The sequence below is a fragment of the Sceloporus occidentalis genome, unplaced genomic scaffold (assembly GCF_023333645.1).
Source record: "Sceloporus occidentalis isolate IW3139 unplaced genomic scaffold, rSceOcc1.0.p SCAF_205, whole genome shotgun sequence".
Lineage (NCBI taxonomy): Eukaryota > Metazoa > Chordata > Lepidosauria > Squamata > Phrynosomatidae > Sceloporus > Sceloporus occidentalis.
The window spans coordinates 32361-104449 of NW_028317185.1; the positions used below are offsets into that span (position 1 = coordinate 32361).

At 42.3% G+C, this 72089-nt stretch overlaps 2 protein-coding genes across 2 annotated transcripts in view; one reads left to right on the forward strand and one right to left on the reverse strand.

Annotated features, from left to right (window-relative positions):
- The first annotated feature begins 33295 nt into the window (after nucleotides 1–33295).
- On the forward strand, nucleotides 33296–56173 carry LOC149277910 (intercellular adhesion molecule 5-like). The gene is made up of 4 exons (XM_089502555.1): nucleotides 33296–33359; nucleotides 51059–51106; nucleotides 55409–55642; nucleotides 55893–56173. The coding sequence occupies exons 1-4, from the start codon at nucleotides 33296–33298 to the stop codon at nucleotides 56171–56173; spliced, it is 627 nt and encodes a 208-aa protein (XP_089358681.1).
- A 14689-nt stretch (nucleotides 56174–70862) lies between these two features.
- LOC149277911 (ribonucleoprotein PTB-binding 1-like) overlaps nucleotides 70863–72089 on the reverse strand; it is a 6122-nt gene continuing 4895 nt past the window's right edge. The window contains exons 12-14 of the mRNA XM_089502556.1: nucleotides 71504–71638; nucleotides 71098–71181; nucleotides 70863–71009 (exon numbers count right to left, since the gene is read on the reverse strand). Coding sequence (XP_089358682.1) covers nucleotides 70863–71009; nucleotides 71098–71181; nucleotides 71504–71638 — 366 coding nt within the window. The remainder of the gene's footprint in view (nucleotides 71010–71097; nucleotides 71182–71503; nucleotides 71639–72089) is intronic.

A 72089-nucleotide genomic window follows, 5' to 3' on the forward strand; every position in this document is an offset into this window, starting at 1 on the left:
TTCATGATTTTTTCATGATTTTTGGTTGGAATTTTGCCAACTAAAGGTAATACGTTTATCAAGAATATGATAAAGCGCATTCCTTTGGTAAAGCGTTAAAACATCTGGAAAATGGAAGTAAGTATGAAAGTTAGGTTCTGCTCAGGGAGAGGAAAGTAATTTGGCAAGACAGTCAACATACACGAGGTATTAGTAGGAGCGTTTCCTGTATATTGTAATTATTACTAGTTTTTGTTATTATAATCTAATATAGTTATTGTATCATTCCTGCGGAGAACCATAGAGTGACATCCTCGGCCAATTTTATAACCAGAACAATGTAAATGATTACATTTATTATTCGTCTATAATAACAAGTATCTGCATCCTGTTTTAATGACCACAGCTGAAGGTTAGCAACTATTTTAAGGTTACATTCCAACAGAATAACCCAATTCCATCCATTTTTCAAATACGTAGATCAACGACTGTATAAAACCATATTGGGTACTGGATTTGACTATAAAATATTCATTAATAAAAGGGGTTTCAGGGCAAATTTGAAATTCTTGATGTAAAAAAAACCACGATGCCGTCCCAAGAAATATGTATGTATCAGAACATATAGATCCATTAGGATTGACACAGCAGATAATGTAATCACGGATGACATAATAGGTGGCAAACTTGTCTGGGAAGAATAGATTATTTGGTTTTCTAGAAAGAGGAAGCCTTTTTTATATGTGTCACGCACTTCCCTATAATGTAGGATTACTGTTGGCAAATCATTTTGTTTTTCCTGCATTTATAGTAACAGTTTTTATGGGGTGAACACCGAGTGGATGCTGGAATGAAGTTGGAACGTTCTATGGTGAATAACCAGTAGCTTCACAAAGAGAATTTTGGTCTGTAGCTGTAAAAACATATTATCATTTGACCATGGAGTAGACAAATAGGACATGAGACAGAGGACTGCTCAAGATAGATCCTTCATAATTAGAGATTCTCATTAGGTTTGGTCAGAGATTTATACCTGAAATGCTGCCCTTTTGAAGGAAGTTCTGTAAACATTTTATGTTACCTGCTAATTTTTTTGCTTGTTAATTGTAAAAAAACAACTTGCATGTTAGATGAAACAAGCTACTGTCTCTAATCAACGAGTGCTGACTTCTTTGACATCTTGCTTTAGAACTTTAGTGGCATTTTAAGTAACAGTATGTTATAGGGACACAATATGTTATTATAAGGGGCGATAGATACACAATGTGCATAGAATGGTATGGCTGATAGGAACCATTCAACCTATCCAGGTTGCCTGTTTTTTCTGACTCAAACCTTAATGAGTCTTTGGTCTGGCCTTAGACTCAAGCCATATGCCTATCCCATACATGTTTAATTTCCTTCATGGTTTAAACATTTCCCACTTCTGCTGTGAGGCTGTTCCACTTATCACATCCCCTTTCGCAGTTCCCCCACCGGAGCTGTACCTATTGATATCCCTTAGTCTTTACCGAACAAAGGGAGCCCAGGAACTCCAACTGCAACAGATGCTGGGGATTTAGGAGAAAGGGAAGGATGTGAATTGTACGTGAATTGTTTTTGAGGTCAACATTAGGTTTGTGTGAAAACTGAAATTTATTGAGGAAGTACGATGTGGTCAATAGCCTAACCACGTTCCATGATGTGGCATTTTCTTTCCTTGATCTGTTATTTAGAGCATCTGGGGTTAAGTGTTCATACGTGGAATGATGTAACTGGGAAACTCTCCGGGTTTTGATGGAGACTTCGGATGAAGTACCCCTTATCCAGGTCTCCGGGTCATGACCCAGAGTCTCTGGGCCTCAGAAGCAGTGTTTAGACATGACCCACTCCCACCCATGGACATTTCCTACCCCCATACAAATATAAGGTAGTTGGGGATAGTCTGTCCGCTACATTGTCTGCCCCGTCCCCTGACATTGTTATTCCTGCTTACTGATTATAATAGCCCCGCTCACCATAAGGAATCATACCTGGGAACTTTCTGGTTGTGGGATGCAGGTAGGAAGTCCCGCCGACGTCGCGGGCACTCCTGCTGTAAGTCCATTGAAAATTGCTCATGCGATCTGGAGTTTTCCCTTAGTGCCCCAGAGACCCGAAGAAGCGGCGCTTCACCCAAAGTTTTCGGGGCAGAACCCAGAGAGCGCCCAGGTATGGAGGGAAGGCTCTGGGAATGCTGAATGTTCCCAGGTATGTGAATTGCGTGCCAGAGTATATAATAGAAAATTTCAACCGTTCTAAATGGACCTCTAAATCAAAGGGGCTCCACCAAAAATTCTTGGAGGCCCACAGAGCTTGTAGCAACATACCTCTATCTTTAGGTGTTCCAGGAAAGCTCAAAGGGAGAATACACAAAACTGTAGAATAGATATGATATGCAGCCAATGAACAAAAACATTGCTGGAGGCAGGACCGTTACAACACAAAATACCTAAAAGCGGGTCTATGACTGGTTATAGGACAAGCGACCACTGAGCTGGTGCCCTATGGCCCCTCATGTATCTTTATTACCATTCATGAGGTCTCTGACTAGATAGGTACACGTAACCACACAAAAGTAACCCTGTAGCGTGCAGCCCCGTGTATCTAGCAGGTGGCTGCCTACAACATGTAGGGTACAAGAGGGTCCCAACGATGGGCAGAGGCCCGGTGAATTTCTAGAATCACTTAATGGTCAATGTTTCTGTGCCTTGGTTAATTCTTCCTTTGTCCTTCCTTTGTTTTCCGAGGTGTTCTCTCACACTTTAGCCCTTTGTTTCTACAATGCAAAAAAGTTTGGTTCTACTCTTCTTAGTCAAGACTTGTCTGGTTACCGTCGATGCATTATCATCATAAGCAGGGAATTCTTGGCGGGATCTTCAGAAGTAGCTAAAAATACCAGCAGGTATTATTTCTCATAAGTAGCGAGTATCTACCCAGTTCTAGTTCTTTTGTATTCGCCTACACACATAATGAATAATTCACTCTGTGCCAGGTGCCCAAGGATAATCCATTTGTTTATTCTAAGGAAGCTGGAGGGTAAAAAATGAATAATTTAAGTAAAAAAAAAAGTAGATTCGATTGCTTCCAGCGAAATGCAAGTCACCCTTTAGCAATTATGCAATAATGAGTCACATGAGATATATTTTCGATATATTTCCTACCAGCAGCTATTACACAGAATTAAATAAGCAAAGGGATAAGAGTACTTCTACTCTCTACAAAAACCTCTTATACAGTGATTATTTTTTCTTCATTTGATGTTATCTGTAAGACTCATTGCCAAGGCCTGAGGAATCTGTTGGTGCCATATGAAAGATATAGAAAAAGTGAATAGGGGCTAAAAATGGGGCTAAACACATGGAATGGTCCAGTCTTGAAGAATTAACTATTATTTGCCAATGGTAATAAGTATACCTGGGATCTACCTGGGAGCCCCCCTTGCGGGATATGTGCAGGAAGTCCCGTTGACGTCAATGGGTGGTCCTGCTGAGCAGGTGACCGTTGATGTCACAGGCATTCCCGCTGACATCAGTAGGCATTTCTGCTGAGGTCACAGGACACAGAGCTGTTTAGAGGGGAAATGGGCGGGGAGGGGGACGCGTCACAACGACGCTCCAGCGACCCAGAGTTTTCCAGTGGCAACCTGGAGACAAAGAGAAGGAATGATTCTCCTGGAATCTCCCAAATGATGTTTTACTAAATATAAAACTAACACCTTACATTTATCTATTGAATGATTAAAATATCAAATAAGTGGGGACTAAATCCATGTAAATCCAACAGGGCCACTCAACAAAGTCAGTAGGCTGACCTCAGCAGTTTTGAATAACCTAAGGGGTGAAGGTTAGAAATGTACTTGAATAACGTGCCCTTCCAAGTGAACAGAAAAGGCAGATTAGTTCCATAATGCGTTACGATAAATAGTAAAACCAGTGGTTTCAATTTTAATAACCAAAGTTGACCTGTTGGTCACAAACGAGAGTTCTCTCTAGGTTTTTTACCTATACACTGTGTCAGCCTAATTGGTATATCAGATAAAATGATACTACCAGGGACACTTTACTAGCACTTTGAAGCGGAACTCCCACCGTCATTAATAATATTTATTTTAATAAAGCATTAAGCCTGTGATACTTTAGATTAAACCTCCATAATTACTGAATTCCTAAATATTTCGCACACACCTACCCATGGTTCTCTGGCACTCAAGCTTCTCATGATCTAGAACCCTCCTGGAATTCAGAACACGGCACCTATTGCATCATATGTAAAGTAACACGCGATACACCCCATTTCAGACATCCATATTGTAATATTCATACGCAAATATTGATGAAAAAGCCACAAAATGCATCTTTTGTTTTCTGGTTATATCCGATTTCCATCATAAACCCACTATTCTTGCCAGGAACTTTGTATGAACGTGCCATAAGGCTAGATTAGAAACTTACAGACGGGGTCCTTAACTCCTATTGCATGCCTCCCAACTGTCCCGCCTTGCGCGGGACAGTCATGATGTTGTCACTCTATCCAGATGTCCGGTCAAGCTGCCTTTTTGGGAAGGAGGTGGAGCTCGGCAAGACAGCAGGATTCAGGACCAAAATCCAAAAGCCCCGAATTAATTCTCTGATGTCTGGGACACCAGAGAATGGATACTGTGCATGTGCAGAAGGGTGAGTGATACTCAACTGAGAGAGACTACATTGGAAAGCTGTGAAGAAAGAAGATATAGCGGCCAGGAACATCCATGCAAAACTTGGATAAGGTGAGCTGTCCAGCAGGTTGCTTCTCCTAACACCAACAGGACAAATCACAAGTCACTAGATACCCTACTGGTTAAATTACTATGCCTAAAAAATAGTGTGAGTCCCCCTTTATGACTATTTCTGTCTTATTGGTCTCAGTCAGATTATCAGATATCACGGTCTTTCCAGGAAGCTGAAAGAGAAACTGAAAGTAATGTGAAAAACCCCAGACCTGGATCTGTTTAGTTACCATGGTTATTTTGGCATTACAAACTAATTAAAAGTTTGAGGAAGAGGACTTCCTGTTAAGAAACGTATTTTTGGCTTTATGGGTGACATTTCACATGCTGCCCTGTGTCAGTTTTGTCTCCTATTACCACTCTATTCAGCGATGTCTCTGTTGACCCCCAGTACCAGTGGTCGAGGTGGGGTTCGTCATCCTCACGGTGTATCAGGGGCTAAGAAGCACAGTTCAAACAGAGCATATAAGCAGTGTACAATCGTTCCTTTTCCTGGAGACATGGGTAAAGTGGAGGAAGCAGGACAATGGGAAGGCGAGCCCCAAAGGTCTGCCCAAAATTCTACACCCCACAATCTACAGGGGCAAAAGATTGGGGAGATGCAGGTAGATGCCGGTCTGGAAGATAACGGCCCTCCAATGCCGGTGGAGCGAGGGCCAAGGTCAGAACTGTAGAGAGGACACAAGCCAGGATCTGAGGGCAGGAGAGCAGACAATTAATGGTCAAGACAAGCCATAGTAAGGACAGGAGACGGACAGAATGGTCGAATAACTGGCCAAGGTCAAAACCGGATCACTAGAGAGAAAAATTATTAAATGTAGCCAAATGCACCAAGCACCACCTCTGAACATGTATATAGTCATCTAAATAAAAAAAACCCGCTTCTGGGGTTCAAACAAGCTGAGACATGCATGCAACATGGTGTTAAGAGAAGTGTAGGGAAACCAGAACTGCCGTCCCTCTATACAGTAGTATCTCCAGATGCGTGAGTGCATGCGCTCATCGCCAGAGCCCAGGCTGCCATATTGGATTTGGGCGTTGTGACAGGATGGCTTCACGGTACATGAAAGGGCTGCCTGACTGCAGCGGCAGCCTAGGAGTAAGGAGTAAGTGGTGTGACACCAGTAAGAACACAAAAGAAGAAAAAATATTATAATTTATCCCCAACAAGTCAATGTAACATTGCAATCCCAATAATCCTTCTAAAATGGAGGTCCAACATTCAAACATTACAAACCCCTTCTTTTAACTCAGGGGAGGGCTGAACTGTGGGGCAGGGGGGCAATTGCCCCCTGTGTTGTTCCAAAGTTGTTCACAAATAGCCAGCCCAGAGAGCATGCAAAGTTACGTGACCCTGCGGTAAAAGCGAGGCTGATCACCATACCTGCGGGACGCGGCCAGGACTGCACGCTGACGTCGGTGGGCGGTCCCGCTGATGTTAATGGGAGTTCCCACTGACCCCGGGGGCATTCCCGCTGACGTCGGGGGAGTTCCCGCTGACGTTGGGGACGGGGAGTGTCAAACCCAGAGAGTTCCCAGGTATGCTGATCACCCTGTGTGAAAGTTTGTGCTAGTGTGTATGTGTACGTGTGTGTGTGAGGGGAAGTATGTGTTAACATGAATGTGTAAGTGTGTGTGAGCATGAGAGTGTAAGTTTGTGCAAATGAAGAGTGTGTGTAAAAATGTACCACCAGTGCATATGTGAGTTACCTATTACTTAATATAACCCCTCTTATTAACTCCTTATATTGCTTCATATAACCCTTCCCTATAACAATGAAAGCCTTTATATATAACTCTGCTATTAGTTTATTTATCCCACATAATTCTGTTTATTATTCCTTACCTGACTTTAATTCCTCCTATTACTCCATATAACACCTCCCTATAATGCCCCTATTACTCTTTTAATCCCTCCCTCTAATGCCCCTCTTACCCAAACATAACCCCTCACTATAATACCCCCTATCACTGCATTTCGCTGTTCCCTATAACTTGTGACTATAGATGTCACATTTGTGACACACGTTTGTTGCAAAATTGCGCACCCACCATGGGGGAATTCCAATTGGTTTAACCTCCTGACCGAGCTGTACTTCTTTTCCGAAAATTAACTCATTTAAAGGCAAGTAGTGGGTTAGATATGGAAACCCCCTGTAGATTATGACAAGTCACTGCAGAAGTGAAAGCTACATCAGGCACTGTCATGGAAAGTGACAGAGAGAGAGAGAGAAAGAGAGAGAGAGAGATGGAAGGATAGATAGATAGATAGATAGATAGATAGATAGATAGATAGATAGATAGATAGATAGAAAACAACATTTGGCTATAAAAAGGGATATAGTGAAATAAGTGTAAAAAGGTTCATTTTCATCAAAACCCAAAAAGTTATATTCTAAGAAATTTAAAGACGTCCCAGTTGTCAGCGTTCTAAATTGTCTCTACACAAAGCGTTACTCGTGTGTTTTGTTAGGGACAGAGCCAAACAGCCCTATCCCCTGCATAACTTACCAACAGCCCTATCCCCCCCCCCCCCCCCCCAGCTGGTGATAGGGAAAGTCCTTCCCCTATAAACCTTTTGTGGTTAATGGGTGGGTTTATAGAAGGCGAGAGGGTTATAGAGTGTTGAGTTCAGGAATAAAGATTAGAGGACTTGAGAGAGAGGGAGAGGAACTAAGAAACTCCAGAGGAAGCCGAGGACACCCTGACTCCATAAATCGGGCGCTCGCTCTCAGCTCACGCCCAATTTAGTCACTTCGAAGAACCTCAGAATAACACGGGTTAAACTGATCTCCCCGTCCGCTCTCCAAGGAGGACTCCTGGTCTTGAACTTTTAGAAGCCATCGCTATGGGATTTATGATTCTGTGGCTTCTTGTGCTGCATGTATGTTGGATCTCTCCTAAAGGTGAGCCGGGGGTGGGGGGGGGTACTTTTTATAAACATTATCTTCTTTTTATTCAGCGCCAACAACTTACGCAGAGCTTCTTACAGTCCGTACATTCAAAAGGTCTGACAAAACCAAAACTGACGGATTAAGATACAGAGGGTCCTGCTCGCAGGCTGACAAATGACAGTGGGATGATGGGAGTAGGAGCAGATGTGGCTGTGGTGGAGTACAACTCCCATCATGCTGCATGGATAGACGGTCTCTAGTAAGACAGCTGCCGTGGACTGTAGCGCCTTATCTTGCAGAGACAAGTAATGTCGGGAACACCAGCTGCCAGGCACGGTGTTAGGTGGGAGGCTATGGGGGGCTACAGCTCTGGTGTCAGGGAGAGAAATACTTAGAGGGTATTAGAAATTCCACAAGACAGGCAAAGAGATCAATAAGGTAACGAGCCCTGCTTAGGGCTATAGGATTGGCATGCATAGAATGTTCGATATGTACAAAGAATGCGTAAATGGTCAATTACAATCTAATAACAATGTTTTGTGACGTTGGGTTCTTGATACTTTTTATTGGGCCAACATAGAAAAAGATGTAAAGTTGCAGAGGTCTCTTCTTCAGGGAGTTGAATAACAGTAGCTTCTGGTTTCGTCAAGTTCGTCAAGTTAACCATTTAGTTGCCTTCTAGAGCATCAAAATATTCCCAACCTAGTCACCTGTGCTCAAGCAGAGATTTCAGCGTCAGTAAGGAACGCGCCAACTTGATGTTTGTCTCAATAAATCGGGTTATAAACACTTCGTAGATGGAAAGCATCTATTTTTGTGACATAGAATTGGTTGTGTACTTGAAAATTCAGGGCCAGTTAAAGACCCGCGCCATATACACCCAACAAGTGTCCCCATTATGGCGTGACTGCTCCAGTTTGACAGTTAACCCACCCCATCCGGATCTGTCCCTGTTCTTATCCCCGGAGAACCATAATGCGGTTACCATCCACGGGGTGCATTTGGTCCGTGTAAGGTGGGGCAGAATTGCAGTGATAGACCTCTATCCAATTTAAAGCTGCTGTTCCACCTAGTCTGCTTTATCATAAACATCCTTCCCTGTGTTGATGAATCCACAAACCCAACCCAGAAATCATTTATTTAATTATATAAAAAAAATTGCACCATTCTTAATTTTTTTCCCGGGACCACTAAATTATCAAGTGGCACAAAATAAATAAATGATTGGCATTGTTAAAAGTTTGTGCAATTAATATTTTTTCTAGGTGAGACAACACTGACTGAGGGACATACAACCTCTAATTAATGAATGGCTGGGAACCACTCAGTACCCGGCCATAAAGACCCCCCCCATAATAATATACGGTAATTATCATCCCCCCTATGTATGGCAATTGGGAGTCTTTTCTTTTTTAATCTATTAGTCCTGCATTCAGTGGCGTCTCCAGCTTTCATATTTAGGGGGGGCACATGGGGGGCCAGGAACCAAAGTATGGGGGCCAATTATAAAACGGTACATATACACTATATATATATATATATATATATATATACACACATATACACACACACGTTAGGCAGTGATTTCTCATTCTTTAATATTAGCCCCTGCTGATGACAATATATAGAAATATTACACCCTGCTTCTGATATATATTAATATTAACCCCTGCTGCGGATATATATTGATATTAGCCCCTGCTGCGGATATATACTTATATTATACCCTGCTGCCGATATACATAAAAATTATACCCTGCTGCCGATATATATTAATATTTGACCCTGCTACCAGTATATATTAATATTAGCCCCTACTGCCAATATATATTATTAGTCCCTGCAGCCAATATATATATAAACTTAGCCCCTGCAGCCAATATATATTAATATTAGCCCCTGCTGCCGATATATATATAAATACTAGACCCTGCTGCCAATATGAATATAAATACTAGACCCTGCTGCCAATTAATATTAATATTAGCCCCTGCTGCCAATATGTTAATATCTCCCTCTCCCTCCCAAACTATCCTAACTACCCCCTCTCCCTCCCAATCTATCCTAACTACCCCCTCTCCCTCCCAATCTATCCTAACTACCCCCTCTCCCTCCCAATCTATCCTAACTACCCCCTCTCCCTCCCAATCTATCCTATCTACCCCCTCTCTCCCTCCCAATGTATCCCTATCTACCTCTTCTCACTTCCTATCTACCTCTTTTCACTCTCTAACCCCCTCCTAACTTTCTACCCTCCTCCCCCCCCTTTGAAGTTCACTTACCTTGGGCTTGTAGAAGTCCAGCGGCGGGATCGCGAGGTCTCTGTCTTCCTGGTTCTGCCGCAGTGTGCGCGGCTTCATTGCTGAGCGCCGGATATGACATCATATACCGGCGCTCGGCTTGAAATGCCGGCACTGCGACCAAGGCAGAGGCCTCGCGGTCGCGGAAAAGAGTGAGAGGCGCCGAACGGTCGCTGAGAACTTATTCCTCAGCGACCGCTCGGCGCCTCTCTCTCTCTCCTCCGGATCTATTAAAAAAAAAAAAAAAAAAGACGGCGTTTCAATTGGGGGGGCACACCGGGGGGCACAGCATGATTTAGGGGGGGCCATGGCCCCCTCTGGCCCCCCCCTGCCAACGCCACTGCCTGCATTATGTGTCTATCTCGTCTCATGAATCACATCTCGTGTTACAATCATTTCAAAAAGTTTGCAACATTGTAGTAAGATGACACAGAGAACGTTCTGTTTCTTTACAGATTTCTGTTTTTTTATATAAGTTTCCTTCTGATTATCCTGTGAAGGGCATTAACCTTGCAACATTTTATCAGCAGTAGGCACTTTTTGGTCGGGGAGGTATGTGATCCCTCTGGCTGCCAGCCCTCTGATATATATAGATCAATTATTTTTTTTAAATGCTCACACGCGGTGCCATGTGGAAGATCGAAAAGGCCTGATGAAAGCCATCAGATAATCGGTATTTAAATCATGTATTTAATGTTTATAGATATTTCATATCTATCATAGTTTATTTCAGAGGAGAAGTGTTTGAAAAAGGGGGTCAGAGGTTTAGATGTCATGTTTTACTTTACAGAGAGGGTGCTAGATACATGGAACAGCCTCCCAGCATAAGTGGTAGAGGTTAATACAGTGAGAGAATTTAAACAAGACCAACGACTGATTAAGGTTTGAGTCTTTACAGTAAGAAAAAAAACCAGACAGATTAGATGGGTGGAATGTTTAATTCATACGTCTGCTTAATGTACAATTATATATAGCCAATAGTTACAGAACTCCATGATTCACCCCCAGGTTAATGGGGTAGAATACTGCCAAGTGTTGAGTTGCCCAACATAATGGCACCCAACCATCCAGGAACAAGGCCTGAGACGTGGAAGGAACTGGACCACAATGGTGGGATCTCAGCTTCTTTTGCTGCCCAGCAGCATGAATGAATGGCAAATCAATGAATGAAATGAATAAGGAAGCATCAAGAAAGTGACATTGAAATGATGTGAAAATGTGTTAGAAGATATAATAGTGTCAGGAAATTAATTACCGGACTATCGGAACAAGAGAGGTCAATATATCAAGGGATTACAGAAAAAGTAGAGTAAGAGGAATTTAAAGGGCAAATATCATCCAAATCAAAACTACATAAATTGCTGATGTTTGAAATATAGAGTTTATTTTAGCAAGAGAAGAAGTGACAGGACAATTAATGCGGAGGTCGCACACTCAGTAACAGTGCACATACTCATCTTTTATTTTTCATTCCCTCGCACTTATGTGTAAATATGTCCCGGCACAAAAAAGACCAACATGGCCACCTATACCTGCCAACATTTGGGGGGGGAGTACATTTGAATCCCGACTCTCCTGCAAGCTCCCAGGTGAGTGAATAAACCCTGGGCAGATATAATAAAGGATGGAAAGTTACTTCTAACACCAAGGCAGAAAGATCCCTGTGCAATCGAATAAATGTTCTGGGATTCCATATGGACACACGGACATTCCACGGCATCTGTCTAAATATTGTACACAAAAACGCGCGAGCCCTTGCTGGAACTGACTGGTGCTGAGTAGACCACGTGGGAGCGCTCTGAGGAGATGTGTTTGGCCCAACACATCTCCTGTAACCCACAGGGCATTTGCAGGGGGGCCGCATGGAAATCTTAAGGGGTCACCCAGAAGTGAAATGTGTCAAAGTGCATCTGATGGCATCTGATTAGTTTCACGTACAGATAGGAGTGAACTACATTGGTTCTGACAAACTTTATAACGATACTGTAGGGGATTTCACAAATGTCATCTTTTCCGAAGTGCATAACAACTGCATTGATTGAGGAACAAAATGCACCAAGTATATGTTTTGATTAAAAATAAATAATAAATAATAAACTCATTTAACTGGGCTAAAGGCTGTGATGGTGACAGATCCCCTGCATGGACTGGTTAAAGTAGCCACGTGGCTCCCCAACATTTGACTTGACAGAAAAGGCTAACTCACTTCTTAATTATAATTATAAATGTCCTCCTTGGCCACGAAGAGTGCAGTCTGGATTGTTTTTTAATGGGGATTTATACTCCATAAAGAGAAGCGCAGGATAATAATACTTACACCATGTGGGCATCCTAATAACGTAGCAGTGCAGGAATGAATACCCACTTCCCCCTCTGTAAATCCTGTTTCCTTTTCATTATTTATTCTTGGAAGGATCCCAAAGCCAAGGCTTTGTTACCCTCACGCAAGAAAGGTATGCAGTGATGTTTCCCATATATCATTGTTTACACACCCAGAGTGTTTTAATCACTCACAAGAAACAGTTTGTACTTCATTCCAGAAATGGGAATCGATCCAGTTCATTCTCTCTTAATTACATATTAATAGAACAGGAACATTTTCCAGGGTTCCTGTAACTACTTTATTCCTTCCTGGATTCTGTAAAAGAAAACCCTACATGAACTGAGTGGATTTGTGGTCATTGCTGCCCTAAGCCTGACCTGGAGTAGCACTCCTCGGACCTGCCATGACCAATGGGTCCTTCTTTACCGAGAAGAAACGATAGAAAAGATACCAAGGAGATCTTTGATCTCCAAAACTGACCCATTTTTGCCACAATGCACTACTAGCCAATCGATCAGTAATAGCCAATCAAACCAATATACGTTATGTTCTGCCTAAATATTGAAGACCCTGAAGCCTTCTACAATATAGTGTACAGTAGGTGGGGGAAAGGGTGGCAAAAGGTGGCAGGGATTCAAATGCCCCCTGAGCTGCTGTGATTGAAGGGCTTTGGCCAGTATTGGAATCTTTTTCTTGTGTGTTTTAATTGCAATTCCTCATATAGCCACACGTGTGAGTTGACTAATAAGGACTTTTACGATATTACTTTCCAAGCTCCTATGGGGTTTTTTTTATTCAGCCCCTTTCCGCTGGGCATGGTGGATGGCAGGAGAATTCAATTCTGAATGGAGGCACTAGGAGAAAATGCCAACGATGCCTATGAACGCATGTGCTGGAGTCAGAAGCTAGAAAGCAAATGCCAGTTGTGTAACACTCCTAGTGTTAAAAAGCATGGCAAAACGTAGGAAGAATACCCCTTCAGGGCAAAATATACTTAAATGAGTGGTACGCCTCAAAAGTGCATGGATACATCACCCAATCACAATAACTACACTAAAATGTTGTCCATGCAGTACAGGATAATGAAAATCCCATGTTCTTGAAAAATGTGCTGTATTTTCATTTCCTGAAAAAGCACAATTGAGGAACTAAGTTATCTTTTGCTTAAAATGACAGCAAACCACTCAATATAATATGCCCAGATCTCAGCCTAATAGAATAGAAGGTTACAGATTTAAACGCAATGTTTCAGCCTAAGTCCCGTGATGCATAGAGCATCCAAAACACTGTATAGGACACTCTGCCCCCAGTTAGGCGAGGCTGCCATCACCCTGGAACTGCTGCTGAATGGATGTGTATGTGTAAGTGCTTATGTGTGAGCATGGGTGTGTATGTGTAAGGGTCTATGAGCATATATGAGTAAATGTGTGTGAACATGGATGTAAATGTGTGTGTGAGCATGAATGTGTATGTATAAGTGTATATGTGTTTGAGCATGAATGTGTAAGTGTGTGTTAATGAGTATGTGTGTGTGTGTGCATGTGTGTTGTCTTAGGTCTGTGCAAATTGTGAGAGAGTGTGTGTGTACAAATGTGTGCCAGTGCCTAGGTACGTTACTGGGGGGTGGGGCAAGGTACCGATGGAGGGTGTCAAAGATGGGATCCAAATAAAAAAAATGTGTTTTTCCAGTTAGCTGGGGTTACTCGCACGATATCACACCAAGCTGCTAAACTAGAGCTGAATAAGGTATAAATATGGCTTCCTGTGGTAGAGTTCTAAGAAGAAGAAATGCGAACATATAAACAACTACTTAGTAACCTAAAGTAAATCAATAAAAGATAGCTGGATATTTAATTACTGCATGTTAAAGAAGTGTACACATGTGTATGTTTCAGTAAATCTGATTTTTTTGTATACCTTCAAATGAGATTATCGGATGGGTCACTTGGTTCAACCATACTAGCTCTTCAAATCAGTGTTTAGAATACAGATAATTGATTTATATGATACGGTATATGTGACAGACCCAGCTTTATCTATTATCACGTTCCTGTCCTGACATTATTATTATTTCTCTTTTCCTCTCCAGCCACTTTTACAAAGGCTGTAATTTATAATAATTAGAAATGATGTTCTTAATGCTGCGTTTTATTATGTTCAGTTCAGAGTCGGTGGAACAGCAGCTTTAATCACCATAAGTAGCCCTCATTAAAGTATTGAATTACCTAATGGAGACCCCTGTTCTATGAGTACATTCCAAAGAGTATTTATATATACGTGAGTAACACTCTTCATCCTAACCACCAATCAGCTGATTTTTCCCTGGAATTTTGTTAAAAAAAATGTTGGCAAGCCCGATGTTTCTAAAGAAATTCGCTTCGCTGTTCTTATCTCGCATCCTGCAGATATTAAAAAAAAAAAAAATTGAATGAGCAAAGAAAATATTCTCGTTTGCTTTAGCCTTTCCCTGACAGCCTCAAGGCTTGTGATGAAATGGAAAGGTCCCAATAGCGCAATAATACGAATGTCATAGCTGCCAAATCCCCCGAATTTCCCAGGTAACAAAAGATTTCCCAACAACTACGCTGGGCACTGAAAAGTATAGATATGAGATATAAACGGAATTTTCTCGTTGCCCGTGTTGCTGAATGAAATATACGTCACTGGGGGGGTAGGTGTCACATCGCAATGACCCCGACCCAATGTGTGCTGATCAGGACCAATACGAGGACTTTTAGTCTAGTTTAGGTGTGGCGATTACCAAATGCCTGCATTTAGCTTTTTTTTTTATGGGAAGACAATCCTATACCTATTGTTCTCCCATCCCCTGTATTCCATAATGGCATGTAACGTACGCACACGGCTTCCTATGTGTGTTCCTCCTAGCTGACGGACTGTTACCGGTGATCGTGTTTGTTTATAGTAACTAACGTTGGCATGTCAGGAATCGGGATACGTTTTTTCCTCTCCTATGATCATGTCACTTCAGTCGTTTCCTAAAGCATTTTCTATTACAAAGGAATTAAGTCAATTAAAATTAAAAAGTGGGAAAAAATTTAATATTTTACATTTGTCTATTTATAAAGTCATTTATTTTGTTTAAAAAAAATAAAAAACAGCCTAGAACAAATCGGGTGAAATGTGGAAAATTCCCAAATATAATTATTTTCAAATATTTCTGTGTATGTATGATCCAGATTAAAATAATAATACATTTTCACCAATGACATAATGATGTGGTTGCTCCATTGTGGGCCATTATTAGCCTAGAGTTGTCCAACCCATGGCACGTGGCTCTTTCGCACGGTCATACGCAGCCAAGGAGCATGGTAATTGTGATGCGCACGCCTCTTTGTTTCTAGTTCTACAAACTGAAAATATAATGGGTGACGCATCGGGTATAGGGATTTATCCCATAATAAAATCCCCCAAAAAGTCAAGCAGAAAATTCATCATGCACACTCCAATCAGCAATTTTTTTTTGTTTGTTGAATGCCAACGTTTTGACCAAAAGGTCTTCGTCTGGGTCAAGAAGGCCTGCCAGTGTTTTCCTTTTTTTTTTGGCCCTGACAAAGACCTTTTGGGGGGGGTCACCCATGGGAAATTGAATTAATGGCCTTTTGCTAACTAAGGTTGTGAGCACCATCTTTAACCCATTAAATGCCACGGTTCCATAGGTTATCTGCCCTTTAATGTATCCTAACTCTTGTTTTCCGGAATTTCAGGAGCGTCGTCCTGCGATGTAAATGTTGTGGAGCAGCAGTTGTTTGCGGAACGGAATGAGTTTGTCCTCTTAAACTGCACGTCCCCGTGTTCGCCCTTACACTGGAAATCTCCGCTTTTGAAAGACAACAAAACGGAGGGTGATGGATGGATATCAGTCATGGTGAAAGCCGAGCTGAAAAAAGAAAAAGCCTATTGCAATTATGTATTCCCCAACGCGACACTGATTACAAAGGCGGTTCAAGTCATTGGCTACGGTAAATGATTTATATCAAATAAGGGGTGCCACCGCGAGAAATATATTACAAACACAACAAAATAACAACTCACCATAATCTCTGTATTTTATTTCAGCCTTTCCCAGCGAGGTGGCAATAGACATGCCGAATTTACTAAAAGAAGGGGCTTTGTATGATGTCACGTGCAGTGTTTATGGAGTAGCACCGATTGATTCTGTCACCGTGTCGTTGACAAGAGACGGTCAAGTGAGACAGGAGAAAAGGTTTGACAATGACAGCCGGCAAGGGATGATTAATGAAACGGTGACTTTCCAGTTTATGGCACAACGGAGTGACAACCTGAAGGACTTCTCCTGTGAAGCCACCCTGGAACTAGGCACTTTTCTCACCCATACGGTTTCATCTAACAATGTCACCGCTAGGACATTCAGTAAGTGACTCCGTAATACCTTTTACTGGGTAGTTTTACAATAACTGTATGTTTCTTTATATTCAAAGCTCTTAAAATTGACTCTTCCGGTATCAAACTGTGTAATGTTCTTGTGTTTAAAGGGACTACTCTGTCCTTGGGGCCAGTTCATGTTTAACACCCATGTCCATCCCACTGTCCCACCCATCACACCCATAACTATCATGCATACATACTAACATGCCAACTCACTCTACCACCATACACACACATGTTCTTTCTCCTCCTCTACCCCTTCCTGGCACCACTAACCCTAGCTCAACCTTGACTCACATACTTACATCCTCTAGCATATTTATTTGCAAACAAGCACAACCTACCATTGTTGACTCAGGAGGAGGTGGGCTGGCGCCATGCTCACTCGACGTCCTTACATACTATGTCTGAGCGCTGGGATACGACATCTAGTGTCCAATATGAGATTCAGCATGTTGTCCCTAAGCAAGTACAGCCGGCAGCACTGGCCTAGCGGTATGCCTCTGTTTACTTGTATCTTTTACCGTTTGGATACAATTAAAACATTTGAATATCACTTAGAGGAAAAGGAAAGCTCATGTTAACTCCCAAGATCCTCAGCCAGATAACAAAATGGGTGATGAAGGTTTGTTATTGTTTGATTCCCTTGACAATAGCTGTTTCATGTGCTTTGCTAAGAGTTTTGCAAAGCCATCTGGCATCGAAAGGCTTAACTTCCTTTTGGCCTCTTGACAATTACGACAGAGACCAACATCCTATTAGGATGTGAATGGATATTTATCTCCCCCACTTTAAAAAAAGGAAGCATACATTGTAACACGAGCAAGGATAATGGTTACATGTAGTGAGATCTGCAGTGCTATCTGGTGGTAGGAATCTCAAATACTCTTCACAAGATGAGCTTGTCCCACCTCCGATGAGACTTTTGGTCAACTTTTTCTGGCCAAGACTTAGTGGTACTGTACTCGACTATTACATGATTGAGTTTATCCAACGGGATGTACGGTATAGAGAAACTGCTGTTTCTATACTTATTATTTGAGTTTTAGAACCCTGTGATACCCTCATACCCACCCAACATTCTAAGATTCCAGAAAAGAGGAACATCAGTGAAGGAAATAGGTATTTGGGGCATTAAAAAGCACATTCCCTTCTTAAAGCCTACATAATTACTTTTGCTAAATATAATACATCATTAAACCAGGAATAGGGTATGTTTTCAGTATTTATAAATTGTAGAAAAAATACTTTCTGTATATTTATATTAATGTTTGTCTAAAGAACTGTAGTATGTCTGAAATCACATTGATTACATTTATATTTTTGTTATTACAGGTCTACCAAATAACATGGAAATAATCTCGAAGGTGTGGATCGAGACAGGAGCCACCGCCGAAGTTAAATGTGTGGCGCCCAAAACGTTCCCCCCAGAAAACGTGACAATGGAAATGCATTTTAACTTCGATCCTTTGAGTCTGGATATGATTGTAAGGCCGGACGGCACGGTGGAAGGAAGAAGTACGCTGCCTTTGAGCAACGTACCAACTGGGAAAAATGAGCTTGTTTGTGAAGCAGAGGTTTTTGGCTTTGCAAGAAATAGTTCCTTCGAAGTCAATATTTATGGTAGGTGCATCTATTAAATACATTAATAAACCAAGCGTAAACACGGTGTACAGGGTGGCGATCGTCGGGCAGACCTGGCATTCTAAGTCTGGCTTTTTTCTGCTTGCCCCGCGTGTGGTCGAGCACATCCAGCCAGTCTGAGGGTGTAGGATCTAAGTTTAGAGAGGGTATCACCAGTGGTCTAGTGGGGATGCCAAGAGATTTGTAACTTACTCGGTTTCCACTACATGCAATACAGAGAACCAAGACCAAACTGGGAATAAACACTGGCACTGGGGCTTTAAGACCAGCCATGGATAACTCCTTGACATACAGTTATGCTCGGGTACATGAGCCACCTTTACTAAACGTAGAAGGGCAGTGTGTGGCCGTATGTATTCAGCCACGTGCTACAATATAACAAATTGCTGCATTTATCATTTGTGAGGCCTTAACACAGCTATGGTACCTGGGAGCTTCCCTGGAATGGTCTGCACCTCTTACTAGACATGGGAGTTATGAAAGGGGCAAATAACACCCTTATTACATCATAAATTGGAACAGACAGTGGGCAGAAGCGAATGACACGTGGATGGAGTCACACCACTGCTCTGATCCAGAGTATAAAAGGCTGATACAGAGGACCGGTAATTTTATTTGATACCTGGAGAGGTCTTGGTCATGCATATATGGTCCAAAGAATCATGAAATATGATTTAGGTATTCATCTAAAAAATTTTGACAATTCTTGAAGTGAAATGGATTAATATTTGTTTCTGTTAGACAAGGACATTGATTGACTATTTCCCTGTTGTATCTTACCATAACTCCAAGTGCTATTTATCCTCAACAGAGCACCCAGCCATCGCATACGAGGTATCAAAAGACGGCATCGGTTTGGGTGAAAACATAACAGCATTTTGTAATGTAACAAACGCTAACAAAGAAGTGTATATAATTCGCATCTTGGAGAACACGCAGGTCGTGTGTGAAGATGATAGATTTGGAAGACTCACGTGCGATATTACTGCCGACCGCAGATTCCCTGAGATGATTGTTACGTGCAAGGCTTACCTCATTGAGAATGAAAATGTAACCGAAGAGGAATCTAGAAAAGTTTCAGTATACTGTAAGTAACGTTTGACGCTTATCTTTCGATCCCATATGGGATCAAACTTACCCGGCAATGGTGGAAGGGTTGAAGACCATATTGACCTAATGATGGTGGCGTGATTAATGGGTTAAAGGTTTAGTACCATGACATCTAAAGACAATGACATTGTTCCAAGTCTAGTCATTAGAGTAACTGTTACGTTGGGTTTCTATTCCACAGATCCTCCACAGTTCACGGATGATCTTTGTCCAAACAACATCATATGGGTAGAAGGAAAGACTACGCATCTCCCCTGCGAAGCCGAGGGGAACCCATTGCCTTCGGTGACATGTAATCTGGCCGACAATATAAGGAGGAAACACTCTGGTGCTTATACATGTGAAGCTACAAACGGTCATGGGAAAGTGGAGAAGTCTATAAACCTTATAGTGCAATGTAAGATATATTATTATTATGATTATTATTATTATTTTTGTTTATTAAGTGCCAACAAATTACACAGCGCTGTACAATTTAAATGGGCCCGTTAACACATACATAACATAAGGTGTTGAGACCATGAACCATTCAAGGCCAACTCCAACTTGTCCCTTCTTGCAAGAGCAATTTGACATGTTATATGTAATGTTCATTTATTGATATCACCTGCATCTCACTGCATAGAGAATAATCCTAATTATACGTTTGATTCCTTAAAACCAGTCATTCATCACCATAACCCCGGTTTTTCTTTATTTACTGTCAGATAAGCCATCGCCACCTGTAGTAACCGTGGCTCCCAGCGCAGAAATTAAAAAAGGATATCCTTTCAATCTAACGTGTGAGTCGGACGCTCTTCCCGCTTCTGAATACAGATGGAGTATCCCACCCAATGCTATCGTGATCTCGTCCTCGGATAACAGCTCCATCACCATCACCCACTCAACATCCTCCCACGGCGGGGAATACAGGTGTGAGGTCAGCAATAAGCACGGATCGGCAACAGGAAGCGTCAATGTACAGATTACAGGTAAGCGTGGAGAGTCAACACCTGTACGGACCCTAATCTTTAACTAAAATAACTGTTAACTATACATTTGCTAGCACACTGTATGGCTGAAGTGTTTTGCACTTTAAAGTTCGAACTTGTCTTTTTTCCAAAAAAAAAGTACAATTTGTAGTGAGACCTCAGTGCCATCTTTGCCGAAAGCGTGTCAGTACCATATTTGTCCCCAAAACAGCTTGCTCACGCCATGTTTACCCCCAAACAGCTTGTCAGTGCCACTATGAACTATGGTGGAGGATGGTGGTTTAGGGCTGGTTGACTGCCTCAGTGCCTGGACAGGTTGCCATCATCGAGGGGACAATGAAGTCCCAAGATTATCAAGGTATCAAATGGGACAATGCCAGGGTGGCTGCCCGCAGGAAAATGACTCTAAACACCAAAAGTAAATCTGCTACAGAATGCACTCTTGGAGCGGCCCAGTCAGAGCCTGGATCTTAACGGAGGTTCTACCATTTATTAAATCCGCCAGCTCTGCAAATGTTTAATGGGTTCAATAAAGACATCAAAGATTATCATTGTTAACCCCCTACCAACAGGATCCAGGATGGCTGGTTCCACGTTGATACAATGTAACAGTGCTTACACCACGCGCCCTCCCAAATGATATATAAAAAAAAATAAAAAAAAAAATGAATGTAGTTATACTAAAAGCAGTGGTGGTGACAGTTTCTTTATTCCATGCATAATTTAGACCTGTCAGCAACAATATTCCAATGGAGCGGGTTTCTTTTTTTTGGGGTCCAAAACATTGTTATTTAAATGTCTCTCTTTTTTTTTTTTTATTACAGATAACACTTGGCTGATCGCTCTTATTGTCAGCGTGGTTGCCGCCGCTGTCCTACTATCGACTGGCCTGATTTTTTACTGGTTATGGCGAAAAGGCAAAATCGGGTTTTACCGCGTGCAAAGTGCACCGTGCAAAAGTGACTCCGTGAATGAGATGACCGAGCTGAGCAACGGACACCAGCTGCAAAGCTAGATTTCCAGAATATCGTTCTCTTTAGGACCGTGAGACGTTCAGGCTGCATTTGATTCGACGCATTGCCTTGTATGTTGCCGCCAAAGAATACGAACGCTGTTCATCGTCTCCGCTAGCAGCATCACGTTCCTATACACACACAGCAATGATTCTTCAAACGATGGGGAAGGAAACTTTGTGAACGTCAGAAGATTTCATGTCCGCTATCAGTGATGGGTCGGTTAATGCCTTCAATGAGGACGTCTTAACTCCCAACACCGAAATTCCAAAATCTCCACCCCACAGCTCAAGATTATTCTGGAGGAGACAGTCAAGGCGCCCATAATGCGGCTATATAGACTATAGAATGGACCTCTGATCTGAAATAACCATCAGATAATTTGTTTGTTACCTAAGAACTGTTTTTTTAAGTGTATAAGTTGAAATGCGTCACATTGTCCACAGAGATGTAAAAGGTGGGTTCCAACATCATTCATCTCTCTAGAATGATAGTTGCGGTTGGTACAGTTTATCGGGCCAACAATGATGTAAAGTTGCATTACTGTTCAGACCTCCTTTTCAGATGGAATGGGTGACAGCAAAAAAAAATAATCTTAGCAGATCTGTCATTTAAGTGCTTCCTCTGAAGACTTAACCACATTGCATACGGCCAGAAGACACTTATGTTTTATGCGGTCTGATTAAATACACAGGCAAGGGCATTAAGAAGAAGAATGTACACATTTTAATCTTGCAGAACACTGTGATACACTCATACCCAGCAAACATTGTGACTGTCAGGGTCTGTCTCTGAGTCTCAGGGGTTTTTTAACCACAAACTCAAGGTAAACAGGCAGATTCTCAGGTTCTCGCCTTCTTATACGGTTTGGACTGGTGCTTGTCCCACTGCCACCTACCCCCAGCATTTCAGGTGTCCCTTTGTTGGGGGTGGAGGCAGGGTAAAATCTAGAGATGGGGCAAGGGAGTCTACCCCTCGTGACAGTGTATGACACTCACCACTGTCTGGGATGATGGAGGCATTTGGGAGGTATAGTGCAACAATTCATCTGAAATCCCTGCTTGAATATTGGTGACTGAAATAGCTTAACCTCCTGGCAAGACATAGTGTCACAAGAAGAACCATTCAGGTGCTCAGTGGGATTATTGCAAAGTCTATATCAGATTCAGGGACTCTATGTACCCCGCGAGTGATTAAATATCTTCGAGGAATAATGTAATACGGAATGTTAGACTATCAGCATTGTTTTATGGAGATCGGATCTTGCTCCAGATCCTCCTGGGCTTTTATGATAAACATACATTTATATCTGAGTAGGGCTTTACATATCAATTCAGATTTAGTTAAAGAATTTAAAACAATGCCTTACGGGAGACTGGCATATCTGGGAACAGGCAGGGGAGGGCTGGCAACTTCTGGCCAGGGAAGCAGGTAAAGCCAAGCTTTAATATGCACACACATACACACTAACACACACACATACTTACACTAAGGCTCACTTACGCACTTATGCTAACACATGATCCCTATCACACACAGTTACTCATATACATTAATCCTCACACACAGACACACATACACATTCATGCTCACACCAAACACTTACACTTACATACGTTGATGTTGCCTGCTTTCGTCGAGAACTCATATACCAAGAACCCTCCACCATTCACTGGATTCCTAAACTACAGAATGACTTGTTCAGGAGGAAAATGGTTCTGCCCAACCGTATCCTGAGCAAACTGCTTGGGTTGTCGGCTAGGTCCAATAAAGGACTACACTACGGCAGCAAGTCGACGGTTTGAGCTCCTTACCTTGGGAAAATCTTCAGCTCGTAGAGCCTTTTCAGCATTATTATTGTTTTTTGGTTGTATGGTTTTTTGGTTGTATTTTTCTGCTGTTGTCAATCATCTTCAGTGCAATACATATTTACAAAGATGCTAATGTAAGTAAACTGTGTTGCACATTTTGAAAAACTACAAAGTTCATTAAAGTTTGAAAAAGTTAAAAAAAAAATTACTTCTTTTTCCCTTTAAAAATGGGGTACCCCAGGGCTCTCTGCTAGGTCCCCTGCTTTCTAATTTGAGTATTGATAGTAAAGAAATCAATCTAAGAAGTAAAAACCATGTGCTGATGCATGAACAAACTTCGTTTCGTAGAGTCATTACCTGATTTGGGTTACAAGTTGACTCATTAAGTAATGTGCAATGTCAGGTAGCAGCTGCTAAAGCTAACAACGTAATATCATTCTCTAAAATTATTATTATTATTATATTTTTTTTAATCTTTTTTTTTGCAGGGGTTCTTCTTACCAAAAGCAATTTCTGTTAAAGGGACACCACAGATGTCATCAGCACTTCAATGCTTATTAGCTACATGGTCCCTTTCAATTGTAGCGGCTACATTTTCTGCAGAATCTGCCCATATGCATTTGCCCCTGCCCCAAGCTATTTAGTGTGCAAACACATCTCCCCGCATCAGATATACCCACGGCCTGTTGGTTTCAGCAATTTCAATGGAACACTGAGGAGGAGGGTGGCTGCAGCAACAGGGCTGCAGCTTCTAGGTCAGCCATTTTTTTCCTTTTGCATATTTGTTACTCACAGGAGGTTAGGGTTACTCACGCAGTACTTTCATATACATTCTTCTATAACATTTGACTGTCCACTTAATTCACGCATTGCACAGAATACACATTATGTTACAATTTTAAACTAACCCAAATACTTTCACCCGAGACATCTATCGGCTACAGGTTGTCTGCTGAATTCAGTACAGGTTGGGTTAGCCATGTGTCTAGAACACCAATTTTAAGGATTAGTTACTTAGTCTTATTTCTACCTAGATTCTGTCCATTTTTGAGCTATACACCACAAGCCATTTGATTCCTATAGCTTTCTCTATTTCATCATGGCTCCAGACTTTTGTATAAGGCAGCTTGAGAAAGCTCTTGCTTGACTTGTAAACAACAATAATATTAGTCCTTTCCTGGTAGATCTCCTTGGCAGACAGAATGTGTGCTTAAAATTTATTTCAGGCTTCCCAGGGCTGTCCAAGCTCATATTTCAGAACCATTTGGCTCTCTCTGGACTCGTCACGCTGAGAATCAAATGCTTAAACGCTCTGCTTCTCTGTTGAGAAACTAAAAACCATTTTCCAGCCAACATGGTTTGTTTACACAAAAAAAGTCTCCCTCCCAGAAGCTTCTGGCTGCAATGCAAAGGAATTCAAACTGGATCAAAGTCAAAGCTCATTTAATACCATGCTGAAAAGCGCTAAAAATATGCATGATCTACATACACGTTCTTCATCTCTCAAGACCAGCTAATCCATAATGTGCTTTTTAACATTAGTAATGTGTGTGCGTGTGTGTGTGTGCAGGAGGTGGGGACAAACGACAACACGAAAGGTACAACAAATAACTCCCTCGTAGACATTAACAAGAGAACGGTAAACCTTACATTAACACACAAACTCACTCTAACATCATATACTTACACCATATGCTAACACACACTCACTCACGCTAACACCTTATGTTAACACTCTATAACAACAATATAGGCCCAGGCTGCCCATTTGACAGACCAGGCACATGCCATGTCCCCATCGACCCTGACATGCCCTAACCAACCCCTGATAACCCCTCAGCCACTGTAATGCCACATCAGCCCCTGTATTGTCCCCACCCGCCCCTGCCATGTTTCCATTAGCCCCCGTATTTTCCCGATCAGCCACTGCCATGTTTCCAGCGATGACCGTTTTGTCCTCAGCTAAACCTATAATCTCCCTCCTCCAACATGCCTACCTTTTTCCTGAGAGGGGCACCATTTTCTTGTGGTCTGGTGAAGAAGCTGTTGCTAGCACATCGCATTCACACAGGAAGTGCATCCTTGCTAATTTGGCCCCTGGGTGCAGTGTAACCGCCTTAGTACAACCCTGTAAATAACTCACCTCAATGCATATGATAGCTGAAAGGTCCCTTTACATTTCTGTGACTCACCCACTTTTTTGTTCTTTTTAACATGCATTTTTCTTTAGTGAGGCTGTCAGAGACATTACATTTTTATTACATTACATAACAATATTATCCCTCGCTGTTTTGACAGTGTAAATATACTCTACTGCCAATGGGTGGCGCTGTTGTACAATAGATCAAAGATTAATATCAATGAACCATGAATTGAATACATCGAAGGAGATTATAATACATATATATAATGGCTCTTCTGGCACAAAGTTTTAATAGAAGTCTTATAAAGTATATTAAAGGAATGTTATATACATTATTTAGCCATAGTATATAGATATAATCCAGGAGAAGATGGACTCTTTAGCTAAAGGTGATACATCTTATTGGGTCAACATAGAAAAAAAAAAGATGAAGTATGAAAGTATCAGATTTAAGCTTTGAGACTTATGAGGTCTTGAAAGCTTCATCTGTTTCAATGTTGGCCAAATAAACATTATGACCTTCAACTAACTCCACTGTTATAAACACAGAAGAAGCCCATCACATGAGTAAGAACCACAGATTTTTCTTAACTGCGTAAAAATTGGAGTCTTTGTTGTTTATTGTTTAACCATTAAAAGGTTAAACTTAAATAAATGTAAATCAAAAGGAACCTTCTACATAAAATATGCCATAAAAAACATTGAAAGAAAGGTTTATTCATGAATTCTGGAGCTGGCAGAAGAGTTGGACAATGGGACACAGTGTTACTTTGTAGTAATTCGCGTGTGGATATAAAATGTTAGTAGTCCAAGGTAAACTGGAAGTGGGATTTGGCCAGTCTACCCAAAACTGTTGCATCACAGCGTTCACTGTGATGTCACAACATGACAGATTGACTGTGTTCTTCTGTGGGGTCTCTTTACTAAACTGGGAGTCTGCATCCCTCTCTATTATGAACAGACTTAGGAACCTCCCAGGGTAGGCTTCTTGGAGCTCTTGCTCTTTTGGGGGAATGGAGTGGAGTCAGCTCTATCTACCTATAGCTATAGGTTATTTGCACTAGACTTGCGCATTCGTCTTCGGGCGAACATGTAAACGAGCACGAAGAGGCCGTTTTTTTGTTCGTTCCGAAGACACGCCGAAGAGAATACAGTGCCGGCAAAACGTAGGAGAAGACGAAGACTCACAAGCATGAAGACTCGAAGATTCTTCGTGATCGTCTTCGTTTTTGCCGCGCAGCCGGCAAAATTTCAAACAGCTAAAACTGCCACTTCTGGTGCCCAAGTCTAATTTGCACATGGGGTGGATATAACCCTAGAAAGTCTTCATTGGGCAAAGAGTAGGACAGGGAGTTGGTGGGGAATGGCTGAGGCCTTAACTTAACCCTTTAGAGGAACGCGACCCTAAGACCCCAGAAAGCAGCACTTCACCTGGAGACTCCAGACCTGGAGTTCCCGAATCTAATTATAAACAGTGACGTATCCAGGCCTAGTCCGATGAGACCTAAGGCGTTGTGCCAATGGGGGGGGCATCAATCCCCCTCCTGCAAAACCAGAGGGCAGATCACCCTCTTGGGCAGCCAACTCCCCCCAGTGTCCTGCTCCCCCAGCCAACCTCCTCAGCAGCCTACTTCCACAGACATTTAGCGCCTTTAAGACACAGGACACCGGGATATACTATCACACGGTGCCTTTTAATGCATTCTAGATAATGACTGCGGAGGGGGTCGCTGGGGAAGCTCCCTTGGGTCAGACATAGAGCAATGCCCAGGGTAAATAGACCACTTATTATAAATACCCAACCCCAGTAAACTTCTCCTGCCAGAAGGGCTGATCTTGCCCTGTATAATGCGTCCATAACGTAGGGAGATTTCTTGAAAGCAAACTCACCATTTTAAGGCTGCTGTTCCACTTCCATTAATCACACTGCCATTTTCAGCAACTGAGCCTTACCAGATTTATTATTTTATTCTTTCATCACTTAACCAAGAAAAAAAAATGTCAAGAAAGCCTCTTCCATTTCTATGGCAACAACCATCAGTGGCTGATTTTGTGTCACATGACAATTAAATGCTAATGGAAAAAATATAAATGAGCCGTGAATGATTATTTCCGGGAAGGGCTGGGGCATTCAGCTGTACTAGGAATGAAGGTTCTGATGCTACCTTTAGTAACCAAAGTGCTTAGCCGCGAAGGTGTGGAACGGCAGATAACTCTTGAAAACTCCCAGTTGGGTTGGTGATTAAAGGGACAGAAAGCTAATCACTGGGTAGAGACAATGGAAGAGGAAGACAGCGAAGGAGGGATACGCCAACATTGACATATACCAGTCTCCAGTCTACTTTCCTTCCTGTTCTACACCTCAGCCCCCTCTATGGCAAGCGTCAAAATAGCAGGAAGTGCCAAAGGCATTAACGTTCAAGAGTAGCGGCCAACAAAAATGGATATCGCTAAATTTCAGGAAGAACTTAGCTGCCAAAAAATGAAAGCATGCTTTTATCAGTCACAGCGGGGATGTCTGCCTAGCAAGGGTCTCTCTTTAGGAAGGAGTGTGCTTACTTGGCACCCAAAGCATAGATGCTCCTCTCTTCTACATATATGCATCTATATATATACATCCCCCAGGCACTTATATTTCTAACGTCACACGAGAAAGATGCCCATTTGGAGGGTAACGATAGGCAGTTGCAGAAGGTCAACAAATAACTAATAATAACAACAAATTCTCACCCTAATAAAGTTGGCAGCAAATATATAAACATAATATAAAAGAGAGGTTTTGGTTATATGAATTGGCCAAAGCATAATTAAGCTCACCGGCCATGTCAAGGCACACTATCAATAGGCTGAGAACCGACTCTCACCTTCATAGTAGGCTCAAATAATACAAATGTATAAAATGAGGCCTAACAAACAGGTGTGAGCAGTTGTAGAAATTCCCCCAACCCCCTGCCCGAGACAGGTCCACAGCAAGCCAGAACCTGGCAGGAAGTAGACGGTATTTCCGGAACATTATAAAAAAAAACCCAGAGGTTACACGGTAACACTGAAACCATGGCAACAGAGAGACAATGGAGACTGGCACGTCTGTACTGTGCCCGTCCCTCAGGCTTGGTTATGGGGGAGTTGGCATTGCTTAATTGGAGACAAATACAGATATCTTGCGGTTTTAATAACTTAAAAGCGAACCGAATTCGTACCGGAACATATTCGTAAATTAATGAATCCTTTTTTTTTTCAAATCACGGCTCTGCCCTGCGAGTCACAATAGAGCTCTGAATGTTATCGCGCAGCCTGCGATTTCCTACAGCCCTATGCTTGTTATTACAGCCCCGTACATAACAAGTGTCCCTGCTGTGGAGGGTCAGTCCCATATCCTTGTGTCCTTCCTTCCTCCCCGATGCCTCCCTTTTTTAAAGAGCTCAGAAAGTTTGCAATTCGCCAATATGTTGGAAGCTATGGACAGCTCTGCATGTTTCCAGATTGCTTCTTTAGCTTGAAGTACAATGCCTGGATCAGATACTGTATGCCCTTCAAATGCCCTTCTTGTATAGAACCTCAAATGTGCATGAATTCTGTAGAATTCCCATGCATGTGCAAGGTGGACACTCTATGCATTAAGGCGTTTATGATTGCTGGAACTTATCTGTGAAGGATTTAAAGGGGTGCATCTCTAAATTTATTAAACAAAACTACTTATAGCCTGTGGTTTTTATTTCCCAAGCGGTCTAATTGATTTGGAGACAATATGCAACTTAACAATAAGAAGAGCTAACCTAATGGGGTGGAATAATCACGCAGATCCTGAGAACAGGAAGATGAAATACCCTTTTCCCATATTCATTCATATGTTTCGATAATATGGGTTTATTTGGCGTACAGAACTGTAAAATATAAGATTTGGGGGAAAAAAGTGACTAAATCTTTAAATCCTAGGTGCATCGAAAGTAAATTCTTCAGACTCAATCCATCATTTTCAAAATTGGCTGGACTAAGGTTGGGATGAGGTGGAAATGTAGAAATGGGTGAGATTTAGAGAATGACCTCACAAAGCAGGTAGGATAAGCCCCTTGTCTAAAATGGGTAGAAAATCGAGTTTTTAGAAGGTGCTTTGAGGAAATACTCAGCATATTGTTTGAAATATTTTAATTTGTGATGCATCCCCTTTTTCTATTTTGCAACTAAGCAGATCCCACTAAAATATTATATTTCACGCTGGTAACAGTCTCCGAGGGAGAACTTGGCACGAGTCGGGATGACTATAAATCACTTGCGCTTATGAAATGTTCAGTTGTTTAAACTTTCTAAAGCAAATAGATTCGGTGCTCTCGCAACCCCGACGTGATGTATAAATATAACAACGAGTAGACACCATTCTAACACATGACTCCTCGTACTAAACAAGAGATAAAATCATTAGCGGGATCTAAAACGCCATTCATTCGCTGTCTGGTTCAGACGTTCTTCTGTGCAGGAGATGTATTGTCTTCACTTAATCAAATAAAGATCTTTAGATCTTCAAAGCTTAGTCATTTTTTTCCGCTGAGTATTCACAAAGTCCAAACCTGGGGCAACCAGAATTAATATTGCTGCGTTGCTCCAGTATTTTTATATTTCCCCAAACAGCTCTTTTTTGTGTTAAAATGTATTTATAGTTAGGTTTAAATGCCCAGCACCTGTACTTGATGCAGGCTTCATAGGAATCCCGGGCTGAATCCTGCAGACATCGAGTCTGTTGTAAATTCTATCATGGTATTTTCTTTTGGAAGAGGGGAATGGAGTGTTGGCCCACCCTACTTTCCAATTGATCTACCTCGGGGACCACTTGGGCTTACGGTGTCATATCGTCTATACCTTGTTTTATTATCCCTGATAAGTTGTAAAGCAGGACCAAGGTAGAACAAGTACAGGGCACCCCCCTTGGAGCTTCGTCACGAGATTTCCATTTCTGGTAAAAAGTCTTGCTTGCTTTCTTTCCTAATTCTTAGGGGCGTTTTTAAAAAATGAATTTTTTTTCCCTAATCTTCCAAAACCCTCTTCACAGACGTCACTGTGGTCTAGATATATCAGGCCGTGAGAAACCTCAGTCCCTCCTCATTGGAACAAATCTCCAGAGATTTATTTCATTTGTCTTATTTATGAAATGTATTATAAGGATACCGGGCACTGAATACAGCTGTGCTGCTGTTTTTTTTTTGGGTTTTTTTTTAGAGCTGATCTTTGTTTTTTCACGGAAGTAGAACTCCACTCGCAGGTCCCCTATGTGATGGTACCCAGGCACTTCCTAGCTGTGGGCTACACGGTCATCACCTGTCTGGATTTGCAGGAAAGGTTTGGAATCTTCTGGCCCTGTGGACATGGAAAGCCAAGTGCCTGCTCACCATAACTAACATACATACAAGCAAGCACTAACACACACTTATTGTAAGACACACACTTACTCTAAGAACACACATGTTTGCTCACTAATGCTCTCCAGATAGGGCCCTGGGCAGGCCTTGAGGACCACATCTCGTTAGAAGACCATCCAAGTTATAATATGACTGCTGCTACATACAGAGGCCAAACAAAGATAAAGTAAATAAAAATAAACGTATCGATGAAAAACATGGGTGGATTCAATGAACCTTCATTGTTATTAACTGAGGCTGAACATGCCTGGTTTGTGGCTGAACATGCCTTCTAAACCCCAACTATGGACCTAGGCTTTTAAGCTCGCTGGTTCCTGTGGTTGAGGTAATCATGGCACTTTGGAACACCAGTGAAATCATTAAAAAGTGAAACCACAAATGTTTAGAGGCTCCAACTGATCGCTGCTGATCACTACCTACATTAAAGATGGCCCGCGTTATAGGTGGGAATTATATGTAGTCATGATTTCAGTTATTGGAAGGAGTTATGTGGAGTTATACAAAGTTTTGGGGAGATTTATGTGATTACATAGCTGTTTAATCTGCTGACTCGCTATACCAATCCCACCGCTGGCTCTCCATACCCTCAAGACCCCTCAATAGACGAAGCTCACAAGAGCATGGCTCCTTTCACTTTCTGTACCAGTACGCATACCTGGAATCTTTTGGGCCACCTGGAACCTACCTAGGACTCGGCCAGGACTACCCATTGACATGAGTTGGCGTTTTTGCCAACGTCGCGGGACCCCCCCCCCAATTTAAGGAAAAAATGGGCAGGGAGTTGGGCATTTCTGGACCCCTGTGACCCCAAGGATTCAGGTGTCGAAACCGGAGAAGCAGTGGTTCTCCACGAGTTCCCAGTTGTGCCAGTATGTCTTCTGTTTATCATTGTTAGTGTTTTGTAAATTATTAAGTGTAATCCTATTGTTCATTTTGTGTTCTCCCCTCATTCTAATAGCAATAATAAAATAATACTTCTTCATACAGTAATACGTGACAACAGAAGACATTCTTTACTTGGAATATATGTGGTTTTACAGACAGGTTTTAGACGTTTAGCAGGAAAGAAATCACTACATCAGAGCAGATGTATTATCTCCTTTGCTGGAAATGTTTTCCTTCCGTTATAATTTTGGCCAGATTGGACAGGCTCGGCATACTTGGCACCGTTATGTATTTTTCTTCTACTGCCTTGAGATTTTTTTTTTCAAGTTCTCAGCATACTGTCTGCCGACCGTCACGTTCATCTGTTATCAGTTATTTATTTTTTTTCTATTGCATAGTTTTCCGAAATCATTTCATATTTTAATGCAAAGGTATTTTATCAACCCATTCATTGCTGTATGGGGTTGGACAAAATAGGCCCAGGGCGCCCAGCATATATCTTAAATAAAGTGGCGGCGTGGTGTAGTAGAGCTGAAATAATCGCGGCGATCTTCCTCCCTGACGCCTGAGATGTATGTACAGAGTTGAACGCGTAGGCTTCCTCTGCAGTTACCAGAACAATGCTGATTAGTCAGCGACTAACTGGCAGCTTCTACTTGATTAAAAAAAGAAATAAATAAAATCCAGTCCCTGCTTTTGATTGGCTGCTTGCTACCGTCACAATTAGGGTAGTAAAAATAATAATGATAATAAAATAATAATAATAATAATGTGGCAGCATGCTACCAGATGATCCGTTATAAATCCATCCCATAAATCTGATCCCTGCTATTACGCAAGAATCCCTGCTTGTGAAGTCACAGATGGCCCACGGACGCGAAACACCTCCCTTTATTTTATTTAGAGACAGAGAAATTAATATTAAAACATTTTTTTTTTCTAATTTAAAATTTGGAAGGACTTCCGAGGACTACCAGTTGCATCAGAAGACTGATGGGGGTGATTGGAGTTGTAGTCCCTGCAAGCAGGTGTACAAGAGCTGCAAGAAGGGTGGCACAATTTTAAGTCATGGCATCTGAACACTTCCCCTCGCTGCCCTTGATCCTCAGTGCCTGCAAAAGAGAGAGACAGAGAGGCTGCTCTGCAGGCAGTGCTTGAAAATCAGGACTGCACAACAAAAAAAACAGGACAGTGGGAAGGTATGACCTCCCCAGGGGGGGGGGGGGAATGTGTCTGAACCTCGGCACAGGAAGGTTATCCCACCCTCTTAGTGTATATACTCCATACACAGCCGAGGTTAATGGGGAAATTCCCTAGTTTCTCGATAACCCCTCCTGTTTTCGTATAACCCTCGTAGAATGATCCTTGGAGAAGCCCCCCCGTCACGGCTCTCCGTAGCTAGTAATCCTCGCGGCTAGTTTTCCTTTACTGGCTCCAGCAGAGAAAGAGTTTCATTCCAGGAACTCGTACATTAAAAAAACAAAAAACTCCACTCTCCGCATCTTCAACGAATTTACTTCCTTCCTCCGATTGTTTTGACAAAGCTTGTTACACGGGACTGTAAAGCAGCCCGAGCGCGTCCGCTACCCTCTCGCCCCGCTCCGCGCTCCGCTTTCCGATGGAGAAGTCCTTCTTCTGGATCGCTGCAGCCGTCGCGCTCGTCAACATCTGCCGAGTCCATGGTAAGCCTTTTTTTTGTGTGTCTGATCTACTATGATGCGCGTTCCTCCAGGTGCTCGAGATAGACGGAGGAGAGATGATTTCCGACAGACGATTGTGTTTTAACAAAGCGAAAGGATAGGATGCATTAAGTGAATGTTCCAAATTCCGTGTCGGGTGAACCGTCCACAAAATCGAAAAAAAAAAAACAACCCAAAATAGAAGGAGCCTGGGACGTCTCAGGAGAACTTACAATCTGTTGGTGGGGCGTAGATAGTAAGGTTTCTTCCCCAATCTCTGGGTGATGGGGTAGGTTCCGTTTCAGATCTGTCTCTTCTCCATCACAGATCCAGGGGTGCTGTTGATTTCCACGGAGTAATTAAAGTCCTTGTTTCAGTACAGGGGTAGGCAGCAATATTGGTTTTTTTTTGTTGAGAGGGTAAGTGGAGCAGCCTCCGAGCAGAAGTGGTAGAGGTTAATACAGTAAGGGGATTTAAACATGCATGGGACAGGCATACGGCTCCTGAATCTAAGACGAGACCAACAACTAAATCTGGAAAAACAGCCGGACTAGATGGGGCCGAATGGGTCTGATCTGCCAGCCAGTGTTTCTATGTCAACATCTGGCTGGCAGATATGGAACTATACTGCCAGCCATATGGAACTATACTGCCAGCCATATGGAACTATACTGCCAGCCATATGGAACTATACTGCCAGCCATATGGAACTATACTGCCAGCCATATGGAACTATACTGCCAGCCATATGGAACTATACTGGAATCACCTGGCTGCCGTTCCACATACTCTACGTTTTCTGCTAAATGCCAAAAATGTCTTTTATTCATTCATTAAACATGTAAAACGCTCCTTTATTTTTCATTTTTGCTGGGACCTTTCAATTGTCATGTGACACGAGACACTCCTGTAGATCGTAAGCTTACGAGCAGGACCCTCTTTACCTAAAGCATCGGGTCGTCTTAGTCCGTCACTTTTAGTTCTAAAAGTATAATAAAAGATCATTATAATGCATTGATTGGTTGTTGCTATGGGAACTGAAAAACTTATTAGAAGTTATAGAATGTTTTTCAAGTGATTAAGAATAAAATGATGATGTTATTCTTAACATAAGTGGAACAGCACCTTTAAAAGCAGATTTCATCGCTTTGTCTTTTTGGGCAGGACAAGTTTCTTCTGGAATCGTATGGATAAACCAATCAGAATATTTATTAGGAATAGAATATTTTTAAAGATTGCCAAAATTAAATTTTTACATCATTTTGACCCATTTTAGATTGCATTCGGCAAACAAAATACATTCTTAGGACATTTACTTTCCTTGGTTTTGTACATGTGCCGGGGTTCACATCCCTCTTGGCGAGCTGGGAATTGGATGAAACTGTTCCTTTAACCAGTTTATGTAATCTTACTACGTTTAACCCTTTCAGTATTAAATACTACGCTGGTGCACTTAGTGCCGCACTGGTGCAGGTTAGTCTGATGTATATCGGTATATTTTATTTAAATCAAATAATAAAAAATACAAAAACGAATTATTTTGGATAATTCATGCATTAAGTGGCAAGATATGATGTCATAAACATATAAAAAAGATGCAACATTTGCTTTTTTTTTTTTTTTTCAATAGAGCTTTAATAAAATGTTTGGGGTTTTTCTTCCAATTACAGACTCCTGAAATAAACAGTATGAAACGCATACATGCAATCTCACTGTATTAACATCTACCACTTCTGCTGGGAGGCTGTTCAACCTATCACCCTCGCATTTTTAGCTATAAAAGCAGATTTTTTTTAGTTCATAGAAGTATACATGAAGACTAACCCCTTGACAACCATTAATGTGCCAGACACGTTACAAAAAACAACCAGTCAACGAGAACTGAAATGCCTGACACTTCTTTGGAAAAATGGTTTTGAAATAGCAAAACGCTACTTGTACTTATTGCCCCATAACGTGCAGAAAAAAGCAAAAAAACATAAAAATATTGGGTATTTTAAAACTCAGGACAAATAGTAGAATATATTTAGTAGTTTTTTTCATTAGCTTTTTTGGATGAGTAAAAGATTTTTGGGGTAAAAGTCAGAAAATGTGGGGTTTTTTTACATTTTTTATCATATTTTATTTTTTTTTTATGGGAAATTAGATAATATGATCAAAACAATGGGTATTTCTAAACTCAGGACAAATAGTAGAATCTATTTAGCAGGTTTATTCTTAGCTTCATTTTTGGATGAGTAAAAGATTTTTCAAAATAAAAGTTAGAAAAGGTGGGTTTTTTTTCACTTTTTCAACATATTTTATTATTTTGTTTTATAGAACATTAGATGATATGATCAAAAATATGGTATATGGAAGAAAGCCCTTCTTGTCCTGAAAAAAAAATATATATATAACTCGTGTGGGTTCAGTAAATGGGAGAGGAGAAAATTACAGCTGAACACGAGCAGCACAAAAGTGTTATAACAGCCATTGTCAAAAAAACCCAAAAAACAGCCTGGTCCTTAAGGGGTTAAAGCACCGCCATGGAACATTTGCATATGTACCTGGAAAAGAAAACCGATTTGATCTGCATGGAAAGCGTACGACGAGATTGGCAGTATCAAAAAAATATTTTATGATGGTATCTTTTTTTTTTAGATTTTTGCGTTTTGGGCATTTGAATTGGCTTTTGTTGTTATACCGACTCGTGTGTATGAAAAGATTTTTTATGGAGTGATCAGCATGACAACTGGCCCCAAGATGTGTTTCTTTGTTACTTGATCAGCGGGCATATTCCTTAAAAGAGGTTTAGATTTACAAGACATTTCTATTAGTTTTTTTAGCGTTTCTTCGCAGCAGCTGTCTTAATTCTACCCTGAGGATGTAAGGTTTAGATATCATTTAAGGAAGTTTTACTTTACTGGTAGGATAGTGGATAAATGGAACAGCCTCCAAGCAGAGGAGGTAGAGGCTAATGCAGCGAGGGAATTGAAACATGCGTTTACATCTGAACGGGTTATACAAGAAGTCACCCCACTGCCACGATTCCCGGGAAGATTGCTGGCAGGCAAATAAGAGCTGCCATTTAAACGGTCAATATGTAAAACCTATAAATATGTAATTACAATCATCCGCAGAGTACAATGTATGTCGTCCGTGTATTTATGGGTCATTAACCACGTAAAGAGCTTTTATCGCACCGTTTGCTACAATTCTAACCATATTAGCTCAAGAGGGTTTATGAAAATGGCTTCATGTCAAAAACGTTGCCAATCTTCCTTCTTGCCCCTCCCCCGCCATTTAATATTGTTGCAAGCTATGCAATAAAAGCTCTTGAAAGCGGTTAGTTCAATTGATACTTGTTACACTGCTGTCAAGAATCCCAGAAGTCTGATTGGACAATAGACACTGTGAGTTCACGTTATGAAAAATAAAAATGTAACCCATGCAATAATTGCACTATTTAATGTGATCTGATAATCGAATGGTGATATTGGCCATTGACGTGAGCATGCTGGCCATTTTTCTACTGTTGGTTAAATGGGTTTAAACTTATCTACAAATTACAAGACAAGAAAATGTATCAAATTAATGTAATTTCCGGAGACTGTATTAATTTGCTTGGTTCAGGTTTTTTCGTGATGTGGGCTATGTAGTTGAATGGCAAACCAATGGCTTTTTTCACCAACTTTAACATGACTCAGTGAATCAGGCCCAAGGGCATTAGAAAGAGTTTGGTCTCGGACTAAGTTCTTCTTTATTATTGGGCTGGAATTGCCCCCCTTCCCAGGCAGAAATTAATCAGACTTCCCTGCTTATAGATGAATTTATTCAAACCTTTGTTGGTTTATTCACTAAATCTGTTATTGTTTAACCCACCGAGATTATGAAGAACCAACCCTTGCAGGGGTCCTGTAAGAACAGCTGAGTCGGTCCTGTATAATGCATGCACTGATTTACCTATGCATGTGACAGGGCCAGCTCGGCCTACCTTCCAGGAGAAGCAGATCGGGTGTTAGCCCTTCATCATGCATAGTAATATCAGGGAACCGAAACCGCAGTAACTATTAGAATGCCTCTTAGTGAACTGTGTTAGATTATTTCAATGTGTAATAAAGCATTACTTGTTCTTTAGACTGTACGTCCGTAAATGTATATAAATATAGCTATAAAAAGGCTCCAGACATGCTGACGCTTACATATAACGGTGTCACCAAAACGGCACAGATATCAAACAAATCCATAAAATAAGTTTAGGCGGAGAATAAACAGAAGCTTTTTATAGGTATATGGTGTGTATGGCCTGATATCACATAAACATATATATATATATAAGATATAATAATAATAATATGCAAATCTATATCCATGCACTCTGGTAGAGAGATTGTGGGGCAATTACTCTCTTGGGCGCTCGGTTTGAAAGAAACCACAAGCTGAAGTAACAGTGCTTAAAAAAGTTTGCACAGTTAATGAGCACAAAGCCATTGTGACCATGCACAAACACACAATACATTTATCAGATAGCAGGAAAAGTCCCAAAAATAGCGTTGGGCGGTATCTGGAGAGATAAGGCTCTTTAATTTAGAGTCCGGCATTAATGTAATATAGTAGCTTCCGGCTTCAAAATATCTCGGAATCTGATAGACCTTAAGAAGACAGAACCAATTTTATGTAAACTATTTTTTTTTCTCCCTCCCATCAAATCACCAAGGTCCTCCTAGGTCTCCTCAGTAGGACAAATGGATTATATTGTGTTTAGCTGACGGAAATGGATTTCATGATCAGTGTTTAATAATTAGAATCATGGATTCGTGCACCTTACAAGTTTAATTTACTATCATCTTTCCGGCTGTATAAGCGTGTGTGTAAGTGTCATAACAGTTCTGTTACCAGGAGATCTTTTAGCACCATAGAAGTGTCATTGTATACAATGTTTAGGGAGAACATATATAATTTCATTCTCAATATTTGGCAATCCTTCTAAACAGAAGGGTAGGAATTTTGTTTTTTCCCGGCAAGAGAATTCTGTATGGAATGTTGAGAAGAGATTTGAGGCTTAGAAACCATTTAGTAACGGTGACAGTAACAAGAAGCAGAGGAAACACAATATTTAAAATGACTAAAGGAAGATGTGGTTGCTTCAAGAAGCCGAGTTATATGATTCAGAAGGAGGTGCTGAGGAAGGTGAGATTAAGGATTACAAATTTTGGTTTATTTTATGGAGAAAAAATGGTGTCAGCGTTTATTATGGGAAGTTGTCTCTTGTGAAGTATGGTTTAGGGTGACACAGGTACAGCACATATCTTCTATCTATCTATCTAATCTATCTTTTATCTTAATAAAGGTCTATTAATAAAGAATCGCATTATGATTGGAGTCTCTTAGTCCATCTTAATTAGGTTTGCTGAAACTGAGTGGCTGGTCTATTCACTAAGAAGATCTTAACTCAGCTGAGCTGCCATCTCAAGACAAGTTGCTATGAAAAACACAGCAACTGGTCTACTTGTGTTAATTAAACTCAAAAAAAGTCAAAATGGCATACAAATTATAACTTGGTTTTCAACTTAACAAATCAACTTAATTCCTTAGAAGGAGGCAGGTTGACCCAAAACTCCATTAAACCCTGTAGGACTGCCCAAGTTGATTACCAACCGTCAACCTCCAATACAACAACCAACATGGCAGCAGTTAGGTTCAACTCAACAGCAGCAAAATGGAACTTGGTGACAACTCCATAGAACGTAATATTTAACTAGACAACAACGTCATAATTTTGTACAAGATGCTGTCCAAGTTGGCTTAGCTGAGTGGATTTGAATTGACCTGCTGTCTCTCCCTCTCTCCATGAGATCTCCACCCAACTTTTATTACTCAACAGATCTCCCTGTTTCGTCCCCCCTTTTCTATCTGGCACTCTCTCCCACCGACTCACTTTCTCTCTTCTCCTTGATCACATGTAAATGATTCTGAACTGTTGACCCAAATCACTATGACTCCTAAACCTAAACACGCCAGATTGTTTATACAGATTTAGAGGCACGTGCTCTGCTAGCTGCTCGCAGATGTTTTATTTTCATTACAGGATTTGGCTGCATGACATTGTCCGTCCAAGTCTTGTCCCCAGTTACACAGGAATATCCTATAGCTATTGACGGACATGACTGATCTGTATGGGGGGATATTATAAATAGATAAAGACTAGTAAAACTTCTATAACGCCTTCTGCTCAGCTTGAAAATCTTACATTAATATATAAAATGTCAACTGATCGCTGTCTCCCCCTAGTGGTGAGATCTGTCATGTATAAATAGGCATAGTTAATCACTTTGGGCTTTATTCACTAAAGCGAGAATTGCATCTCCGATCATTGACTTCTTCATACTTCATGAAGGTCCAACTCCAGTGATCTTCTGCTGTAGGAAGAGTTTGAATGGCCATGTATAATGTATAATCAGTGAGATTCCATACATTGAACTATACATTGTACAGGGCCAGTTCAGCCCATCTTATTGGATAAACTTGCCAGTGTTGGCCCTTAGACTTAAAACCACAACTCTCCTGCAAACTATCCTGTTAAATCTCCCTAGAGTTAATACTATAAAAAAAATGTTACCCACTACCCAGACTTTCTCAAACCTTTTAGTTTTAGTCTTCTTATAAACTCTAAGTACTAAGTTACAAGGCCATCTACCATCGGCAGGAAGCTGGTAGGAATGCTTCTGATAAATGGCATTGGTGCTAATATAATGTTTCATTTTCATTTTATTCCTTAATGTTATTTTCCAGCTGTTGGGCAAGGAGATAAAAAATGAAAGGGGATTCCCACCATGTTATTCCCCTCGGTCTATGAACTGATAATATAGGGTCTTGTCGGCTCCAGTGGAAATACCAATTATATGTAAAAAAAAAAAAAAAAAAGACAAAGACATGTTCCTTTTCACAATAGATACTGATACGGCAGTGTGAATTGCATGAGTTCTACAGGAAAGAGAGAAAGCAAATTCGGTAAAGATTTTTTAAGAACCTTTATTGGCTATCTGCCGTATAATAGATCGCAAGCTTTTGGGACTATCTAGGACTCTTCTTCAGGCATACTATAATATGCTTTCTCTCAGTACAACTCCATACCTTCTACAGGAAAAATATACAGGAGGTGGACACATAGTGGCCCCATAGGGAAGCATGGTGGTTACCCGAAAAAGCTCTCTTTTTACCCGAGGTTCCGTCTCTAGTTTCTTTGTGGCTGCAAAGACTTCATTACCTGTCGAAGTATGAGATACCAGATAACGGAATATTTCACAGTGGGGATAAGTGGGTAGATTATGAAGAATTAGGTCAAAATGTGGCCAATGTCCATCAAGAACACTCTGTAAGAGAGGGTTATGTAGCAGAGGATGGGTTAGTGACTGTATACATGACCTACTGCTTCCAGGACTGTCCTGAATAAGCTCCTTAACTTTTTAAAGCAAACAATGTTGTTCACGATCAAAACCGTGCCCAGAATACCTTCTGAAGTGAGAATATTACCATTTTATTCTGCCGCATTTAACAGTCACAGGGTGGAAATCTGCGGAGCGGCCCCTTCCTACATTCTTCCCTAGAGGGGCTACCTTGGCTTGGGAATGAATAGACTCCTTGCTAAATGACATCTCTCCTATTGTTCCAAGTCCCAGTAACTTGGAGATTGTTTTGGCCAACATGGATCTGGATTGGTTTGTATTTCCGCTTTAAAATCTACAACGAAAACACCCAGAAAGAGAGAAAGTTACCCAGTACAAACCAGTCAGAATGCTCCGCGTTCCTGTAAGACCTCCAGACTTGTGATATAAACAGCAAAATGTTAAAGGCTACCCCTGATTAAAAATGATTACTGGTTCTCCTGCCTCCTGCCTTGACTCTGTCTGGAGTATCTTACATTGGTCTCCTGCCGCCTGCCTTAACTCTGTCTGGTATATATATTACATTGATCTTCTGCTGGCCGCCTTGACTCTATCTGGTATATATCACTTTGGTCTCCTGCCTTGACTCTGTTTGGTGTATCTTACATTGGTCTCCTGCCGCCTGCCTTGACTCTGTTTGGTGTATCTTACATTGGTCTCCTGCCACCTGCTTTGAATCTGTCTGGTATATACCGTATTGGCCCGAATATAGGCCGCACTTTTCCCCCCCACTTTAAGTCTTTAAAGTGGGGGTGCGGCCTATATTCGGGGTCTAGCGCCCGACGCCCGGGACATGCAGTCCCGGGCGCCGGGCAGGCAGCGGGGTTATGATACAGATCCCCCGCAACGGTGCAGGCGACCTGCATCCTACTCCCTGATACGCTCAGACAGCCTCCCCTGCCAGCACTTTCCACGGGGGGGGGGGTGCCGGCACGGGAGGTTGTCTAAGCGCATTCTTTAAAAAAGCAAAGGGTGCGGCCTATATACGGGGGCGGCCTATATCCGAGCCAATACGGTATTACATTGATCGCCTGCAGCCTGCCTTGACTCTGTCTGGTATATATTACATTGGTCTCCTGCCACCTGCCTTGACTCTCTCTGGTATATATTACATTGATCTCCTGCAGCCTGCCTTGACTCTGTCTGGTATACAGTATATTACATTGATCTTCTGCCGCCTGCCTTGACTCTAGCCTATAAATCTACCATTATCCTCCAGCTGCCTGGACCCTTGTCTAACATCTAACATTTTCATTAAACTCTGCTCAAGAGCCAAACAACCAATCTCTTTCACCACCCCTGACATTTATAATAAATATAGCATTTTCAGAACAGTTTGTATTTTATTTCTCAACTTCAGAACTGCTTGTGCATTACAAGAGTGACTTATTCTAGGAGATCCTCCACATAATAGAAATGAATAGCATTTTCTAAGGCCACTCATCATGATAAACTTCATAGCCTTACTCCTTTCCTGTAGAAAAATTCAACTTTCCCTGCGATTGAAGAGCTCTTTAGAACACGAAGTTTCCAGTGAGAAGGCACAATATGGTTTAGCCTGTCGCTGTTTTTAGAATATTAAGATGTATGTGTCAGAATGTGGAAATGAGAATTTCCTCCAGATGAAGAAGAATGTAAATAATTTCCTGCACACTTAGGGAAGCCAGATCCTCACGGAGTTCCCACTATACAAAGCTTACAAAAAAAAGACGCGCTTAATAAGGTATTAATTGTTTTCCTGCAACATGGAGGTTCTCTGTAGGCATTATTATTAGACTTGTGCATTCGTCTTCGGGCGAACATGAAAACGAGCACGAAGAGGCCGTTTTTTTGTTCGTTCCGAAGGAACGTAGAACAGAATACAGTGCCGGCAAACCGTAGGCGAAGACGAAGACTCACAATCGTCTTCGTTTTTGCCGCGCACCTGCCAAAATTTCAAACAGGAGTGAGCTGATCCTCGTCTGTCCAATCAGCTCACTCTTGTGACGTAACGCTAAGGGTCTCGTCCAATGCCTGTGCTGCTGTTTTTTGAATTCTGAAGGCGCCTTTATAAGACCAGAGCTTGCCTGAGAGATCCATTCATTTTTCGCTGTGACTGCTTTGGCAACACTGCTGTGCTGCATCCGAGCGTTACAGAGAGATTGTTCTGTTCTGTGTGAGACTGGTAAGCCTTAGCCTGCCATTTCTCACAGTGTACTTCATCCTCACTTCAGTGCTACTTAATTAATATATTTAATAATAATAATTTGATTAATTTAATTTTTTTAAAATTAATTTGTCATCAACTTTAGTGTAAGTGCTGTTGAGTTGACAGTGCACCCAGTGCCTCAGTGGCACTGGGGTGCCCTTGCCCTGGGCTGGCACTAGTGCCTATTGCCTGTCCTGCTTAAATAAATTAAATAGAATTTATAAATTACAATTTAATAGAATCTATAATTTAATAGTTCATTATAATATTATATATATATATATATATTTGTCAGTCATATATATATATATACTATAGTATACTAGTGTAGAGTGTACTGTAGACATTCATCTACTAGTGTCTAATTTAAAATCAGTAATATTAATTAATATAATTAATAATTGAATTCATTATAAAATTATATATATATTTGTCAGTTATAGTTAGTAATAGTATACTAGTGTAGAGTGTACTGTAGACATTCAGAACATCTACTAGTGTCTAATCTAAAATCAGTAATATCAATAATTCTCTAATTATTTCTTATCTTAATAGTTAATTAAATTAGCTATAAATAAAAGTAATAATATTAATTAATTACTACTAGCGTATAGTTCAGCTAATCTTATTAGTACTGGTGCTGCAGCTCTATAGTTTGTGCTTTGTTTTAGCAACAGTAAGAGACCAAGTCAATTTTTCTTAATTAATCTTTCATTTTATTTCATTTGTTTTGCTCACCTCAGTCCATCAGTGAAGTGAACTTGTTGGGCTAGTGAGTGCAGCCGCATAAGTGCTGTGTTTTTTTTTGATCAGCAAGCAGTGACGTTAACTGTTTTGCAAAGATTTTCTCATTTATTTTACATTTTATTTCAATTTTATTAAAAGTACCCTTAGTGTTTTGCTCACCTCAGTCCATCAGTGAAGTGAACTTGTTGGGCTAGTGAGTGCAGCAAGCAGTGAAGATAACTGTTTTGCTGTGACATTTTATTTTATTTCTAATTCTTTTCAAGAAAAATTGACTGTGACGAGCTGTACTAAGCAAAGCTTCAAGCTACTAGCTGTAGTACTAAAATAATTCTAATCTTCTTTAATCTTAATCTATAATATATTATAAATAATAATATTCTAATTCATAATCTATAATATAAGTAATTCTAATTCTAAATTCTAATTCATAATCTATATTCTTCTATCTATAATACATAATATATAAGTAAATTAGTTCTAATCTATTAATATTATATAACTTAATATTAATTAATAAATCATATACTGAATCTGATTTAACCTCACTTTAGCTTAGTGGGTTTGAGAGCGTCTGCCTAGAGGTAGACTTATAGTAAGGAAATATAGCTTTAGGCTAGCATAGTGGTAGGCTAAGCTCTTAGGCCCGTGTAAATTCAAATTAAAAATAAAATACTGCTAGTTATTAAATAGTTAATCTTGAGTTAATAATTTCAATAACTTTAGGATTTTGGCAGATTGCACACAGCACAGTGCAGTAGTGCATAGTTTTACTTTTTAAGCAGTAGCACTGAAGAGAACTTCCTCTAATTTTTTTGTCTTTAATTCGTTTTTCCTTTTTTTTATTTTTATTTTTTTATTTTTTTTTTTATAGTTTTTTAAACACTACACTACACTACACTACACTACACTACACACACAACACAAAATTTGAAATGGATCCTCCTTTTGGGACTAAGGAGGGACAAGCTCCATCTACCACCACCACCACCACCACCAGCACCACCACCAGCACCACCACCAGCTCTAAGATGCAGCCTTTGCGTCAGTCTAGTCGGCCAAGTAGGCCAAGCTCTCGCTTATCATTTGGGGAAGCATTGCTTGAAGGATCATCAAGTAAAGGAAAGGCACCAAAAGCAGGCAGTAGTAGTGCGGCTAGGCCCACAAGCTCTATGGTTTTTTACGGAAAGCCTAAAGCACCAGAAGCACGTTCAAAGTTAAAGGGTAGCACAAGTAGTACCAGCCCAGTGACTAAAAAGAAGTGCCTTTTGCCCCAAGCAGCATCTTCCCCATCCACCAGCAGCATGCAAGGTACCAAGCAGAGCCAAATTAGCAGCAAGACTCAGAGGGGTCCCAAACCAAAGCGATCTCATTCCTTTGTAGGGAAAACCACCACCACCACCACCCCCGCCTCTACCACCACTAGTGCTGCGCCTACTGTTCCCACTGGTACCGCCACGCCATGTCCTCCTAGTACCTCTAGCAAGCCACCAAGTCCTTACAAAATTTTTGTAAAGACAGTTAGAGAGAGGGCTACACATAGTGGAACTCCACCTAGCGAGGTAGCAGAGGAGCCTGAGACTGAGAGGCCAAGTGCAGAGTCTATTCTTCCTGCTCGCACTACTACTAGTCACGAGTCTCACGACGATATCAGTCTTAGCTCCAGCCTAGCAGGAATTCCATTCGATCTGGCTAATGAAGAGCTAGACTATGAGCCAGAGGAAGTAGAGGAGATGAGTGGTCAGGAATCAGATTCCTCAGGGAGCAGTGTCCAAATGACTAGTGCACAATTTTCCCCTGAGCCTCCACCTTCTCCGCTACGATCATCACCATCACCACCACCAGCAGCAGCAGCAAAACCTAGCAAATCTAAAGCAATTAGCAGTCCCACTATGGCCAGTACTGTTACCACCAGTCCCACCACCACTAGTTCTGCCTCTGTTCATCCACCCCGAGCAGTAAGAGCAGCACCCAAGGCACACTCCAAGGCTATGCGCGCCCCAATTTGGGAGCACTTTGAAAATGTTGAAGAAGGGCGCTATGGAAAGTGCAAACATTGTGGGAAGCTAATAAGCAGAGGGAAAGTGTCTGGCCATTTTACCAGTGCTAGCATGAAGCATCACCTCAGCACTCAACACAACGCTGTGCTATTGGGGAAAGATGCAGAGGTAAAACTTAGTGCAGGCAGCATAGCTGGTGGCCGTGGAAAAACCCCAACAGCTTCTTCTTCTGAGCCAATAGCAGCAGCAGCAGCAGCAGCAGCAACTAGTGCTGGCAGCCAGAGACCAAGGCAGGTTGGAGCACTGCATGCCCAGCCCACCCTGGAAGAATTTGGGGCATTCCACTCCAAGAGAACGATGCCCAAACAGCAGGCCAATAAAGTAACGCGACTTATTGGTCAGTTCATTGCTGTTGGAGGGGCATCCTTCTCCATGATTGAAGGGGAGCCTTTCAAACAATTGATGGCGGCTGTGGCTCCACAATACACAGTTCCGTCACGTTCCACTTTCAGCAGGAACATTGTCCCCTCGCTGTATCGGTCCTGTGTTGCAGCAGTGAAAGAGGAGCTTTCCAAGGCTGCTGGTCAGTGTGTTCATTTCACTACAGATTTGTGGAGTGCACCTAGCGCCCAGCATGCCTTTCTTTCTTTGACAGCACACTGGTGGCAGCCCGGTGTGTCTAAGGAAGTTGCTGCAGCAGGCTACCGATCATTCCTTCTCCATGCAGAAGTGATGGATGAAAAGCACACTTCCCAAAACATTCTGCATGCGATGAGGAAAATGTTTAGCCTTTGGGTGGGAGCAGAGGCGGGCACCAATGTTGAAGTTGGTTTTGTGGTAACTGACGGAGGTGCCAATATGGTGAAAGCGCTGCGAGATGGTCATATTGTTGGTGTGCGCTGTGCAGCCCACATCATCCATCTTGTAGTGAAGGCAGCAATGTCAGAAGGAACTAATGTGGCAGCAGTAGTTCTGTCCCGCTGCAGAAAGATCGCTGGGCACTTTCACCATAGTGTTAAGGCTAGCCAACTTTTGAGGGAAGAGCAAGAGAGGTCAGGTCTTCCCGTACACTGCCTACGTCAGGATGTCAGTAAACGGTGGAACTCCACGTTAGACATGCTAGAGAGGATTTTGGAGCAGCAGAGGGCAATCCATAATCTTGCCTCAGAGCACAATATTGGGATTACCTCTCCATTGAATAGGGAGGATTGGACAGTGATCGCCCAGCTAGTGGCAGTCCTTAAACCATTCAGGGATGCCACAGAAAATTTAAGCTCAAACACTGCCAGTCTGGCCCAGGTAATCCCAGTGTTCTCCCATCTAGGCAGCAAGATGGATGTGTTCCTTGGAAACCGTGAGGCTGTTCAAGGTGGCACTCTACATCCTGACGTAGCAGCCATAGTCAGGAAGCTGAAGGATCTGCTAAAAGTACACCTTCGCAAGCGAATGGAAGAGAGTCCCGAAATGATGCTAGCGTGCCTTTGTGATCCAAGAATTAAGGGAAAGCTAGCTTTGAAATTCAATGTTCTCAGTAGCTACCGGGAGCAATTGGTCAACAAGGTGCGTGACTGGCAGCGTAAAATGGGAATGCTGTCCGAGGAGGGTGAGGTGCAGGAGGAGGAAGAGATGATGTGGTCTGCTACCCCTAGCAGCAGCATCAGCAGCAGTGCCACAAGCAGCACAACACAGCTGAGTGGAGCAGCTGCGTTTTGGGAAGAGGCACTTGGCAGTATAGTTGGACCATCTGACAGAGCTAGCAGCAGAAAGGAGAGTAGTGCTGCTGAAATGGTCAAACTTTACCTCTGTGAAGTTCCTTCTGCTCCTAATGTTGATCCTCTTAGCTACTGGGATGAAAAGAAGAGTGTGTGGCCTGCACTCTCATGGGTTGCGCAGCAGCTTCTATCATGTCCGCCAACCACTGTTCAAAGTGAGCGCGTGTTTTCTATGACTGGAAACATACTGAGTCCACAGCGCTCACGCATGGCACCTCATCTGATGGAGCAGATTGCCTTTCTTAAATTCAATCTGCCCAAATTGGGTTACCCAGCTCTTAGCTTGGAAAGTTAAATTTTTTCTCTCTAATGTTTAAGGTAGTTTCTCCCCCTGGTTGCACTTGCTGCGGTGTGGCAATGCCTGCTACCTCCGCTGGTGTAGCCAATTTACGCTAGGGCCTAGTGTCTGAGCTCTGTAAGTCCGCTCCCAAACGCCTAGGACTGACAGTCTTTGGATGCTTTGCCCTGGGGTGAAACAGGTGAGTGGGTCGTCAATTGCCCACTCATTCACCTTTTTCCGTTTCCAACGCTGCTGCTGGTGGTGGTGCCAGTATCTTTTGCCAGTTCGCTTCCTGGCTGAAATCATGCCTCAGATGTCCCTAATGGAAAGGGTAGTTTCTCCCCCCTGGTTGCACTTGCTGCGGTGTGGCAACGCCTGCTACCTCCGCCGGTGTAGCTAGCTTATGCTAGGGCCTTGTGTCTGAGTTCTGTAGGTCTGCTCCCAAACGCCAAGGACTGACAGTGCTTGGATGCTTTGCCCTGGGGTGAAACAGGTGAGCGGGTCGTCAATTGCCCACTCATTCGCCTTTCCCAATTCTGCTGCTGCTGGTGGTGGTGCCAGTGTCTCTCTTCAATGCCAGTTCGCTTCCTGGCTAGTGTCATGCCTCGAATGTCCCTGATGGTAAGGGTAGTTTCTCCCCCCTGGTTGCACTTGCTGCGGTGTGGCAACGCCTGCTACCTCCGCCGGTGTAGCCAGCTTACGCTAGGGCCTTGTGTCTGAGTTCTGTAGGTCTGCTCCCAAACGCCAAGGACTGACAGTGCTTGGATGCTTTGCCCTGGGGTGAAACAGGTGAGCGGGTCGTCAATTGCCCACTCATTCGCCTTTCCCAATTCTGCTGCTGCTGGTGGTGGTGCCAGTGTCTCTCTTCAATGCCAGTTCGCTTCCTGGCTAGTGTCATGCCTCGAATGTCCCTGATGGTAAGGGTAGTTTCTCCCCCCTGGTTGCACTTGTTGCGGTGTGGCAACGCCTGCTACCTCCGCCGGTGTAGCCAGCTTACGCTAGGGCCTTGTGTCTGAGTTCTGGAAGTCCGCTCCCAAACGCCAAGGACTGACAGTTTTTGGATGCTTTGCCCTGGGGTGAAACAGGTGAGCGGGTCGTCAATTGCCCACTCATTCGCCTTTTCCAATGCTGCTGCTGCTGCTGCTGGTGGTGGTGCCAGTGTCTCTTCTCTGCCAGTTCGCTTCCTGGCTAGTGTCATGCCTCAAATGTCCCTTATGGTAAGGGCAGTTTCTCCCCCCTGGTTGCACTTGCTGCGGTGTGGCAACGCCTGCTACCTCCGCCAATGTAGCCAGCTTACGCTAGGGCCTTGTGTCTGAGCTCTGGAAGTCCGCTCCCAAACGCCAAGGACTGACAGTGTTTGGATGCTTTGCTCTGGGGTGAAACAGGTGAGTGGGTCGCCAATTGCCCACTCATTCGCCTTTCCCAATTCTGCTGCTGCTGCTGGTGGTGGTGCCAGTGTCTCTTCGATGCCAGTTCGCTTCCTGGCTAGTGTCATGAATCAAATGTCCCTAATGGTAAGGGCAGTTTCTCCCCCCTGGCTGCCTCTGTCTGCGGTGTGGCAACGCCTGCTACCTCCGCCGGAGTGGCCAGCTTACGCTAGGGCCTTGTGTCTGAGCTCTGGAAGTCTGCTGCCAAACGTCTAAGACTGACAGTGTTTGGGTGCTTTGCCCTGGGGTGAAACAGGTGAGTGGGTCGCCAATTGCCCACTCATTCGCCTTTTCAATGCTGCTGCTGGTGGTGGTGCCAGCATCTCTTCTCTGCCAGTTCGCTTCCTGGCTAGAGTCATGCCCAAAATGTCCCTAATGGTAAGGGCAGTTTCTCCCCCCTGGCTGCCTCTGTTTGCGGTGTGGCAACGCCTGCTACCTCCGCCGGAGTGGCCAGCTTACGCTAGGGCCTTGTGTCTGAGCTCTGGAAGTCTGCTGCCAAACGTCTAAGACTGACAGTGTTTGGGTGCTTTGCCCTGGGGTGAAACAGGTGAGCGGGTCGCCAATTGCCCACTCATTTGCCTTTCCCATTTCCTTTTCCATTTCATTATTTTCCTTCTGATACACAACCAACCAAACATAACACACACAATAACACATATAACACATATAACACACAGTGACATCACACATAACACACATACACACACACTTACAATGCACAAAACACAAGGACCTTTTCCTTGTTATTTGCCCTGGCCTTCACTCACTAATAGCATTACATTAACACTATAACTCACACTTCACCCTATAACATTTTTCCATCCACATACCTGCCAACAGACCCAACTTTTTCAGGGACAGTCCTGCTTTTTTCCAGTCCTGTCCCATCTAATTTAGCTAAACTAGGTATGCAAAATGCAAATACACATAGGTAGTTATAGCTCGGTAGGTAACGCTACTATAAACATTTAATAAATATAATCAAGTACTAAATAATAAATCTAACTTTAAAATACATTTAAATAAACCCCTATTTTTTTTTAAAAAAAAACATTAAAATTAAATTATTATTATTTAGACATAATCCATCTTTAACCAAACCAGTGCACTGCTACTAATCTTAAACATAACCGTACATTAACCCTAAGCTATTTTTTAGTTCTTGTCCAACATTTTTCCATCAGCATACCTGCCAACACACCCAAGATTTTGGTGGACAGTCCTGCTATTTTCCAGTCCTGTCCAATAAGTAAGTTGGGTTGTTGCAAAGTATGCCATTGTAAATAGGTAGCAAATGTTAGGCATGTAAAGTGGTCCAAAATCAATTTAAAAATGTAAAATATTCCCTATTCTTTTATTAAACATCTATGGACAGTACACCTCGGTATGTGTGTGCAACTCTATTGGTCGTTTCGGCAGGGGGCTCGCCTGCCATCAACGAATGAAGTGCATTCTGCAGTTCTGCAATTCACTCGTTGATGCCAGACCAGCCCCCTGCCGAAACGACCAATAGAGCTGCACACACGTACCTTCACGGCAGCTGCTGCTGCTGTGATGTGTTATTAACCCCGTATTAACCCCTGCTAGGCAACCAGGAGGAAAACGAAGATTAGCACGAAGAATGTCCGCGAATATTCGCCCGAAGAGAAGACAGGAACGGGCGAATATTCGCGGAATACGAAGATTTTTTTTCCCCCGAAGACGAGCACGAAGACGAACACGAAGAGCCCCCTGGTGCCCAAGTCTAATTATTATTGTGGAAAAAGGGTTTCGGCAAAATAATGTTACAATGTAAAATATGGTTTCATTTTAATTCATTATTTTATTGTTACATGCCTCAATCCTGAATCTTTTCTTCCTCTTTCAGCATCACTACCAGTTCCCGTCCTAACATTGGAAGACAACATCATGGAAGGTGAGGAGGCCGAGTTCTCCTGCACTTTACAATATAACGAAAGTTTTAAGGTGGATTTAGAGATTCTAACAAGCTCGGGAGAACCTTTTAAAGACTGTCAGCAGCAATCAAAACCCTTTCCAAAGGTGACCTGTAACCCAGAGGTTACTAAGGATTTTCACAATACGGAGGTAACTTGTGAGGCTCGACTATCAATCAGGAGCAAGCCAAAAACCATATTTGTTAGATGTGAGTATATAACCTATATGACCTATTTTTGTCCCCTTATAATTTCCCTTTTTCCTATAATTGTTCCCCCATTACTTCATATAATACCGCCCTATGACTCCCCCCTATTACTCCATATAATACCTGCCTATAGCTTCCCCTATTGCCCCATATAATACATCCCTATAACTCCCCTATTACCCCATATAGTACCTCCCTATAACTCCCTCTATTGCTCCTTCTAATACCTCCCTATAACTCCCCCTATTACTCATTATAATACCTCCATATAATACCTCCCTATAACTCCCCCTATTACTCCTTATAACACCTCCATATAATACCTCCCTATAACTCCCTATATTACTCCATATAATACCTCCCTATAACTCCCCATATTACTCCATACAATAACTCCCTATAACTCCCCATATTACTCCATACAATAACTCCCTATAACTCCCCCTATTACTCCTTATAACACCTCCATATAATACCTCCCTATAACTCCCCATATTACTCCATACAATAACTCCCTATAACTCCCCATATTACTCCATACAATAACTCCCTATAACTCCCCATATTACTCCTTATAATACCTCCATATAATAACTCCCTATAACTCCCCATATTACTCCATATAATACCTCCCTATAACTCCCCCTATTACTCCTTATAATACCTCCATATAATACCTCCATATAACTCCCCCTATTACTCCATATAATACCTCCCTATAGCTCCCCTATTACTCCATATAATACCTCCCTATAACTCCCCATATTACTCCATATAATACCTCCCTATAACTCCCCCTATTACTCCATATAATACCTCCCTATAACTCCCCCTATTACTCCATTTATACCTCCCTATAACTCCCCCTATTACTCCATATAATACCTCCCCATAACTCCCCCTATTACTCCATATAATACCTCCCTATAACACCCCCTATTACTCCGTATAATACCTCCCTATAACTCCCCATATTACTCCATATAATACTTCCCCATAACTCCCCCTATTACTCCATATAATACCTCCCTTTAACTCCATATAATACCTCCCTTTAACACCCCCTATTACTTCATATAATACCTCCCTATAACTCCCCCTATTACTCCGTATAATACCTCCCTTTAACACCCCCTATTACTCCATATAATACCTCCCTATAACTCCCCCTATTACTCCGTATAATACCTCCCTATAACACCCCCTATTACTCCATATAATACCTCCCTATAGCTCCCCTATTACTCCATATAATACCTCCCTATAACTCCCCCTATTACTCCGTATAATACCTCCCTATAACACCCCTATTACTCCGTATAATACCTCCCTATAACTCCCCCTATTACCCCATATAATACCTCCCTATAACTCCCCCTATTACTCCGTATAATACCTCCCTTTAACACCCCCTATTACTCCATATAATACCTCCCTATAACTCCCCCTATTACTCCGTATAATACCTCCCTATAACTCCCCCTATTACTCCATATAATACCTCCCTATAACTCCCCCTATTACTCCATTTATACCTCCCTATAACTCCCCCTATTACTCCATATAATACCTCCCCATAACTCCCCATATTACTCCGTATAATCTCTCTCTCTGTAACTCCCCCTATTACCCCATATAATACCTCCCTATAACTCCCCCTATTACTCCGTATAATACCTCCCTTTAACACCCCCTATTACTCCATATAATACCTCCCTTTAACACCCCCTATTACTCCATATAATACCTCCCTATAACTCCCCCTATTACTCCGTATAATACCTCCCTATAACTCCCCCTATTACCCCGTATAATACCTCCCTATAACTCCCCCTATTACTCCGTATAATACCTCCCTTTAACACCCCCTATTACTCCATATAATACCTCCCTATAACTCCCCCTATTACTCCATTTATACCTCCCTATAACTCCCCCTATTACTCCATATAATACCTCCCCATAACTCCCCCTATTACTCCATATAATACCTCCCTATAACACCCCCTATTACTCCGTATAATACCTCCCTATAACTCCCCATATTACTCCATATAATACTTCCCCATAACTCCCCCTATTACTCCATATAATACCTCCCTTTAACTCCATATAATACCTCCCTTTAACACCCCCTATTACTTCATATAATACCTCCCTATAACTCCCCCTATTACTCCGTATAATACCTCCCTTTAACACCCCCTATTACTCCATATAATACCTCCCTATAACTCCCCCTATTACTCCGTATAATACCTCTCTATAACACCCCCTATTACTCCATATAATACCTCCCTATAGCTCCCCTATTACTCCATATAATACCTCCCTATAACTCCCCCTATTACTCCGTATAATACCTCCCTATAACACCCCTATTACTCCGTATAATACCTCCCTATAACTCCCCCTATTACTCCGTATAATACCTCCCCATAACTCCCCATATTACTCCGTATACCTCCCCATAACTCCCCCTATTACTCCGTATAATACCTCCCTATAACACCCCCTATTACTCCGTATAATACCTCCCCATAACTCCCCCTATTAATCCGTATAATACCTCCCTATAACTCCCCCTATTACCCCGTATAATACCTCCCTATAACTCCCCCTATTACTCCGTATAATACCTCCCTTTAACACCCCCTATTACTCCATATAATACCTCCCTATAACTCCCCCTATTACTCCATTTATACCTCCCTATAACTCCCCCTATTACTCCATATAATACCTCCCCATAACTCCCCCTATTACTCCATATAATACCTCCCTATAACACCCCCTATTACTCCGTATAATACCTCCCTATAACTCCCCATATTACTCCATATAATACTTCCCCATAACTCCCCCTATTACTCCGTATAATACCTCCCTATAACTCCCCATATTACTCCATATAATACTTCCCCATAACTCCCCCTATTACTCCATATAATACCTCCCTTTAACTCCATATAATACCTCCCTTTAACACCCCCTATTACTTCATATAATACCTCCCTATAACTCCCCCTATTACTCCGTATAATACCTCCCTTTAACACCCCCTATTACTCCATATAATACCTCCCTATAACTCCCCCTATTACTCCATATAATACCTCTCTATAACACCCCCTATTACTCCATATAATACCTCCCTATAGCTCCCCTATTACTCCATATAATACCTCCCTATAACTCCCCCTATTACTCCGTATAATACCTCCCTATAACACCCCTATTACTCCGTATAATACCTCCCTATAACTCCCCCTATTACTCCGTATAATACCTCCCTATAACACCCCCTATTACTCCGTATAATACCTCCCCATAACTCCCCATATTACTCCGTATACCTCCCCATAACTCCCCCTATTACTCCGTATAATACCTCCCTATAACACCCCCTATTACTCCGTATAATACCTCCCCATAACTCCCCCTATTAATCCGTATAATACCTCCCTATAACACCCCCTATTACTCCGTATAATACCTCCCCATAACTCCCCCTATTACTCCGTATAATACCTCCCTATAACACCCCCTGTTATTCCATATAATACCTCCCTATAACTCCCCCTATTACTCCGTATAATACCTCCCTATAACACCCCCTATTACTCCGTATAATACCTCCCCATAACTCCCCATATTACTCCGTATACCTCCCCATAACTCCCCCTATTACTCCGTATAATACCTCCCTATAACACCCCCTATTACTCCGTATAATACCTCCCCATAACTCCCCCTATTAATCCGTATAATACCTCCCTATAACACCCCCTATTACTCCGTATAATACCTCCCCATAACTCCCCCTATTACTCCGTATAATACCTCCCTATAACACCCCCTGTTATTCCATATAATACCTCCCCATAACTCCCCCTATGACTCCGTATAATACCTCCCTTTAACACCCCCTATTACTCCGTATAATACCTCCCCATAACTCCCCCTATTACTCCGTATAATCTCTCTCTCTGTAACTCCTCTCTGAAGACTTCCTCACAAACCCCTTCTTAAAATGTTTTTAGGTTTCTTTTCCTTCTCTCTCCCTTCATGCAGCCGAGCCAGCTTTCACAGACTGCCCGCAAGAGGTCACTTGGGTAGAAGGAGAAAAAAAGTCCTTTCACTGCAAGGCTGGCGGCTACCCGCCCCCAACGGTGACCTGCTCGATGGACAAAGTCACATACAAAGAAGGCGACATGTTTACAGTGAGCAGAAACGTGTCCGGCAGTTACACCTGCAGAGCCAGCAGCTTCGACGTCATTACCACGAAAGTGACAGTGAGCGTGGAGTGTAAGTCTCAGTGCCATGATTCTCCGGCAGCCTTGCGTTCCCTCACTGCGTTAGCCTCTTACCCCTTCTAAAGTCATACAAATCTTATTAATATAATTATTATATATATATATTTTATATTTATATGTGAAGAGCCTTCACATTAATGATCACGGAACGTGGTACTGAAAGGCGTTCTATGATATCTCTACAGGAGAATTTCAAGGCAGGGGGTTGAATAAGAAATAATTTATTTATTGCCCCCTTGCAGTCAAGCCCAAAGTATTGGGTATTAAAGGGCTGTCAGACTTGGCAGTGGCTGAAGGGAAGAACGTGACTTTGGTTTGTGAAGCAGACGGCCTCCCATCTCCAACCTACAGCTGGGACACCCCGACGCCCGACGTGGAGATATCTGCCGACCACCGCACCGTTACCGTCGGAAACATGGAGGCCAAACACAAAGGAAAATACATCTGCAAAGTTCAAAATGTACACGGGAATGACGTGAAGAGTCTGACGCTCACCATGCCAGGTAACCATGAACGGGCTTAACCACTCCTGACACTCTCAGCCGGGGTTAAATGTTTCGGGGAGGGCTCAACAAGGCTTTCCGGGGTTTATACATTAAAGAGGGAGTTTCCAGGGGAAAAAAAAATAACAAAAAAAAAAACTATATGTGGGGTCTTTGGTAAAAATGGCAAAAAATCTTGGGTACACAAGGCGCTCCTTGGTCAATAAAGGATTAAAATGTGTTTTTTTAATTTTATTTTATTTTATTTTAGGATCCAGCAAGGGGGAAAAGCCGACGGCGTCTTACGGCTTCGCAATTTCCACTCTAATAGTTTTGTATCTGATTCCTTTGCTTCTTTGATTTCTGTTTCTTTGCTATGCTATGCTTTTTTTTATGTTTAGATATTTTTTATTGCCAACTACTGAAAAAAAAAACCCAAGTGTGTACATTGGATACAGATTTAAATTAAAATATTGTAGAACCGAGCAGTGTGTTTTTTTACTTCATTATTTGAGCCTCTCTGGAGTTCTTTCATTCTTTTTTAATTAGCAGATCCTTATAATTCCGTTCAGTAAACGTATTATGCTTGGAGTATATTATGTAAGTCCCTGTAAAGCATATCTTCAGTGGAAGGGAATTGCACAGAAATCCCAATAAAGGAGCACAATAAGGATCCAGTAAGGATGTAAACACACACACAAAGATACATCACTTGACACGGTAACAAATGATCAACATCTATATACGTGGGAGGCACGGGTCAAGCTTCCAGTGCCAAAGAACTGCAAAGGAATGAACACAGCAAATGAAAAAGAGTTGGAATTAGTCAATCTAAGCATTTTATACACGGAGGGCCTGAACATATAGAATATAGAGATATAGAACAGAAAAGCCCAGCAACCAGAAGCTTTCCTACCACTTGAAGCAGCCAATCAGTGGCAAGAATCACTGGACCATGGAGGAGGAGGGCAGCTGCAGGTGGAGGGCTGCAGATTCTACATCAAATTATCCCCCCCCCCCCATAAAGTACTTTAATATGCATTTTTCCACTGGGGCTGCCATGGACGTTAAACCGATCCTTTGATACTTGGTGTGGCACGGTTTCCAAGAAAGAAAAAAAAAATCAATAAACTAAAAGGTTGAATACATAAAATTTGCCATGAATGTTAAATATAATTTACTGATCTTCCTACTGTAACCTTAAACTTTTATTTCTCTTTTTATAAAAAAAAAAAAAACTATTTAAAGTCAGGCTGCGAGCCATTATGTGTATTGTACCCTTTGACACGCAGGGCATAGAGACAAAGGCCGTGGGTTTCCTGTTATTGGGCTGCTGGGCAGAACGATGCAAGAAAGAGACGTCTGTGTCAATGTGCGGACGTTTCCTATAATTATTTCCTATAATCTTTCTTGTTTTAGTGCAAACCCCAAGACTGGGCCACAAGGATCACTGTAGGTATTTCCTTCTGAAGGCACAATATGAAGACATACGGGGGGGGGGGGGGGGATTCAGTCTGGGGAGAAATTCCAGCCAAGTGTCCCAATAAGAAGAAGCAGCTCTCAATGCCCAATATGTACTATCCACTCTGGTTTAAAAAAGGCAATACACGTATAGGCAAAAAAGAACACATAAAATATACAGTTAAAGTAAATTCCTTCTACAAGCCCTGTTACTCTGTACACCCTGGTGGCTATATGTGGAATTACAAGTAAAGCATACGGTAAAGCTTCAGGCTGTGGCTGAAAATCTCTCAATCAAAACCTCCCAGAGGGCATTTGCCCCTCTGCCTCCTTTTCCAGCCCCCCCCCATCTGGAGGGACGGGGTAACTGCCCCCTTGCCAGCCCTCCCCAGTATCCTACACTGGCGATGGGAACTTGAGTCCGTATGGAAGACTGAGCCACCACTGACACCATCTGACCGTAGAAAAACAATTTATTGCTCTGTAAGAAAAACAGTTACAGAGTCCTACTTTACAAAATAAACAACAAGGAATAGGAAATTGTCTTATTAAATATCCTATTCGATCAGCAATCTTCACTTGCCTGAAAAAGAAAAGAAAACGTACAGATATAATTGGAGAAAGAGCAGATGTATATATATTATAGATGAAAACGACATTAACAGGTCTCCAACCTTTCATTTAATGAGAGCCACGTATGATTAACAAACGATTTTGAGAGCTGGTGCAAAAATATATTAAAAAAGCAGCATTTTAGATATTAAGAATATACACTATATGGACAAAAGTATTGGGACACCTGACTATTAAGTATGTATAATGTAAGGATTGTTCGTTGCTCTTAAATAGATACATTCACCAACGTCTTCTCCCCCACATATATCGCCCCCAAAACTCACTTAAATTCAGCAGTATCCAGACAACTACTAGCTCCCATTGGAGACCCTTGGTCTTTAATTAGATATATCAGGCTTTGCTAATGAAAACAGTAAAATAGTAGAATAATTTAATGTACTAAAGCAAGAAGAGGACGATAAGACGTGAAAGAATAAAGGGATGAATAAGTGAAAGAGTTATGAAGAGAAGCCAAAAACGTTCTATTTAAAGCATAAAAAGTCACCTCTAAATATAATGTGTCTGGCGAGTCAAGAGTGCAACTGGCTTTTCATGGCTGAGCACGGAAGGTTCCGCCACATTCACAGTATCTGGAACACGTTTTCCCGTCTCTCTTGGGAATATTCCAACAGTCGTAACATCTCACTCCATATTTCTTGTACCTTTGCAACCAAGAACATAGAGAGGCAGTCAATACAGGAAGAGCTGACCAAAGAGGGGAAGCATTGGGGGTTATACAGAGCAATAGAGTAATAGGAGGATAGGAGGATAGATACAATGTTATTATAAGTGAGGCACGGAATGCTGTGTACATTGTGTTACAGATACCTGATCCCACAGGCGTTGCAAAGCGGGGTCCCATCCTCAGCATCTCTCCACAGGGGGGTCTTCTGAGTTTTACATGAAGCACATTGCTTGGTCCCTTAATAGAAAGATGAGCAGGGTATGGTTATTTCATCCCATAAAAGCATTTCCCCCGCATTAAACCTATCCAGATAGAAAAAGTTATACTGTAGTGAGTTCATGGTCCTTTCATGGCATGTGAACTATAAACGCAAGCAAAGCAGAGCAATGTTATCATTTTAGATAAGACACAATGATTAAGGCTAGGCTAAGCCTACTGAGGGTCTAAGCTTGGCTTGAGCCATTTCAGCGCCAGTTGTTCCCCCTCTAAATCAAAGACAACCCGAGTCTATATAGTAGCCGTCCCCAGCGAGACTCACGCAAACCAACACTGATCAATAATGATACCAACAATACAGATTTTGTCTCTACACAGAGGCAGCGCGGTTTAGGGGTACAGCTGCTCCCACCTACTTTTTCTCATTTGCGGGATCAGTCCCACAAAAATGTATGGCCTAGCGCGATAAAACAGGAGGGACTTCAGTGACCCCAGTAGCACATATGGCTACACTGTGAGATAAAGGGGTATCGTATGGAAGCATACAGTATGGATCTCTACTTCAGCCAACTAGATCAACAAAAGGGTGAGGTCCCTGAGACAAGTGACACAGACCCTAGTACCAGCTCCCAAGAGTATTATCCAACTTGGGACTTGGAGGACCTCATACCAAATCACAGAATATGGATTAGGGGCCAGACTACATTCAGTCAATGAAGAAATAGAACCAACTGGCCCTCAAATTGGCACAGGGGCCCATATGTAAACCAAGGATAGTCATGCCCTGCCTACAGACCTTCAAATTAAAAAACAATGTCCAACATAGCTCCTTGCACAGCTTGTACGGCGTAGCGACCCAACTAGAACACCTTATATTCCTAGGGAACCTGCGCTGCAAGTTCCACACTAAGTTACTAGCCTGTATGGCATGTTAACCTTTTAAAAAAAATGGAAATGTATTCTCTAGGCCACCAGTAGACAAAGGGTTAAACAGGAGGGTTTGTGAACCGGTTGGATCATTTGGGGCGCTTCACCACGCAGAAGAGACACAGAAGCAGTGCAGGGTTGCCTCTAATTGTGTACGAATCTGGTTATATTACCCACCAAGCACCAAAAGTGGGTTATAGATAGACAGATAAAGTGGGGCCATGGTAATAAATGGCCTCTGGTGCAAAATCAAAAGCGCCAATCCCTTTGGTGCCCAGCAGGCTGTAATGGACATTATTATCTCACATACTTCTTGCATATGAAGAAAGCTGGTCATCGTCGGAGCCACTGGACAACACATTATATCTGCGCTTGGGTTTCTTGGTGCTTTTTTGTTTTACTCTCCTGTGAAAAGAAGACGTAGAAGAGGGGATCAGACCTACGTAGACTACCTCCGAGTGAGGCTTTGTGAAGTATGTGTAGGGCGTCCGATGTCACGTGACTGGGGTATTTATACAGCGATACGCCATAAAGTGCTGGCTGGCTGAGAGAGGAGACCCCTCTCTGTATATCTACCCGCATGTTAATGGATCTGTCTTGGCAGTACTTGCCTATGCGTGGTTATATTATGGAGAAAACAAATTTAAGGTGAAATTTACCTATTTCCCAATCACTACACACGTACCTGTACAACGATGTCACTATGAGACGATAATCCCCACCGTGCTCCTTCTCCATGCACATCCGAAACTCGACTCCCCGGAACGAGGGATCGAGCTTCTCCGCGCTTTTCACCGGAGCCGTCTGCTTCCTGGAACTCCTTCTGCCGGGGACCAAAAGGTTCCGTTGTCCGTTTTTAAAGGGGCAAGAACGTCTCAGAGTCTTGTCTTCACGGTCACCCGGAACGCTTACTTTTTCTTCATCACAAGAGCCGTGCTCTTCACAAACAGTTTGCGGGTTAATATTATTTTTAATACGACTCTGATTGGGGTCGGCACATAACTGAACATCTGGACCCTTATTACCGTTTGAGAAATTTCGCCACACTCCGTCGCTCCCTCTAAACCCCCCCTGGTGTATTTTTAATTCGGGGTCTTCTCTGGCTCCGTCTTCCTGCCACCGGCCTGCTTTTCCCAAGCGGCTGCACTTTATACTGATCAGGTTCAACAATTCCATTTCATTGCAACTTTGTAGCGATGTTTTGTTATTGACCACAGATGAGCTGTTTGCGTAGTAGTTCCATAGGCGAGGGGGGCAGTTGGGCTCGTACATGGGGGAATTGCTTTGCTCGTGGCCCGTATCTTCTGGGCAGGGGGTCGCGGAATTAAACTCTCGCTTTTCCACCTTGGGAAGCAGCTTCAAACTTTCTTGCAGAAAATATATGATGTTCGGCTTCGGTATCTGCAGCAAGCATCTCATTTTATTTCTGCGACGTCTTAAGTTGTGGATGTGACCCCTTGAGGGACGCCAGGGCTCCAAATTTTCCAAAACAGACCTTTAAGAACAAATAAAAAAATTTATAGCAAAAAAAATAATATGTATATGATTCATGAAAATGAAGTTATGCAATAATTTCACCAAATATATATGTTTTTTGGGTTGGCCAAGCGATGATATATCTTGTGTGGCTTGTGATTTATACTTAGCATGTTTCAGATCATATACGATGATCAGGCGTCTCTTTGTCAGTCCCCGTAATATTTATATAAGTGTACTAATTCAGGGCCCAGCTTGTGAAGGGGCCCTTGGGCCTTGCTGTCCCACGTTGGCGAATTCCCCCACATCCCTACCTCAAAAAAATCAAAACCAATGTCTTGTTGATAAAGAAACATAGAATTTGCAGATCAGACCCATTCGGCCCCATCTAGTTTTTCCTGATGTGAAGACACAAACCTTAATCAGTCGTTGGTCTCGTCTTAGATTCAGGACCCATATGCCTGTCCCATGCATGTTTACATTCCCTCACTGCATTAGCCTCTACCACTTCTGCTGGGGGACTGTTCCATTCATCTACCTACCGCCAACTAAGTGGCAACACTTTTTAAATGTTGGGCTATTAACACTGATGATCTGCGGCTTGGTATTGGTACCGGGCCCAAGCCTGTTGAGTAGACAGACATCATTTATCTCCTGGCACCAGGGGACGGCCGTTGGCACCTGTCCCATTGGCTTTATTTGTTTTTTCCCCTGTAGATACTTTCTTAAAGTAAATACCCCTTTTGTTGCATTTACTTTTTAACAATAAACACCACTAAACTGGTTTATTTGTAATTACTGAGGAAGGGTACTGTGTTATTTACAAACAAATACACACATCATCCAATAAGTAATATTACTCTTCCAGAAGGGGAGCCGTAATGCCCTTCTGCCCTGATAAGGGTTTTTATTGCAATATTCTCACTTGGAGACTAATTAAACTGATATGTTAAAAGCTTGTGTGATGTAATGTATCACTGCTCCCCCTATGATAAAGTGTGACACTGACACCCCTATGATATAATGTATCACTGACCCCCACTCTGATATAATGTATCACTGACCCCCCCTCTGATATAATGTATCACTGACCCCCACTCTGATATAATGTATCACTGCTCCCCATCTGATATAATGTAACACTGACCCCCACTCTGATATAATGTATCACTGACCCCCACTCTGATATAATGTATCACTGACCCCCACTCTGATATAATGTATCACTGCTCCCCATCTGATATAATGTAACACTGACCCCCACTCTGATATAATGTATCACTGCTCCCCATCTGATATAATGTAACACTGACCCCCACTCTGATATAATGTATCACTGACCCCCACTCTGATATAATGTATCACTGACCCCCACTCTGATATAATGTATCACTGCTCCCTCCTCTGATATAATATAACACTGACACCCCTATGATGTAATGTATCACTGCTCCCAATCTGATATAATGTATCACTGACCCCCACTCTGATATAATGTATCACTGCTCCCCATCCTGATAAAACGTATCACTGACCCCCACTCTGATATAATATAACACTGACACCCCTATGATGTAATGTATCACTGCTCCCCCCTCTGATATAATATAACACTGACACCCCTATGATGTAATATATCACTGCTCTCCCTATGATATAATGTATCACTGCTCCCCCCTCTGATATAATATATCACTGCTCCCCCCACTCTGATATAATGTATCACTGCTCCCCCCTCTGATATAATATATCACTGCTCTCCCTATGATATAATGTATCACTGACCCCCTCTGATATAATGTATCACTGCTCCCCCCTCGTATATAATGTATCACTGCTCCCCCTCTGATATAATGTATCACTGCTCCCTCCTCTGATATAATATAACACTGACACCCCTATGATGTAATGTATCACTGCTCCCCCCTCTGATATAATATAACACTGACACCCCTATGATGTAATATATCACTGCTCTCCCTATGATATAATGTATCACTGCTCCCCCCTCTGATATAATATATCACTGCTCTCCCTATGATATAATGTATCACTGACCCCCTCTGATATAATGTATCACTGCTCCCCCCTCGTATATAATGTATCACTGACCCCCTCTGATATAATGTATCACTGCTCCCCCCTCGTATATAATGTATCACTGACCCCCTCTGATATAATGTATCACTGCTCCCCCCTCGTATATAATGTATCACAGCCCCACCCCTCATGATAAAATGTATCACTGACATTCTGCTTTCGAACATTTGGAGATGAAATATAAGGAAACTTCTTTTTCTTTCTTTCTGCTAATATTCCCCACTCGGGTGTTTCCAGCCCACGGAGTGCGTGGAAATATTCACTGCTCACTGAGGGTGTAAAACCTTGAGGTATAGGGGGCAAATTGAGCGGGAATAAAATGAGCGGGAAGCAAAAGTGCCCCAAGTGCCACCCCGGCCCAGAGATATGGTTAATAATGTTAAAGGGATAGAATTCTGACTAAAACGGGTATTATAAGCATGTTTCCTTTTTTTAACCCCGGGGGGCAGGGGGTACGGAGTAACAGACGGCGAGATAATACCACAAACACCACAACGGGAGACATACACGTGTGATTAACCCTTTACATTCCAGAGAGCAGCCAAAGCCCCCTGGCAAGCAAAGTGTTAATTCCCCAGCACTGGGGTAGTACTTATGTTAGTACCCCAATACTTGGCAATCTTTATGTAATCCTCTGTAACCATTTTGCCCTCATTCCTCCTCCTCATACCCTCTATGACACCCATTTACCCCTCTGCCCCGTGTTATCTGCCCTGTATCCACCCCAGTTTACCACAATCCCGTTTATTCCATAATTAGCCATTCTAGACTATTTACCCCTTTGTAAGTAACCACCAACACCCATTCTCACTAGAATTAAACCATTTGCCCCTTAATCTGCCCCTGAAGTACCCAAACATGTGAGTTTTAGCACTAATAACAGACCTGGTGTTATCAGATCTGTGTATCCCTGTCTGTATTTCATTGTTCTTTCTTTATTACGTCAGTCATTAAAATACCCCACTTTGTGACCTTTTTTTTATTACTATTATAAATACCCCCTCTCCCTCACACCTGTCACGGTGCGTGGCGCTCCCTCTGCCGGCCACTCCGCAGTGCTGCGCTGCCGTCTCCTCCCCGCTGGCTTTCAGCGCTCCCTCTGCTGGCCGCATCGGAGAGGTGCATCCACGGCTGCTCGGCGTTGCTTGTCCGGTAGGGACATCTAGCGGCTTTCGGCGGTACTGCAGGGTCTCGTCTTGCATCCATTGCCTTTCCAAATGGGGATCTTTGGAAGGACTCGCTTCCCAGCAGGGTGGGGAGAGCACCTCTTTGAGGAGGGAAAAATCCGGGTATTCCCCATCCGCAAACAGCATCCCTTCCATGCTGCTGGGGAGTCTGATCAGATCTGCTGCTTCTCCTGAACGATGCTTAGTGAATCTGGTCTGAAATCAATAGACTTTATCTGATTACAATTTGGGGTTCTGGTGGGTCTGATCCCTTAGGGCTGCCTGAGACATCTACCAGTGGATCCTGCAGGGGAGTAAGTAGAGAAAAGTCCTTATTCCTCCTGATCCCCTCTGCCATGTATAGAAAATTAAAGTCCATGTTATGAGGTATACTTCTGATGAAATGGGGGTTTTTTTTTAACTCCTTAGATCCTGGACTTGCAATGGCTTCCCATCTACAACACTGGATTGATCTGATCTGTTTGGTTGATGAGGGGTTAATGGGATAGGAGGAGTCTTCCTTAATTAAATCACCTGTTAGCGGGCTCTAGGACCGCCCAGACCCCCTTAAGGGCTTTATCTATAAAAGGAGACCCACCAATGCCCTCTCTCTCTTTCTCTTAAAGGTTTTGGGGCAAATGGAGCCGGTGGGGCAGATAGTAAAATGGACTAAAATTGGTTTAGAAAAAACATATTAAATTGTAGTGAGTTTGGAAGTTAACGGATACGCTTGCTGCGAGTGTTAGTTTATTGGTTATAAGAACAGGGTGGGAGCGTTTGACGTTATTATACAATCATGAGCGGTTATAGAAGTGTCTGATGAAAAGGTCCGATTAACCCTTATTCTCGCGCAGGAGGTCAGGATCTAAAACAAGAGAGCCGGTTTAGATTTACTTTACTTTGCTGTGCTGGTGGTAGGTAAGTGGAACATCCTCCAAGCAGAGATGGTAAAGGGACTTTTAACAGAGCTATCCTGAAACCAAGACTGATTACCGGATGGTGTGTAATATATATAATATTGTTTCTGAAATAATTTATCGGTAGTTTGTGTTAACCCGGCAAGGTGTCTCCCACGATGCTGTTTTGGTTATAGGGAATATCATTTGTCCTAACAACTCCCAGCCAGAATGTGTCCTAACTTGGGGGGATGAGAGTTGGCATCCTGCAACTACCTGTTGTCTGCCCATTCCAGCAATGTTTGATACATACTATATTCTGAGTCTTGGCCGGTATATGAAAAGGTGCTGGCTGAGCATCATGTGAGTTGTAGTCAGATATAGGACACTTAGACTCTGGTGTAAGGTGTCTTTTGGTGAGATCCCCCAGCCTGTTATGTAAGATCTGCATCATATCTTCGGTTTTATATACCCGTGTCTTCTGTTTGTACTTAATTTGTGTTTAGCCGTTTAAATGTCCACGCTTTACTGAGAAGGTGGTAGATAAGTAGAACAGCCTCCCAGCAGAAGTGGTAGATGCTAATACAATGGGTGGTACGATATGGTTCCTTTATCTAAAACGAGACCAACGACTGATTAAGGTCTGAGTGTTTACAGCAGGAGAAATGGGCAGCTAGACAGCCGAACGGGGGCTGATCTGCTGTTTCTATGTCTAAGGACCCTCTGCTTGCTTTGGTGAAACAACTAATTTCTGATAGTTTAAAAGCACCTCCTTCCCAACTCTACTGGGCGATGGAGCGGATACGAAGCTGTGTGTTGAACCATCATAAACCTTCTCTATAAAGTAGGGGGGCTGCCAAGAGTAACCAGGTGGCTCCTATACATTTTCTAAGTATAGAGGGCAGTTCTGGTGCGAGGTGGTAATCGGAGTAATTGCCCCAGAAACCAATGAAGCATCCCTGCTCTGGAATAATTCTTTATAAATTTACACAGAGACGCTACAGCGGGGTCCTGGTCCAAGTAAGTGGTCTCTCTCACCCATCACTGCCACCAATTGCCCCTCCAAGCAGAGGAAGCTTCGCGCTGCAGCCCCTAAAGGTAGGAACTTTTTTAAACTTTTTTATTTATTTATTAATTTCCAGGTACAGATTGAAGACTTTACATGAGCGTGCGTTTCGCTGATGGGCTGGATGGGTCTCTAGAATATTCATGTTACCCGGCAATGGCCCTTCCTCGGTACGCTGACCTCGAGAGTCCAACATATCGAAGAAACGGCCGCAGAGAGGAAGGCTGGGAGCACCGACGGTAAATGCCGCTGCCAAAAGAGCGAGCGAGAAGCTGTACAAACCCTTTATAACGGGGCATTTCGGGTCTAAATATTTACCAATAAAGTGAAGCTCCCTGTACGCATCTTGCTCTAGACCTGATATTTGCCCCTGCAGCTCCTTTGTGAATTACCCCACCGATCTTCTACTACTACTACTCGGCATCCAGCCGCAGGTCGGAGTTTAGAATGATTGGTGGGTTTTACTTTGCATACTTTTTAAATTAACCAGCTGTATTAAAAAAAAAAAAAAAAAAAAAAAAAATTAAATTAAAAAATTCTGCATCCGTATTTTTCATTAATTGATTGGCGGATCTCTTACCTGTTAAGTTTGCGGGTTTGATATTTGTAGTTATAATTCTCCGTATTATTTTTACCATTTATGGGCTGTATTCTGCAGCTCTGAGCCGTGTTATTTATTAATATATTTATACACATTTTTCTATTTCTTTGTACATTGTCTTCTAGGGACCCAGAAAACATACAATATTTTTTTGTAAATAGTGTGTGTGTGTGTGTGTGTGTGTTGGTTTTTGTCTCGTGACTCTGCCACTGATGCTGTTTTTGCTTTTTATTGTAGAATTGGGAACGCTGACCTTAACGGACTCAAGCGAGTCCTGCGGTGCTTTACATGTCTGTCTCTGGCTTCTTCTGTGACCTGGATGAGTAGTGGATCTTCTCATCGCCGGAGTCCTAGAAGAAGAAACTTTTTAACCCTTTCCCGACTGATAGAGGCCAAGGACTCAGTTACTCATCGGTTTCCGTGTTTCTTTAGAGCGCGGTGCGACGGTTTAGGATGCCATCTCATACGGTGTCTGTTGGATGCTTAGGGGGAGCAGGGCTGGTGGTGAAAATAAACCCAATGAATTAAAGTTGGTAATTAAGGGGGCTGATTGCTTTAGGGAGGGCCAGCTTGGGTTGGGTAGCCTTTTTCCCTTCTGCACATGAAATAGTCATTTAAAAGCTGCATCGTGTGTTTACTCGGGTAAAACTAATCTGAAACTTGTTATAAGTAGATAAGAATAGAAGAAATCATAGCGGGTCGTTGCGTCCACAGCTCACGTCTACCAGCGAGCGGTTTGGGGAATTGACGGTAGCTCCTTGTACAATCCTGCATATCAGGACAGAACTTTAAGATATCCCTCGGCTTGGCCCGGTGGGAATGGTTATTCAGACAGGGCTTAATGCTAATGACCGGTCAGTAGGAGGGGGGGCGTCACTTAAAGCCCCGCCAAGCATCACCTGAAACCCACGGGGGGCACCCAGTCTTTCCATGAGAGAACATGGGAATCGAGGCTTGCTGGGGGAGAGATGACCATCGCGTTACCCTCAGGCAGATATATTATAATAAAATACTTTATTATAGGGTCCATTCAGTACCAGGAACGCGGTGGGAGGGAGGCGTCCCCTTCTGTCCAGGCTTCCTATATACATCTCTAAGCAGGAATCATCGGGATATAACACGACCCCGGCATGGAGGTGTCTAACGTCAGTCTTCTATTTATTATTATTACTACCCGAGACCTTGTCCTTTTCAGACATTTAGCGTAAAATTCAAAGTGGAGCTGGGTGTGGATGTGAGAGACTTAGCACCCAACCCAAAGAGATATTCACTAAAATAGTTATTTCAGATCATTTCATGATGAAGGGCCAACGCTGGCAGGTTTACCCCAGCAAGAAGCTGTTCCGACCCTGAATAAATCTTAAATAGGAGGGTTTAACTATACATTATTCAGGGCCAGCCAGACATCCTTTCCATAGCATACAATGAAGAATGAGTTAAAACCCACAAGACAGCCGCTCTCTTTAGTGAATACACCCCTACAGTCCTCACTGTGCATTAAGAAGCCCCGTTCCCAGTAAGCTTCTGCTGTAGGAAAGCCTTTTCTGGCCCTATATAAAATGTATAGTTAAAGCAGCGGCGGTACACAATACCACACCGTGACGCAACACGACGACGCAGATAACAGAACGTTTGTTCATAATTCCTATAATCGGCAGAGAAAGAACCATGGAGACGTATACATTTCATTTTAAACTTATAGCACATTCAGACTGGGTGATCGCTGCTGCATGAATAACCTCGCACATCAAGACCCCACATATTCCCGAAAAGGTCTGACGCAAGATGAGCAAAGGTGGATTTGTAGCCGGGGAGAATAAGTTGATGCCGTTCTGTAACCTTGGCCAGGCTGCACCCGACATGGCAGAAAGCTCCTGAGAGCAAGTACTGAAAAGAATAATTACTAAAGACCCCCGGCACAGACGATCCTCCATCATACCCGACGCCAGTGGACTCGCTTCCCGACAGGCTGTATTTGCCGGGTGATATTTCTGCGGCACTTTGCCGGCTAATAAGGCAGGGGGTGGAATTTATATAAAAGCACCCATTGCCTGCGGAGATTTATTCCCCCCCCCCCCACCCATGCAAATCCATTAAAACATTCCAGCAATTCCAAGAAAAACATTCAGAGCAAGTTTTATTGGTATTGACACTGCAAGGATAAGCGATACCCTAACCAAGCATACTTTAAAAGAATATCCACTGCAATATATTCTGATCACTCAAAAACACACATAGAAATATAACATAGTAATTAAAAGCCCCCCCCCCCCGCCAAAAGAGGAGAAAAATAAATAAAAAATATTGGAAGAATGTGCATTAACCTCACCCTAGTCAGCATCTCGAAAGTCGCGGTACTGGAGGGGGGGGGGCGGTGTATAAATAAATATTCACAGTTTAGAGGTCCGAGCACTTTTAGATGCGCTTCTATTTTAAAGGCAGAGTTACTTGATCCTGCAAGACAATGCCTGATTTACCGGCAGCAACTCAACTCGCGCTTCCAAATCATCAATCCATTCCGCCAACATTATAACGAGTTTCCTTCGATCACACCCATGCCCAAAGTTTACCATAGTTGAGAATCCATTGAAATATATAATATATATATAAATAATTATTTTATTATTTTGTTTTTTAACACCTGGAGTTAGCTAAGCAAGAGGAGAAAATTTTTTTTTCCCCCCCAAGTTTTTTGTCCCCCCAGCCTAGAAAAGGTAGATGCGCGATATGGAAATATCACTGACGTGCATAGTGTTTTTAAGTCTTAAGAAAAATTATATATAAAAACCGGATCTGTTATAAATATAGGTTTTTACTTCTGATTTGCAAAAGATAGTTGTGACACAAGAGTCTAGTTAAAGAGTTACAATAATCTTAAAGAGGAAAAGAAAAAAAAAGAAAAAAAAAAGTCTAGACTGTCGAAATAGAATACAGCCACCTCTGTGATAGAATCAAAGAATTAATGCATTGCTAGTGCCAATTTCAAAAATACTGAAAAGTGGGAGAAAAAAAACAAAAAAAATTTGTAAAATTAAAAAAAAATAAAAATAGTGGATAGTGTTTGCCACGTGAGCAATACATTAGAAAATTCACTTAAATCGGATTTTAGTTCCAGTACAGGCAGCTATGATAAAAGAGGCAGTGCGTTCTGTAAAGAAACGAAACTCATTCAATAGATTAAAAAAGGAAGGGGATTCCACAAAGTAATAATAGTCATCCCCTACTAGCAACAGGAGAGAGGTTTAAAAACTATACAAGACAGTTAAAAAAAAAAAATTAAATTAAAAGCAAACGCAAACATAAAAAGTATAAATACAGATAGCATTCACATTCAAGGTGTAGAAGACGGCGTTTCGTCCTTGAATGGGATTCCAATAGCGTGGAATCCCTTAATCCTTAGATTGCCATAACAGCCTGGATAGATGTTAATAGGAAAGAAAATAGATTAAAAAAAATAAGATAAAAATGAAATTAAAAAGAAAACGAGCAGCAGCACTTGATGAACGCGTTCCCGGCTCACGCTAGAATATTCTCTTGCGCTTGAGGTAAGAGTCCGCGTAGTGGCCGCCCAGGCCTTGTGAGTGCTGGCCAACATAGCCCCCTTCCGGGCTGGGCTCCGGAGAGGGGATCAAGTGCGAAAAGCCTCGTTTCTGAGCTCCGATAGGGGTCTGTTGGAGAGCAGAGAGATGAGGTTAAAGGCGCAGGAATTGACAGGTTTAGGGTAGAACGGAGACAATAGATGGTGGAAGAAGTCACCTTGAGTCCATTCGTAGGTGGAGCATTCTGGTCCTCGAAGCCCATCGCTACTCCTCCAGGGCTACTTGGAAGCGCACCCACTGCCTGTGGGACAGAAGACAAGGAGCTCGGTTCATTTCAGGAGAAGGAGTGAGAAACCCCCCTGCCCATCAGGTAGAGAATTTTTTTTATTTTTTTTTAATCTAGATCTGGTGCATTTTGGACAAACGCATGAAGAGGAAGAGAGGATGGGGGGGGGGGAATTGCAAATAGACTCCATGGAAGTATGGCTGAAGTGGCCCTTTAACGCATCTCCAAACATTCATCGCACCCAGATGTTCAGAGCTCTTTGTAGATGGATATCTGATTTTGTTTTAGATATAAATTGACTCCCGACCAGGGCGTTGGGTTCGCTTCACACGCTTACCTTATTCAGGTGCGTTTGCTGGCGCCCAGCCTGCAAGCCACTCGTGAAATAAGAGGATGGAGACCCAGCGCTGAACGGGGGCAGGGGGGCAGGGGTACTATTGCTGCGATTCCGAAACCTGGAAGGTGGGGACGTCTGCAGACAAAGTATACCAATAAATAGATAGCCAAGCCCAATAAGAGATTTAAAACAGGAGTTCAGAGACAGCAGCAGAAACCGAGACCCCAATAATTACCCCAAAAAAAGGTATTGATTCTACATAGATGTCTTTATAAGAGGCAGGGTACTATTAGTGTGAACTGAAAAACTGATCTTGCTTGTGTAAAATGTGGCATGAGCTTAATCTAGTACCGTTACAATAAAATACCGGTGTCAATATTGTGCATGTAATTTTTGTATGTCATACTATGGCATAATATAGTGGAAATAGCTTTTTTTTTTTTATTAGGAATCACCATTTCCTGTTGCCCTTCATATTAATGGCATTGGTAGGTTATGTAGGATACCATGAAATATATATATACACATATAAAACAGGATCAGTCATGTCGGAGGGTCAATAGAAAACCAAAAGATTAAAAAGAAT

Excerpts from the sequence above, each read along its gene's own strand:
- LOC149277910 (XM_089502555.1), top strand. The coding sequence starts at position 33,296 with ATGGAGAAGTCCTTCTTCTGGATCGCTGCAGCCGTCGCGCTCGTCAAC. Across the intron at positions 33,360-51,058 it reads CAACATCTGCCGAGTCCATG|CATCACTACCAGTTCCCGTC; the intron begins GTAAGCCTTTTT and ends TTCCTCTTTCAG. Across the intron at positions 55,643-55,892 it reads AGTGACAGTGAGCGTGGAGT|TCAAGCCCAAAGTATTGGGT; the intron begins GTAAGTCTCAGT and ends GCCCCCTTGCAG.